Genomic DNA, 72,089 nt, shown 5'->3' on the forward strand with positions numbered 1-72,089 from the left:
TTCTCCCAGAGTAGACACAGCTGATCCTCACAGCCAATTGTCCTGGAGGTCCATTCCTCCCAGTGATACCAACAACAATCAAGGCTTAACTACAACAAGACTGTACACACAGCCCACAAAGGGGTGCACCAAGAGTGTCCACCTCAGGTAACTGGGGACGCTGAGCCACTGGGCCCTATAGGACACCTAGCACACAAAAACACTCTATCAACTCAGGGAAGCAGCCAAAATGCAGAGACAAAGAAACAGGTCACAAATGAAAGAAATGGAGGAAAGCAAACGACTGGATATAGAGTTCAAAACCACGGTTATACAGTTTTTTAATAATTTTTTAGAAAAGGCCGATAAATTTAGTGAGACCCTCAAGGATATGAAAAAGGACCAACCTGAAATTAAGCATACACTGACTGAAATAAAGAATAATATACAGAGATCCAACAGCAGACTAGTGGATCCCAAGAATCAAGTCAAAGATTTGAAATACAAAGAAGCAAAAAACACCCAACCGGAAAAGCAAAAAGAAAAATGAATCCAAAAATATGAAGATAGTGTAAGTAGCCTCTGGGACAACTTCAAGCGTACCAACATCTAAATTATGGGGGTGCCAAAAGAAGAGAGAGAGCAAAATATTGAAAACCTATTTGAAGAAATAATGACCGAAAACTTCCCCCACCTAGTGAAAGAAATAGACTTACAAGTCCAGGAAGCACAGAGAACCCCGAACAAAAGGAATCCAAAGAGGACCACACCAAGACACATCATAATTAAAATGCCAAGAGCAAAAGACAGAGAATATTAAAAGCAGCAAGAGAAAAACAGTTAATTACCTACAAGGGAGCACCCATAGGATTGTCAGCTGATTTCTCCACAGAAACTATGCAGGCCAGATGGGAGTGGCAAGAAATATTCAAAGTGATGAATAGCAAGAACCTACAACCAAGATTACTCTACCCAGCAAAGCTATCATTCAGAATTGAAGGTCAGATAAAGAGCTTCACAGATAAGAAAAAGCTAAAGGAGTTCATCACTGCCAAACCAGTATTATATGAAATGCTGAAAGGTATTCTTTAAGAAGAGGAAGAAGAATAAAAAGGTAAAGATAAAAATTATGAACAACAAATACATATCTATCAACAAGTGAATCTAAAAATCAAGTGAATAGAGAGAAACCAAGATGGCGGCATAGGTAAACACCTAAACTGCTGCCTCACACAACAATTTCAAAACTACAACTAAAAGACAGAACGGACACCACCCAGAACCACAGGAAAGCTGGCTGAGTGAAAATTCTACAACTAGAAGGAAAAAGAAAAGCTCACAGAGAATTGGAGGTACGGCAAAGGGGCTTTGTGCGCGCAGAGAGGAAGGGCGGCTGAGAGCCTGGCTGACTTTCTCTGGCGGAAGGGGGAAGGAAGCCTCCGACCGCACTGAACCCCAGTTCTGACTGCACTGAACCCCAGTTCCGGGCAAACCCCTGGGGACCCACGCTCTTACGGGGGGAGTCTGGACTCTCGGGCGGAGACTCGAGCTGGGAAAGGCAGAAGTCTGAAGGCACACGCGCGCCAGGGCACACAAAGGCTGCGGAAGTTGCCACAGGCTTTCCCTAGTGGAAGGGAGTCAGAGGATTCTGACTGCACTGAGCCCCAGTTCTGACTGCAGTGAACCCCAGTTCCAGGCGAGCCCCTGGGGACCCACGCTCTTGTGGGGGGAGTCTGGACTCTCAGGCGGAGACTCGAGCTGGGGAAGGTGGAGGACTGAAAGCGCACATGCGCGCAAGGGCAAGGCTGACAGGAAGCCAAGACTGAGACTCCACCCCATCCAAGCTGAGCACAGAGGCTATTGCAATTTGGCAAGTCTAATCCTATAAGGCTGTCTCCAGCACCGAACTTCTCCCAGCATAGACACAGCTGATCCTTACAGCCAACTGGCCCGGAGGTCAATTCTTCCCAGTGATACCAACAACAATAAAGACTTAATTACAACAAGGCTGTACACACAGTCCACAAAGGGGTGCACCAAGAGTGTCCACCTCAGGTTAACTGGGGAAGCAGACCCACTGGGCCATATTGGAAACCTAGCACAAATATCTACCTTACCAACTCAGGGAATCAATGAAAATGCAGGGTCAAAGAATCAGATCACAAACGAAAGAAATGGAGGAAAACAAACGACTGGATATAGAATTCAAAACCACGGTTATAAGACTTTTTAAGAATATCCTAGAAAAGGCCGATAAATATAACGAGACCCTCGAAGATATGAAAAAGGACCAACTAGAAATTAAACATACACTGACTGAAATAAAAAATATTATACAGAGACCCAGAAACAGAATAGAGGAACACAAGGATCAAGTCAAAGAATTGAAATACAAAGAAGCAAAAAACACTCAACCGAAAAAGCAAAAAGCAAAAAAAAAAATCCAAAAAGTTGAAGATAATGTAAGAAGACTCTGGGACAACTTCAAGCGTACCAACATCAGAATTATGGGGGTGCCAGAAGAAGAGAGAGAGCAAGATACTGAAAACCTATTTGAAGAAATAATGACCGAAAACTTCCCCCACCTGGTGAAAGAAATAGACTTACAAGTCCAGGAAGCCCACAGAACCCCAAACAAAAGGAATCCAAAGAGGACCACACCAAGACACATCATAATTAAAATGCCAAGAGCAAAAGACAAAGAGAGAATATTAAAAGCAGCAAGAGAAAAACAGTTAATTACCTACAAGGGAGCACCCATACGACTGTCAGCTGACTTCTCAACAGAAACTATGCAGGCCAGACGGGAGTGGCAAGAAATTTTCAATGTGATGAATAGCAAGAACCTACAACCAAGATTACTCTACCCAGCAAAGCTATCATTCAGAATTGAAGGGCAGATAAAGAGCTTCACAGATAAGAAAAAGCTGAAGGAGTTCATCACCACCAAACCAGTATTATATGAAATGCTGAAAGGTATTCTTAAAGAGGAAGAATAAAAAGGTAAAGAGAAAAATTATGAACAACAAATACATATCCATCAACAAGCGAACCTAAAAATCAAGTGAATTAAAAACCTGAGGAACAGAATAATCTGGTGAATATAATAGAATCAGTGGCATAGAAAGGGAGTGGACTGATAATTCTCAGGGGGAAAGGGGTATGGGGGGTTCATGAAGAGAATGGACAAAAATCATACACCTATGGATGAGGACAGTGGGGGGGAGGTAAGGGCAGAAGGTGGGGTGGGAAAGGGGTGGAGGGGAGCTATGGGGGGAAAAAGGAGAAATAATTGTAATAATCTGAATAAAGATTTATTTAAAAAATAAAATAAAATAAAATAAAAATATTAAAAAAATAAATTAAAAAAATAATAAATAAAAATCAAGTGAATAAAAAATCTGATGAACAGAATAAACTGGTGAATATAATAGAATCAGGGGCATAGAAAGGGAGTGGACTGACAATTCTCGGGGGGAAAAGGGTGTGGGGGTGCAGGAAGAGACTGGACAAAAATTGTACACCTATGGATGAGGACAGTGGTGGGGGGTAAGGGCAGAAAGTTGGGTGGGAACTGGGTGGAAGGGAGCTATGGGGGGAAAAAAGAGGAAGAATTGTAATAATCTGAACAATAAAGATTTATTTTTTTAAAAAATTCTCCATTGGCTTCACATTCCTTGCCAAATAGAAACTTTTCACCATGACACGATAGGTCTTCCAGGATCTGGCTCTTGACTGCCTTGCTGACCTTATTTCCTACTATTCCTCCCCCACTCATCATCCCTCGTCACACCAGGCTTCTGCTCTTCATTAGGCATGCCAAGCTCATTTCTACCTCGGAGTCTTTACATGTGTTGGTTGTCCCATCTAGAACAGAGTTGCACACCCAAACACTATTCAGGCCTCAGCATCCTTCCCCGATGACCCTAGTCACATAATTTCTCCATTTCCTTCAGAACCACACCATCTATTTAAATAGAGAAAATTTCATATAAAGAATTGTTAACTAGTAGGAGGTGATTAACTACTAAAAGGGGTAGAATTGGATCCTAAAGGGTTTAGATGTAGCATATTCAACAAGTTAGCTACTACCTCTAGGCTGCAGAAGATGCACAGTAAGGGAGCTAAGGACTAAGAGTGTTCCCTTCTCTGAAGGCTGAGATTCAGACTTTCTCAGAAAGGGCATGGCTACCACAGGAACATGCAGTCTGGCTGTAGCAAAGACACTTGCCAAAGGGCATGTGCTTCCACTGGCCTTTAGAAGCTGTCTGCTCTTGCCAGAAGGTATGGGCTGTTGGAGCTGGTGTCTAAAGTTGGCCTGTCATTGCCAGAGGGTGTGGCCATGCCAGTGCTGTTTGCTGGAGGGTGTGGGCAGACCAGAACTGTTAGTAGCCTTGCTGGTGGGGACAGCATGACCTAAGGCTGCGGCTGGAGTGCATCTGCAAGAACTGCCGGACTTCCTCCCTGAGGGATAAGTGGAGGGCTGGAAACTTGAAAGGAAGAACCTTCCTGCCACCAGTACTTTGCCCTGTGACTTCTGTTGATGATGTTTAACATTTTGCCAGCTGGACAAAGAGAAATAGTCACAGGGTCCAGCTCCAGTATTACAAAGCAGGACAAAGAAGGAAGGATTCAGAGAGACAGTAAATTGGTAACTGTGACAACAGGTTAGATATTTATCTGTTTATTTTCTGTTTTCTCCCCACTAGAATACAAGCACTTTGAGAACAAGGACTTCATCTTGTTCTCTGTGTCCCAGAGTCTTATACTTTCCAGGATATAGCATATATTCAATACATATTCATAAATGAAAATATAAATATACTAGAGGCTCGATGCACAAAATTCATGCCAGGGGCTCGGCCCTCGCAGCCCTGGCTTTGTCCGGAAGGTCATCTGGACGGTTGTTCTGCTGTTCGGTCTAATTAGCATATTAGCTCTTTATTATATAGGATAGCCTGGCTCTTTTTATAAGTCATTTGTTCTTCTTGTTATCTGGCATTCTTTCCCCCTTTTTTTCCAGTCACACCACAATGTCTCCCAATTTCTGACTCTAACATTTCACTTTTCTGACTTGCAGGGCATTTAGATGCATCATGTACTTCAATGCTGAATACAAGTCCTGAGCCAATTAATTAATCACTGTAGTCTCTCTTTTAGCCGATGAGATTCAGCCCCATGTTTTATGGAAGTAGTTTGTGAAAAGGAGCCCTGTATCTTGGGGTTTTCATGGGAGAGGAAATAAGTCTGGGTCTGCTGGCAGAAACCTCAGTCATCATGGGAGGGCTTGTCTGAGGTTAAAGCTGACACAGATAAAAGCCAAGCGGAAAGATGGAGAGATACTAAATCCAGGTGACATCATTTGACTCCCTGGATTCAGCCAGCCACAGACTCTTCAGTCACATTAGCTAATAAATTCCCATTTTTGCCTAGATGTATTAGTCAGGGTTCTCCAGAGGAACAGAACCAAGAATATATACTAGTATATATGAAGAGACTTATTATGAGGAATTGGCTTATGTGTTATAGAGGCTAAGAAATCCCATGATCAGCCATCTATAAATTGGAGACCCATGAAAGCCAGTGGTATAATTCCAGTCTGAATCCAATCTGGGGAGCTGATTGTGTAACTCCCAGTCCAAACGATCAAGCAGGCAGGCAGGAAGCAAAAAAGGGTGATTTTCTCCTTCCTCAGCCTCTTTGTTCTATTCAGACCCTCAGTGGAGTGGATGGTGCCCACTTGCACTGGGAGGACAATCTGTGTGACTGAATCCACTGATTCAAATTCTAATCTCATCCAGAAATAATGCTGAATTTGGGCACCCTTGTCCCAATTTGACACTTAAATTAACCATCACACTAGTGAATTTAGTTTGTTTTTCTGTCCATTGCAATTGAACAAGTGCAGTTATACTTTCAGTTTCCTGAGACAGAGAAGTCTTTGCCTTATATCTTCAAACACCACACTGAGCACCTGACCTCTCCCTGGAACATACTCAATATGCTCATAAATCATCATATGCCGATTTCTGACACATTCCTAGGAATTGACTTTAACACTTAACCCCTGAACTTCATTCCAGACTATTGCTTTCAGAGAATACTCATTTCTGAAAATGACTGGACACAAGAAATAAGAAACTTTTTTGTTTTCTTCATACACAGACAAACAGGAATGAAGAAACATCTTGGAAACTGACAGAAAACATTAACATAATAAAAAATAACTAAATGGTTACATAAATACCTATTGTAATCTTAGAATCCAACCAGAGTGGAAATTTTGCAACCGCATCAGGGCAAATGATAAGAATGGCAATAAAATTCATGGATAACTGCTTTCTCTCTGGCACCCCACTCAGAGCCCCACTTTGGGGGCAACCATAAATCCCCCAGTTGCTGAGAATATCATGTGCTGATGGACCATAACTGAGAGACTTGGTAGACACTGTCTCTCACCAGGGGGACCGGCCTCAAGGTTCTCCTTTCAAGCAACAGTGACTAGCTGATGTGAGGTTACAAAGGCCCAGTCCCCTTGCCTCAATTTGGGGTAATTCTGAAGGATGATTCTAATTCCAGGGCTCCCTGCAGGAATGCCTGAGACCTCAATGCCTAGTGTGCCTCCTAAAGCCCCTCTCTAATAAACCTTCTTCAGGAAATTCACCTCAGACTCTTTTCTGGAAACCTGATCTAAGAAAGGTAAAAAGTAAAAAGATATTGAAAGAAGATTAATAAATACACCTTTTCATATAAAAAGAAATGAAGGGTAGGGCAGCAGTGGAGAGAGATTGTCACAGAGTATTATAGAGTACAGATTCCGAGTTACAATGCAGTGGGTAGGACAACCTCTAAATGATGACCCCTATAGTAGGGGGATAGAAATGCTTAATATTTTAAATCTGGATCCCTATTTTTACTACTTCTAACCCCAAAATGCACTGCAAGTGAATTAAACATTTAAATAACAATAAAACCAAAAACATTATATAGGTGATAGATGAAAGGAAGAAAGAAAGAAGGCAGGAAGAAAGAAAGGAAGGGAAAAAGGGAGGGAGAGAGAGAGGGAAGAAGAGAAGAAGGAAGGAAGCAAGGGAAGGGAGGAGGGAAGGAGAGAAGAAGAGAAAGGGAGAGAAAGGGGAAAAATGAAATTCATATAATCCACTTATCAGAGTGGTTCTGTTTCTTTGACTAAACCATGACTGATACCTTATTGAGTTGATTTGAACTACTTTGAAATCCTAAGCATGAGGGTTTAAGACTTGAAATTTTTGAAAAATTAATGATTTTATGATGAATGAGAAAATATTACAGGTAGAGTTCACATTTGTCTAAATATCTCTGAATGAGAAAGATGAAAATGGTAACTCCCCTAGAAATTTTACAGAAGATATTTTTTTTAAAAAAAGAAAAAGACACAGTCACTTTTATGCCTTAAGATCTCTCTACTGTCACTTTAGTTGACTCTTGGCTTCCAATTATACCTTTGTTTTTATGTTCCAGACACAGAATGAAAAGGGAAACACCTTCGCTTGAATGAGACAGCTAGCTCATACTCGAGGTATCCAGGACACCTGCTTTTTATTTTAAAATCTACTTTTTCATATTAAGGTTATTTATTTAATATACACCTATATGTAACATTCATATTTCCTAGAGGAATTGAGGTTACTGCTAAAAAGAGAAAAGGAATTTGCATTTTTACACATCATATAACATAGTGAAAATATTTCCATCAAGTTACTTCTGATTCAATTTCTTCATAACATCTGTTTCCATTGAACAAAAATAATATGCTGTCATATACATGGGACATACTCACACTTTCTATTTTCATATTAACAGCACAAAAACTGTCATTGTTAACTTGATGTAACTGCCACCAATGCCACCTCCAACACATGGACATGCATTCATATGTTCACAAATTCATATTACTCTACACTTGGAATGTTCTGCAAATATCAGCAATTTTCCTAGCTCATTTCATCCTGTATTCAATCTTATAATCTGGATATAAAGTGATGTTTTTACTCAAACAGACACAATAAAATGTTTATATAATAGAAAGCAACATCTTTATTCTCTTCTGTATTTTCCAAATTTTCTACTATGAGTAGTTATGTTCTTGCCTTGGGCACATTAGCAACCTTATTGGCTATGAGTTAATAAATGAAAAAAAGTGTTTGAACCAGGTTTGGCTGATTGTGATGGATGTGAATTCTTCAGAAACTCCCTGAAAGGTCAGGTGGACCAGTTAGACAGAGTTTGCACATGTTCTGAGTGGTCAAGTCTTGACTGAACCAGAATGACATGGGCAGACTAGTCAAAACCAAATCAATATCAGCAAAAGGAATATTTTCCACTTTGAAATAAAAATGTTATTTCTAGCCCTAGCTGGTTTGGCTCAGGGGATAGAGCATCGGCCTGCAGACCAAAGGGTCCTAGTTTCAATTCCAGTCAAGGGCATGTACCTTGGTTGCAGGCTCTTCCCTGGCCTGGGCCCTGGTTGGGGCCATGCAGGAGGCAACCAATCAATGTGTTTCTCTCACGTTAATGTTTCTCTCTGTCTTTCCCTCTCTTCCACTCTCTCTAAAAACGATCAATCGAAAGATATCCTCAGGTGAGGATTAACAAAACAAAATATTATTTCTACAAGTTAATTAAGGACATTTTCTGATGATATTCTTTGGTATTTGATACTATTTAAAGTTAGGATATGACTAGTTTTATATAATTACATTTTTTTAGTGCTTACCATCATTTGTTGTGAAATACATTATTTGCATTGAATTTTGATTTTTTTGATCCTGGTTCCACTTCTACCTCTCCTTTAGAAGTAATTTCTTAATTAAGAATTGCCAAAAAAATGAAAATATTAATATGTGTATATCATAGCCCTGAAACTTGTTTTACACCACTCAGTTGGCAGATTAACTTGCTTTTTTGTAAACCCAAGTATGCTTCTAAGACACTATAAATAATCATGACAATATCTAATAAAAATAGATGTCATATCACCAAATCACAGTGGAGTTTAAACTTAGTTTAGTAAAATCAACAACTTGCTCACTAGATTGATGAACTGCAGTTACGTGTTTTTAACAAAAGCATTTCTAGCACCCAGATAAGCAAGTGTCTTCTTGACATAGATGGATAACAGCACATGTGCCAGAAGCCAGTGGAAAATAGGAGCTGTCATCTAGAAAATGACAGAGCCATTTCGAGTCCCTCTAGATTAGCACTCCATCTTCGGCGGAACAGATATACTGTTCACTGAAGGTCTATTGCCAGCAAATCCGAAGCAAGAGGGCAGAGCCCTATCTTTCCAAAATGACTGGAATCACCAGAGGCTCAGAGTCAGAGAATGCACCGTGATGACATCCCGGCTTTCTGGAAAGCTTGTGGTATAAGAAACCAGTCGGATAAAAGCATTGCCATGTGGTTCATCTGTTCACCATAGAGATGTACCAGTGTTCAAAAAGGATGTAAGCTAGTATATACACAGATTGTTTTTAATACCCTGCCTTATTCAAAGTTGTCCTATAGAGGTGCCTGATTATAGTAGTGGTGCTACTTTATTTAAACAATAAATAAAGTAGCACACTACTTTGTTTGCAAAAACATCTTCTCAGCCTTGTGTGACTAAATAAGTACTGTCTGACTGCTCAGCAGCCAGGGAGGTAATTCTGAGGTTAAAAGGAAGGTCCAGAGGGCACTGAATTTAGCAAGACCGATTTCCCAGTGCAGCTAGGTCTGCAGTTCAGTAAAGGCTTCCCCACCTTGTCCTGGAGCGCACTGGGGCCATCTCTTTGTGACTGTGCTAATGGCTGGGGATATGTGCTGCCCTGCGCCTGGCCCTGTGGCAGAGAAGGAGCACTGCTGTTCCGTAAATGGCTTGGCACTGAATGGCATGCTCTTCATCACGCTGACCTAGTGCCGTGGGCACAGCGCGCCTCTGCACAGCCGACTGCTGTCTCGTGGTCAGCCGTTAGGGCGTCTTGGATTTCTGAGGATCCGACTCAGCACCGTGGGGAGGCCAGCTCAGAACTGTGCAGTCACGACGATGGCCTTCACATCTGACAGCAAACGTCTCCAAAGGACATCAATGGACTTAACGACAGTTTTGCTGCAAAATAAAACAAAACAAAACAAAACTGCTTTATACACATTTTTCTTTATAGCTGAGGTTAACAAAAGAGATAAAAAATATGTTTAAAAGTGTTTGGAAGTTAAGGATAGTAAAGAAACAAGTAATTCTCCCAGGGGAGAAATGACTGCCTTTCATTCCTGGGTAAGTTAACAAAGGCCTTTTAACTCCAACTTGGAGCTACAGGGGTGATCTTGTGTATAATTTAGGGCTCTCTGCAATCTCCTTACTCTTATCAGGCCAAGCTTTGCTCCATAGAATTTTCTAATTAATATTATGAGTCAAATAAAATCCAATTATATTGATGAGGCTAACTTCGGAAAGAAATATTCTTCCGAGAACATATTTTGTCTATACTGACCAATTATTTGTCTTCCATGAGCCAGGTAAAGAAGAAAAATCCGTGATTTTGTGTCACACTCTCCTCATTTAGACATTCCCCATGATGAGCATTTCTACAGAATAGCTATTGCTTCCTGCATCAGCTTGGTTTTGTCAGTTCTGAATGCAGGGTCTTGCTTTGCCATTTCCAAGGTCTCTTTGAAACCCTGGATCACAGGTGGTGCTTCAATCAGAAGCTCATACCGTGAAGAAGCGGGCTGCGGATCCTCAGCCGGCTCTGGGATATAGCATCTTTCACAGCACACAGTGGAATATCCCTTTCGTTTCACTGCTGAGAAAGACGGTGTCATTCACAAGTCCTTCTTGACAAAAAATCTTAACAACAGCCCAGCCTCCTAAAGGAGGGGAACATTTGGAGGTTTAAATGGAAGTGACCTTGGTGTGTCAGAATTATTTGACTTTTAAAAAAAGGCAACAGTGAATACTGTTTTCTACTGTGGTTTTAATGTCTGGCACAGTAATAAACTTAAGAGCATTTTAATTATTTGTATCATGACAGAATGTGTCCGTAAGAATATATGTGTGTGTGTGGGGGGGGGGGGGCGGTTAAGAAATATGCTCATATAATAGGATTAACATTATTTCCTAATATATGGTATGGTATTTCTTTGTGTTTTTTTAAATAATTTTCAGCCCTGTCTGGTGTTGTAGTGGTTAGAACATCAGTCCCCATACTGAGGGGTCAAGGGTTTGGTTCCCAGTCAAGGGCAGGTACCTGGGTTGTGGGTTTGCTCCTTGACCACAGTTGGGGTGCATGAGGGAGGCAACCAGTTGATGTGTCCCTCTCACATCGATGTTTCTCTCTCTCTCTCTCTCTCTCTCTCTCTCTCTCTCTCTCTCTCTCTCTCTCTCTTTTCCTCCTACCTCCCTTCCACTCTCTCTGAAAAGCAATGGGAAAAAATCCTCAGGTGAGGATTAACAATAATAATAATTTTCAGAGATAGATTATAATAGAGCTTCTTTAGGATAATATTTTTTAATGTTTAAAAAGTATTTTATTTATACCTTTGGAATGAAGATGAAAGAAAACTTTTAGTGACCATTTAGGGGAAAAAAAAAGTACTGGCCATGCTAGGCAGGTGTAATATTAAGATTTATATCTCTAGCTAAAATCAACATAGGAAGTTAGCAAAAGTCAGAAAATGGAAATGGAATATATACATAATAAGAACTAAGTCTTTGAAGAAACATTCTCCTTTCTTTGTGATTCACTTCTTTTTTTTTTTTTTTCAGATTCTGTGATTTTATTGTGGTACTTGTTTAACAATTAATGTTCTACATGGGAACTTATTCAAAGAAAATAAGCCTCCTTCAAATATTAATACAGGCTGATTCTAAATATGCCAAATGAGGCACAGAAGTGGCAGATTAGATGCCAAAAAAATACTTCAACCTCAATTATCCAAATATTTCAGAATCACTCTGCATGGCTAAAGAGTGTGTAGTCTAGTTGTCTCCGGCATAATCACTATCTTCTTGGAACACCATCCTTACCTGTTACCCACTTTCCATTCTCAACCAGATAGGAGCCCGGGGTTACAAACATTTGCCCAGCATCTTCCAGGTGACAATGAGCATTATACATCCATATTTCTTAGGTAATTACTTTTATAATTAATGTTATGTATAGCAGAAAATGAGCATTTCATACACCACATTTGTGAACATAGGTGTTTTTCCAATGAAAAATAGCTATTTTGTAAAGACACTCTACTAACGACCAGATAACATATTAGTATATAGCCACATCTGAAAGTGAACCAAAACCCACAATTAAAAATATAATCAGAAGTGCTGGGTGGGATGAGGGGAAATGGGTGAGTTGTTCAATGGGTACATTTTCAATTTCACAAGATGAAAAGTTCTGGAGACCCATTGCCCAACAATGTGAATATATTTAACATTATTGAACTATACACTTAAAATGGCTTAGGTGGTAACTTTTATGTTTCTTTTATTTAAACCACAATTAAAGTTTAAATTTTTAAAAAACATAATCAGGAGAAACATTCTCCTCTGAATCTAGGAAAATGGGCTAGGTGTGATGGATGCATTATCTACTGACACACACTTTAAGTTATAAAAAGCATTCATAGGAAATATTGGTAGAGCTGCCATAGGGGCCAAGGAAAACAAGAAGCAAAGAGATGATCAATGTCTTTGTCTCCTTGAATAACTTTGATTTGTGCAAATACCAGAAATCAGTGCTCAGAAAAACATCTCACCATGAAAAGTGTATCTAGGAACCCTGTGAAAAACACACTTCCCAAGCAGTGACTTGACAGTGTCATTGCTTAGACATTGACAACAAAGCCAACTTTCTAAATGTCAGCTATGCAACAGGGAAAAAAAACTCCTTGGATGACAGTAAAGGGGAGGGAAATAAGATGTGTTGATCTTGAACCAGGGGCTTTACATGTAATATTTTATTCAATCCTGTGAGGTAGGTGCTATTATCCCAATATTCCCAAAAAGAAAAACTGGGTCTGAAAGGTTAAGGAATTTGCTCTATTTTGCCCACGTAGTATTTATCATTAAAAACAGAATGCCAATCCAGAATCTGATTTTTCAGTCTAATCCTATTGTCTCTGTTATAGCATTTTGGAAAGTCAAAGTGAAATTGAGGGTTAAAGTCATAACTAGTTTCTCTTGTGGTCTTTCACTCTGATGATTCTCAAGCTCTGTGGCTCTCTGTGGTCCCTGGTCCCTGAGAATCTTGAGTGACTATTCATCCCTCACTGATTTGCAGTATCCATCCTATCAGCAGCTGACCATGACTATAGTAACCCTTGGACATAGACATATAAACAAGATCAGGCCCCTGTCCTCAAAAAAGCTAGCTGTCTACTCTGGGAAATGGTGACAGGAAATATGTGTGCTAAGTGCCTACCACATGGGGGTATTCACACAGTTTCAGGGGGGAAATATTAAAAAACCAAAATGGAAGAAGGAATTGGTGGAGAGGAGTGGGTGGGACATAGTATCTACAACCGAAAGCAATAAGAATGACAAGGGTATGCTCCATTCTCCAAGCCCAAGGCTCTGTCTCAAGTTCACCTCTGCATTTTATGAACAACAAGATTCCTTTAGGAGAGTTAAGTGATGCCTAACATATTAATTTTTTCCTCATCATTAAATGCAACTGACCAAGTGACAGATTGAGAATAATTTATAGTCTATTACTTAGGACTAAATATGCTCTTTAATCAGAAACCAGATGTGTGTGTGTGGAGAGTGGGTTGTGATAAGTTAGAGTGGGGTTATGAATAAGACTCTACTGTTTGTGAAATTCAAATTTTCTTTAAGAATTTTGAATGGGCATAAACTGACAAGTTACTGTGCATAGTAAATGCATAATGTGGTAGACAAAGCTTCACTCTTTTATCTTTTTTTATGAATTGGAATTTTATCTTCTAATTTTATTTATAACTTTATATGTAACTAGAGGTCCAATGAATGAAGATTCGTGCAAGAATGGGCCTTCCTTCCCCTGGCTGCTGGCACCGCCTTCGCTCCAACCGGAGCCGTCTTTTCACCTTCCCAAGCTGCCCAGAGGCCTGGAGCGGCTGGAGCGGCCTGGGTATGCAAATTAGCTCACCATCTTTGTTGGGTTAATTTGCATACTCACTCCTGATTGGCTGGTGGTCGTCGTGAAGGTATAGTCAATTTGCATCTTACTCTTTTATTAGTGTAGATAATATATGTCTAATTTTTTACATAGTTTTTCTACCAATTTAATTAGGCCACCCAAAAGGATCACTTTTAACACTCCAAATGTGCTTTGTTGACTACACTTGGGAAAGCAGTTTTTAAACTCCTGGTGTTGTCTCAAACTTTCTTTGGATTTCTTGGATCTCATGTTCCCAATAAGTTGCAATTGATAGGCTAAAGGAGGGCATGTCCTAAAGAACACTCCATAAGGTACCAGTGCATGACACTGTGTAACTCTCAGAAAAAAACCACAGCAATAACAAGGAGGAAGCTGGAGAGATTCATAAACTAAATTAGCTCCATTAAATTTCTTTAACTGTAACATGCCTTTTAAAGAATGGCGACATTTATGGGCAAATGTGTCTCACCTCGCTTTAGTCACTATTATTGGGTGTTAAGAGCAAACTGCATTTACGGGGCCCATGGCTAACAAATTTATTTTCTCACAACAAAGTCTCCCCAGCATTGTTTGTTATTCAGGAAATGTCACAGCTTTAGAGGAACCCAAACTTCAAAGTCCAGGAAGTGGATTTGGGGCCTGGGAGCCTGGGGGCACCAGAGACCATCCATCAGCATCAGAAAATTACTCAATTTTTTTAATAGTCATTTGTTTACTACAGGGTGCAAATCAGGACTCTACATCTACACATAATTTCAAAAGCCCACATATCCATTTGTTAAAGCTATATAGGTACTGACTTATGATTTCATAAAACATTTAGCCTACCAGACAAAACACTGTTCTATCAGTTGCTGATGGAAGGGGCCTTCCTTTGCTAAACATTGTGCCACCGTACTAGCAGCGTGACCCTGGGGTCATGGGATAGCACTGGTGCGCTCATGCTCACGGGGGCTTTTTTTTTTCTAAGTGGCACCTGCTGTGAGGCTCTCTATAAATACAGAGAGCCTGCAGCAAATCCCAGATGTTTTATGCACTAGAAAAACTGACAGGAAGTAATCACTAAAAGAAAGACAGGAACAGTAGTAGGTAGGAGCCAGGGGAGAGAAAAAAAAAAAACAACTTCTTATATCTTTGGAGGGTTGTTTGGGCAAAAATGGATTTAAAAATGCAGATTGTGAGTAGCTTTGCGGTACAGTTCAGTTTGACCCCAATTCCACCTCGGCCCAGCTGAGAAGGCACCGGGCTTCTTAGAAAGGGGCATCCCCTGACATAAGTTAAGTGGGAAAATATGCTTGAAAATCCCTCCACATTGTTTTTGGTGGGTTGGCGTTCTTAACTTTTGTAAGTGTTCTTGTTATTTTGTGGCATCCTGGTTTTTTATAAAACAAGTACCCTATGATTTTTTTTTTTTTAAGTTTGAGAATAGTAAATGCTTTTATTTTGGGGCAAACCTTTCCTATTAGCCAGAGACCATTCCCTTTAAACTTCCCGGGGGGCTGCCCCCACCACCTCAGGGAGGTTCTTTCTTCTGTCCTGAACATTGGATATCGACCTCTGAAAAAGAACTTCATGCTTGAGTTTATCTTGTTTTCACACCACATTATTTTCAGTGTATTTCAAGACCATATGACATTGTTTCATAGACTTCCAAGTAAGCAGTAACAAAGAAAATATTTGTCTACTCTACACTTTTCCCAACAATTTCTGGACCTCATTTCAAAGAGATGCATGTTGCCTGAATGTTAATGTGCTATTCTTTCTTCCAGAGAAATCCAAACATGTTATTTGTTTTCACAGGAGTGTTTATACTTAACACGTTTACATTTTAGGTCACATTTGCTCCGCTCCTTAAACGACTTCTCTAAGAACTCTTTCTTTTTTTCTTTTTTTTTTTTTCAGCTTATAATCACATTAACAAGCTACCGCTAATGAATTCTTCAGAGCCCTGTGTGTTTTTTTTTTAATTTTTATTTTAATAGTTGACAGTTTCTTTGCAGAAAGGAAAGAGCATTTGAAATAACATTGGCTATTTTGCCAAGTCTGTCAAATGAGTAGCACTTCCACTTTCTCAGCTCGGTCTCATTAAAATTGTATTCTAATTCGGTCTTCACTCTGTCGCTGGCTTCATAAGTCATTGCCTACTCATTACTTGTAGTGTGGGAGATGAAATTTATTCAAACCCGATAGCTGAGATAAAGAGTTGAAAGGCAGGCAGCTGGGAGAAATGAAATTAGCCTATTTTAGTGCTTTTCCGGCTGGATTTTTGCACAGCCACCCGTTAAGACACGTGTCCATTTGCATTTCTGACACTGTCTATGTTTGGTTTTTAGATTTTCATTAATATTATATCCTGAAAACAAAAATACAGAGATTCTCCCTTTCCTTTTTTTTTCTTGTCTTAGCACTGAAATGTCACTGAGTATCTGAGTTGATTAAGAGGAAAACATGATTTTCTATAGTTTTCTATAATTATAGTATCATTAAAATCGCCCAACAAAGATAAATTGTTTCATTGTGTTACAATTCGTATTGGTTTCTCTTACAGAAAAGAACATTAGTACAAAGAGTAAATATTATACCCTCAGAATGGTTGGAGGGGAAATGGACTTAGAGCATAATGTGACTTACAAGCAATTTCACACGGAAGCCAGGAGGGAGCTGCGCTTCCTAACCTAACCTCCCCATCTCCAGCTTTAAAGGTAAAAGGAACACACTGAGGAATTCCTAATTTTGAATACAGAGGAGTTTTTGAAGAAAATTGACTAAACGCATTGTACTTTCCATTATAAAATTGAGTTGTTAAGGAATTATATGATCTAATTACAAAACTTGGTCTTTTTGACGACTCTGATTATGAACACATATTGTCATTAGGTAGCTAATTAAATTGACAGCAATCACAAGCAGTAATTTAGAAATATATTCTAAATTAGTTTCTATATGAAAGCAAGGTCTTTGTTGATCTGTGTATGTGATTAATGTACAGTGTCATGAATTAGCTGAGGGATTTCTGCATAGAAATAAATGCATTTATATAAAAAAGAGATGTATTTATTCTCCAATTCTGAAAGTAAAAGATGCATATGTACTTAAATGTAAGTACCAATGCATTTTTTTCCTGGTTACTCAAAGAAAATATAGGAAGAACAACACATTTCCTAGAAATGTGATGGTTAGTTTTAGGTTAGGTCTAAGCTTCTGTGCATAGAGTGCAATGTGCATACCCAACCTGGAAACTTGGCCCATAATATTTACAGATTTAAATTTAAGTAGACAGAGCCTGTCAAAGTAGTATGTGAGATACGTGGACAAATCTGTCAAATCCACTGTCATATAAAACTGCAAAATATTTCATGTGACTAATAAATTTTGCAGATAAGCAGTGGGCCAGAGTCATAAACAAATTTGTCTTTAATGGAGGTGTTTTCTGGTAATGGTAGCTAGACTGGAAAGGTGGACCCTCTTGAGAGCATTTAGCATGGTGGATTTTTATTTGCTTTTTATATCTTTCTCAGTGTGATATTTGGTTCATGGTCTTTGTCATGCTTGTACCTATTAACATTTTATAAAACATCTCGCAGAGGAGGATGTACAGTTGTAATCTAGGACTAACCTAGAAATTAATAGGCCACACAAGGCTAAGCCCTGGCATGATTTAAGAGATTCTGCCCAAAGGATTACATAATAGATATACTATGCAACGTATATACATATTATGTAAGTAAATCCCAAACACCGAAACTGATGTGACTCGGACCTTTACTACTATATGAATTATTCTGCAATCTGTATTTATGGGTTCCAAGATAAAGAGCAATCCTGTGCTATAACTAAGACACCTAGATCCATTTCAACTCTGTGTATCTACCCCTTCTCCTCCTCACCTTCTCCACTCCAGGCCCTTGGAGAAAGCACAGACCCCAGTCCTATAATCTGTATGGCCTACATCAAGCAAATAGAACTGATAATAATGTGGAAACTGATTTGTTATTCAAATACAGCATTTTTAACACCAGGCTTGGGTCTCCATAACCATTGAATTTGTAACCTAAGTCTCAAAAAAGTATAGAACTAAAGAGCTCTATTGGGAAACATACTGAGACAATGTACATATGTTCCTACGAAAGAATTTGATCTATTTTTTCACTAGCGAAGATTTGTCTCTATTTTCAGTCTATAAGAATTTAGTTGCCAATTATATTAAATTATTTTATGTGGCTCCTTAATTTTTTTATTGAAATAACAGCTGTACCAACTGCACTTTTACAAAGCAACAAGGAAAGAATTTGTTCCCACCCCAGAGTTCCATGTTAACCAGTTCTTTCTCACCAGAGAGGAAAAAAAATACCTACAGGGAGAATGAATGAAATAGCAAAGGGCTATTATGGATCTATTAGAGGCCCGATGCATGAAATTCAGCCCCCACCCACCACAGCAGCTGCCTCGGCCCTTGCAGCCCCAGCTTCGTCCAGAAGGTCGTCCGGAAAGACATCTAGTCTAATTAGCATATTATGCTTTTATTATTATAGATTGTCAGTCTAAGGCCCTGCTGTGGCCACCAGTCCTTAGGATTGTCTTTTTCCTTGGAACTGGTAGCTCTGAGTGCTGGCTTTGGCAGGGAGGGACGTCTTCCACATGGTCCACAGGTCCATTCTCCTGGTTAACTCTGTCATGGCTGGTTCACCAATCTGTTGCCGGAGAATTGGGTGGATTGGCTTTCTCCATCACTAATGCAAGTGGGGTACTTGTGATATCTTGAGAAAAAGAATTTTTTAAGACTCGAATGGGAGAATGAGTGATTTTTATTTGTGTAGAGTTATATTCCTCCGTTTGCAAAGCCCCATGATGCTCAAACTAGTCCTGGGAAAGGTGCAGCTGGGGCTCCAGAAAAGGTAAAAGCAAAGCCAGTGTCCAGAGTTTCCATTCCATGTGGGAATTGAGTCTGATGTAGCATCAGGCTAGTTAAAGTCCATTAGTCCATTGTGTGGAGTCCACATGGCTGTGGGCCATGTTGGCAAGTGCAGAGCATGTGAGCCCCACAAGCCAGGAGCACCAGAGAGCGAACAGCTCTAAGAGAGAGAACTCTCTTTGTTTAGGAGTTAGGTATTTTAGATTTTGTACTCTTGCACTGGCCACACCTATTTGGCCAATGATTAGTTCCCAGGTATGAGTAATAGACAAGTCCCTTCCCATGTCACTCAGACCTTACTAAGCATGCATCTATTGTCCAGTTCCTTCCCCCAGTCATCTGAGGGGAACAGATCTGGAGAGTGTTAACAGCTTTCTGCTAATTAATAACCAGGTTATTAAAATAGTATCAAGACTACAGGCTGTATCTGTCTTTTATGGTTGGTGCTGGTTAAATCTATTTAGCACCAGTGACTGCTATGGTTGGTATCAAAGAATTTGGTTGATTATTTGGTTAATATTTCCTCAATAGTTGCATATCTCCTCATAAAATCTACCCACATTAAGGCATTTGTGAGGTCAGACTGAAACAGGGAAATTTTTGAAAAAGTGGGAGGCCTCCTTGGACTATGCCCACCTTATTCATATGAAGAGGCATACCCCATCTCCCTCCATTCGCTTTAGTGCATATCACACAAAACAGTACCTGTCTGTTTTCTATCACTCAAAGAACTTCGAAAATTGTCTGCCCTACAAGATATATTTTCTTTGCCCATTTTTTTTTTACTTTTATATTTGACTTTCTTGAGATGTGATTTTATCTTTCTTTGACTAATTCTAGTAGTTGAACCATCTCTTACAATCAGAAAAAGTGTCTCAAAATAGAAAGATTTTCCTTAAGCATCAATATGAAGCTTCAGACCTACTGGCCTTTGTCTGTGAAAAAATGAAATGAGTCTTTAAAAGGTAACTGGTTCCTAATCAAGAAATGAATGCCCTCTTCCAAGGCAATATCTTCACCCACTTTTCTACAGTTTAACATGCAGTATTCTCCCATGTTTTTAGTCAACTGGACTTTCAATCTATTTCTTCCATGTCTCCTTTACCAACATGCCTTTTACTTCTCAGATATTAGTGCACTTAGTCATCACAGATGAGCAAACAAATTCAGGGACATTAAGTGGTCAGCTCTAAAACAATCACACCAAAGATATGCTTTTGAGAGGAAAAAATATATATATAATGTTCATTTCCAAAATTTTTAAGAACCAGTTTCGAAAAGAGGTAAAGTCATGACTCTCATATAAATATAAAATGAACACATATTATTATGGAACCAAAGTTTGTGTGCCTGATGCTTCAAATGGCCAAAACTCAAAACATCAGTTTGGAATAAGAAAAGTTATTTGGTCAAGAAGGCACCAAATGAGAAGATGGGAGACCTAATGGTGTCTCAAATCCATCCTGCTTCCTGTATTAACGGGGTTTTCGTGTTGTTGTTGTTTTTTGTTTTTTTTTGGAGGGGGGGGGAGCTTGCTGTTTTGTTTTGTGTGTGTTTTTTTCAAGGAAAACAATTTTAAATATCATAATATTACATGCAATAAAAACTAATATTTCAAGAAAAAAAGATTTTAATTATACTAATATTACCAAAACTGTACTAACATAGTATAATATCACAAAAGTTGTAGGAAATATTAGAAATAACAGGATTACTTCTATTTTATTCTAAAATGTTTTTCCCTCTGGTTCTATTTGGTTCATCAGATTATGTTGTTCATTATATATCACAAATGAGTGAGATCATGTGATATTTATCTTTCTCCAACTGGCTTATTTCACTTAGCATAATGCTCTCCAGTTCCATCCATACTGTTGCGAATGGTAAGAGTTCCTTCTTTTTTACAGCAGCATAGCATTCCATTGTATAGATGTACCACGTTATTCTAATCCATTCATCTGCTGATGGGCATTTAGCCTGTTTCCAAATCTTGGCTATTGCAAATTGTGCTGCTATGAACATAGGGGTGCATATATTCTTTCTGACTGGTGTTTCTGTTTTCTTGGGATATATTCCTAGAAGTGGGATTACTGGGTCAAATGGGAGCTCCATTTTTAATTTTTTGAGGAAACGCCATACTGTTTTCCACAGTGGTTGCACCAGTCTGCATTCCCACCAGCAGTGCACGAGGGTTCTTCTTTCTCTGCATCCTTGCCATTTGTTGATTTGTTGATGATAACCATTTTGACAGGTGTGAGATGGTACCGCATTGTCCTTTTGATTTGCATCTCTTGAATGATTAGTGACTTTGAGCATGTTTTCATATGTCTCTTGGCCTTCTGTAGGTCCTCTTTCAAAAATTGTCTATTGCAGTCCTTTGCCCATTTTTTATTGGATTGTTTATCTTCCTTTTGTTGAGTTGTATGAGTTCGCTGTAAATTTTGGAGATTAAACCCTTATCAGAGATAACATTGGCAAATATGTTCTCCCATGCAGTGGGCTTTCTTGTTGTTTTGTTGATGGTTTCTTTTGCTGTGCAAAAGCTTTTTATTTTGATGTAGTCCCATTTGTTTCATTGTCCTAGAAGCTGTATTGTTAAAGACATTGCTACGACATATGTCTGATATTTTGCTGCCTATGTCTTCTAAGATTTTTATGGTTTCCTGTCTTTTGTTTAAGACCTTTATCCATTTTGAATTTATTTTTGTGTATGGTGTAAGTTGGTGGTCTAGTTTCATTTGTTTGCATGTATCTGTCCAACTTTCCCAACACCATTTATTGAAGAGACTGTCTTGTCTCCATTATATGCTCTTGCCTCCTTTGTCAAATATTAATTGAGTTAATGGATTAGGTCGACTTCTGGGTTCTCTGTTCTATTCCATTCGTCTAAATGTCTGTTCTTGTGCCAGTACCAGGCAGTTTTGTGTTTTTTATTTGTGTTATGTCATTCTTTATCACAGACTGTTCTTCTTGCATAGTTACTATATCTTTTTTCATGCTGTTGAGTATCTTTACCATCATTACTGTGAACTCTGTTTCAGATAAATTTTTTTTATCTCTGTTTCATTTATCTCTCCTTCTGGAGAATTCTCTAGTTTCATTTGGGGGTTGTTTCTTTGTCTCCTCATTTTGGCTTTCTGATTGTGTTTGTGACTGTGTATTAGGTAGATACTCTCTCTGCACCTCTGAATCTCTAGTGCAGGACAGTGTTAAAGGCTGTTTCTGACTAATTAGATCAGGCAAAGACTCAAAGCCTCTAGAGACTGCCTCTGCCTACAGACTGATAGGGTTCCAACTTGATTTGCCCCCAAGGCAATTGTCCACATGTGGCCAGAGTTTTTTTCAACAGGTTGGGTCAGTTGCTTCTGCCTGGAGGCTAATTGTTATTTTTAATCTCTTCAGTGGCCTAAGGGCAAGGTGTTTTCCAATAGAGTGTGTCAACTGTTTCCCCCTAGCAAGGCAAATGTCTATGTGGGAAAGATGTCCTCCGCTGCTTGAGGGAATGACTCAGCCCAGGAAACTTGGGGTGTCTGCCTTCTGGGCTCTATCCCCCAAGTCCCCAGTCTTGGCTTCTGCCCTCACAGCTCCAGTCCACCTCACCCTCCCTCTGCCTGAGCACAAGATGGGTGGCTCCACAGGGAATGTTCTGCATTGGCCCTTTAAGAGGGTGCCTGAATTTTTAGCTGTTACTCTCTGGCAGACAGCACCCCACTGCTTTTCACAGCCAGATGTTATGTGGGTACCCTCCTCAGTTTTGGTGCTCTCTGCTGGGGGGCCCAGCTTGGGGATTAGATCCCAGAATTCTCAGTGGCAGCCCCCCACAGCTGAGATATCTCTCCAGGACTTCAGTTGCCGTCTGTGGGAGCCCAACCAGCCCTTTCGCTCCTCTGCCCTCCTACCAGTCTCTATGTGGTCTCCACTTTAGGTCCTCAGGTATCAGGGTTCTCTCATGCAAGTTTTCCGTTGATTATTCAGAAAGTTTTTCTGTATTTTAGTTGTAATACCAGTTTGATCCTGGGAGCATGTCCGTGCAACATCCGCTTACTCTGCCACCATTTTTAATTCAATCTAAGTTAACGATTTTTAAGGGGTTAAGAAGAACAAGTATGTGGAAGTGCTGGTGAGGCAGGTTTTAATTGGAGGACCTTGGAACTTGGCCATTTATGGTAAAGGAGCATCAACAATGGCTCTTCCTGGACAGCAGATCCTTTGCATCTGAAAGGGTTCCAGTGTTCAAGTTCTGGTTATGACCTACTCCTTTGGTTCTATTTGTTGGGGTGGGAAACTTTGGTTTCCAGTGCAGCTAGAGGTCAAAGTTCTCTGCTCTGTGCTTGCATTGGCTGCAGGACTTGCAGTTTTGGTCTGTTGTATCTGAAGAGCAATTCAATGTGTCATTAAACAGGATAGGACCATTTTGAGTTAGTTCTGTGGTTACAATATCAAAGATTATTTTTAAGTCATTAATTAAAGGAGGGAACTGGTAAAATATTACAATTGGTTCAAAGGAGAATCCAAAGAATAGACACATAGATTAGGAATATTGAAATGGATTTACAAATGTATGCAAGACTGCCTTCCTCTACAATGGAGGAGCCAAGTTGAAACTCCTTGGGGCACACTTGATTTGCATGTTTGCAGATAAGAATTTTTTGCATGGCCATCAGTTTTCTACTTTCTACTTTACAGAGTAGTAAAAATGTGCATAACCTGTCAAGGCTGAAGTAATCCCTGGGGCTCTAGCATTCCATGGAGAGGATATCCAGTCATTTATTTTGCTTATTCTGAAGTTTCACATTTTCCTTTACAGATTTGTTGAATCTCCTCCTTGATATAACAAATGAATGAATGAATACTCTTGATTAGACTTGTCTATACTTAGGATTATTCATTCATTCAATAAATATTATTTCTTACCTACCACACCTATATTCCTGACTATATTCTGGGTGTGAAGATTCTGTAATTAACAAAGCAGAAACACCTTTTTCTTATAGTCTAATGGGAAAAAGTAAAAAAAAATGAGTAAGTAAACAAGCAAATTATAAATACAGGCTGGGTAAAAGATAGGTTTACAGTTGTGTGTATTGCAACACCGAGTTTATCCTTGTATTATTGTTAATTATTGTATTATTGTCCATACACACAACTGTAAACCTACTTTTGTCCTGCCCTTTATATGTCAGGTGGTATTTAGTGTTATGGAAGAAAATAAAGCAAAACAAGGTAGTGTGTATGGGGAAGATACTATTTTAAAGAGGATGTTTAGGAAAGTTTTCACTGGTAGGGAGTTATTTTAGCAGAAACCTGAAGGCAATGAGCGTCAGTTACACAAATCTCTAGGAAAAGAGCTATGTAGGCAGATAGAGGGCAAGTGCAAAATCTAAGACAGCACCAGGGTTAGTGTACGTAGGGCCAGTAAGGAGGTCAGTGTGAAGGAAGAAAGAAAGTTAGAAAGCAGGACCAAGGAAAGGAGAAGATAGATATGGCAATGAATATTCATCACCTGTGCAGGGTCAAAGTTTAGATTGGCTTCTGAATTCCGTGACATTGAGGGCAAAAAGAGAAAACTAAACTATAAGCTTTACTAATGGTAAGTGACATGATTTTTTTTTCTCATTTATTTTTCTTCTTGTATGAAGCCATTAATTGTTCAGTCAATAATTAATGGCTGTAAGCTGTAGCACCACATTAAACTTTCATTCCATAATGCTAGGGGCCTACAAATTTTAGAAGAAAATTCAGAAGGGAACTAAGTCTATTTAGAAAACAAAGTGCTCTGTAGCTGGGAGTATGTGATTTCACATTGGTAAGGCATTCTATCAAATTTGAACAGCTTATTATGGCTTTCTTAAAAGGGATTTGTATTTGTATTCATCCTCAGTTTTCAGATCTAATAGCCAAGCCTAAATATTCTGATTTGCAATTTTTCTGATTCACTATTATTCAGGATTCTTTTTACTTTTTCTCACAGGAGACTAAGAATTCTTCCGTCCCTTCGTTTCTCAGGCTTCTTCTTCCCCATTTTTTAGGTATTTTGCCCAAAACAATGGTGAGAAGTTAAAAGAAAAGAAAAACAATTCAATCCTACATTCATAAAAAGTAGAGAGTTACCAGTTTCCCTAGTTTGTGGTGGTTGTGGTTGCTACTGTTGTTATGACTATCCTCTCTTTTGTGTACCTTGAATGGTCCTTGCTTTTAAAAATGTTTATCCAGTGTTTCACATAGTTCCCATGACTCCCCACTGATAAAGCTTCAGTGTAATTAAAGTATTTATATGAACACTGCGGAATTCAACTTCCATTATTTAGACACACAAAGGAACCTTCCTGGCATTTCCAAGTCACAATTGTGTAATCCAATGACATAGTGTTACTTAATTTAAGAATACCTTTATACCCAGTAAAAAATAAAAGTAAAATTGCTTTGTTTTCTTTTTTTGTTAGATGATATTCTTCAGTTAAACTAATTTCACTGGGTTATACTTCAATTTGGACTGAATTTTCTAAACTAAGCAATCTAAAATAGTCCTGCTAGACTATATTTGCTTATTTAATTAACTTAGGGGAAAAGAACCATATCTGGACTGGGAGAAAGCTAACTCATCACCATTCAAATAGGCCTACATGCAGACTTTTTTGTTTTGTTTTGTTTTGTTTTTTGCCTTTAAGTGAAGGCTTGCCCTTTGACACGTCCTCATTAAGGAAATAAATGTAACATTGAATAAGTTAATGTCATTCTTTTGGAATTATGACATGAAGGGGAAGAAATATAACACGCTAGAAATTTTGGTAGGAATTGATTTACAAAAGAAGTGGCCACATTTGTTTTTATTGTGGTTAAAGCTCTAGTTTGGGAAAAGACTAAAGGGCAAGGAATTGGGGAATTTATGGATGAATGTGCATCTAATGAAGAGAGCCCATTGGTTCTACAGGCCAGGGTAAGATTCCCACAGTCTTGAACAAACAGTTCTCAGCCTATAATTTCTAAGCCTTTGTTTTCCCACTTTGGAATTCTGACTACAGGCATGTTACCAAGCCAACTGGGTTCACTACAAAGATCCAGCAATGCTCTTTTTATCATGAAGATCAAGACAACAATTGTGTGCCTACAAGAAAAGAACAACTAAAACCATCTAACAAGCATTAAAAGGACAATTCTAGAGATAGTTGCCTTTGAACTTTAATAATGGGCAACATTCAGTCTCGAGATTTGAAATTCCCAAGTTAAAGGAATTCATTACCAATTGCCTTTCCATGTAATTATAAGAGCTGCTGGCAGCAAGTATTTTCAGCAGCATTAATTTTGTCAAATGGGATATTTTGCAGTCATGTTGAATTTCATACAATGGCCGTATTATATAAATCCACGTTGTAGACTTAGTTTTGTTTATTATAGAGTTCATTTATGAAATAGAAGAAATCTAAGTTTCACTTTGGCTTTACCCCAAACCATAGAAAATAGAGTATTCTTTTACAAAAGCTTGTTCTGAAATATCACTTCCTGAATGTGAAAGTATGCTGTTTGTACAGATACATTCCATTGACATGCGCAATGCCCAGCTGAGAAAATAAAAAAGGGTAGTTAATCTGGGCATTTCCCTCTCTGTAGCTGTGACCTGTGAACAATTTCAGCTCCATGTAGAAAAAAAATGGGAATTTCCATTTTTGTGTAAACACTTCATTTTCTGATGGCATGGAAGCAATTTAAACTGAATCGACGCAGGCATCAATAATTCAGAATAAATCTTCTATTTGAAGAACTTGGACCACTTTTGTTTGTGGGGGCCTATATCCAAACCTGAGAAACAGCTTCTGGGATCCAGTCATTCCTTATCATGAAATCCATGACAAGCCATTTTTGTGTGCATTTCTTGTGAGTGTGCATTTTATTTTGTTTTCTTACATAAGAAAGATTAGAGAACCAGCTACTTTGGTGTTTTATTTTGGGGAGGACTGAGTGAGTTTTGCATTGGCCAACTCAAAGCAAATCTTAAATAATAGTAGATTGATAAGATATGCTCTTAGAGAAAAGTTTCTGTAAGTCAAATCTGATTTTTTATGGGGGTAATATAACATTATATGCCCATCAAGACCTTGATGAAAAACATTTTTTTTTAAAGGAGAGGAGCATAGGTTGGAGAATAATGGCGGCGGAATAGACAGACGTGTTCCGAGCCTTGTCCCGGAGCAGAAAGAAAGAACAGCTGAGGGTCGCGCAAGGAGTGTTTGTTGGCTGGTTGGGAGACAGCTGAATTCCAGAAGGAGGTGGGGGACTGCTGAATGGGGTTCCCCTGACCTGGCAGCAAGAACTGCGGCTGGGTCCCCTCCCGGAGCTGCGGGCTTGGACGCGGAGTCTGCGCCATCTTGATCCGGAAAGTGGAGCTTATCTGAAGCCTGAGAATCCACAACTGCGGCACCCCAGGAACAGCTGCGAGCCCCAGAACAACGCTCCCCAACTGGCGCAAGCACACGGGTTCAGAGAAGCTCTACACTCCACCACGGAAAGGTCAGATTTCGCCTGGGATAAGGTGAGGTCTCTGGTCCCGGCGGGAGAGAGGAACGCGCGTTTTGCGGGAGCTGGAGGACCAGGGAAGTCTGTGCCTAGAAAAATCCGTGGCTGTAGGGGCTGGCGTGATCTGTGACTGTGGAAAGGGGTCCTCAGAGCTGCTAAGAGAAGGGCACTCTAAAAAGCAACCCATTTTGATCTGAAGTGCAGGGACACCCTAAGAATTTCAGGCAGTCCAGACTTACGCGCAGCCCGTGCGCTCCCTGGGTGCCTGGGCTCACTCGCAGTCCCGGAGTTCGCACACTTGGGCTTTTTCCTCTTCAAATCCTTGCTTCTGATTACTAAGCCCAATACATAGGATCACCCAGTTGGGGACACCCTGGGAGACTGCAGGGGAAGGTTGTTTTTCTGGAACCTGGGGATCGGAGCGGGGAGTGACCATCAGAGAGCCAGCTCTGAGGCAGACCACTCCCACAGGCCCGAGTGCCACAGGGAAAGAAGGCTCTAACACTCCCTAGAGAGGCCATAGATAGACCCGGAAGTCAATCCAGAAACACTGCCACCCAGGGGCTGAATCACAAATTGACTCTTGTGTAATCAAAAATAAAGGAATACGAGAAATTAAGACACACCGCCTGCTTAAAATCAGGACTGGCTTACAACACCGAAGAGCAGTGGATCGCAGAGAACTGCAATACTGTCTGGACTGAGAAACAGGCGTGCCAAACAGAAAAACAGAGGAAGTGAATGACCTTCACTACTCCACATTTTATTTTTACCTTTTATTTTTTTTATTTTTTTATTTTTTTTTAATTTTCATTTTTTGCATCTTTTAATCAAGAAACTTTTTTTTCTTTTTTCATCACTTGATTTTGCCTTTTTAATGATTACATTTTTATTTTCTATCCGTATTATTACTACTGCTATTTTATCTTTTTTTTTTTTTTTTTTTTTTTTAAAGTGTCATTTTATTTTCTCTTCATTTTATTTTGGGATTAGGGTTCTACATTCTATTTTTTATCTTTCCTTTAGCATCGTTTTACTCTATCTCAACTCTACCTTTAGGCCATCACTCTCTTCCTAACCTCCCCCTTTTCAGTGTCCTGTTTGTCTTACCCTTTTACTGCTTTAGATTTTCCCTATTCTTTCTGTTTACCCCTTGTTAAAATTTCACCCTACTTACATATCTAATCTCCAATCCCCTGCTCCAAGTCCACATACACCTCTCCCTTCGCTGTCTGAGTTATCCATAAACTTGTCCTTATCTCTGTCCTTTTGTTGTTGTTTGCTTGAATGTAGATTATATCCAATTTTTATGCTTTTTTTGTGAGATTGTTTTGCTTATTCTTCTTTTGTTTATTCTTTTGTTTGTTTTGTGCTTCAGCTTAACCTTGCCTCACTCCATATTAGTTGGTGTTGTAGTTTGTACTAATCCCCAGGCACTTGTTGCTGGCATTTGCTGGGATTAGTGATTGTTCTATTGGAGTTTTATCCCCAATATATATATAGTCTGTTCCCCTTTTTCTCTTAGTCAATTTCTTGTCTCTTACTTTTTTTTTTCTCTTTACTTTCCCTTTTCCCAATTTCATTTTCACACTCCTTTTTTCTTTTTTTCTTTCTTTCTTTCTTTTTTCCTCTTCTTCTTTCTCTCCTATCACCTAATTTGCCTTTCTCTGGTGGTCACCTTTATTGGAGGTTATTAATATCGTGAATACATTCCTGTTCAGTGCCTTGTGAGTTGTACCTGGTAGTGCTGTATTTTGTGCCTTTAAATCAACCCAGGAGAGAGAGAACTACATAACCAGACACCCAGAGAAGAGAGACCATGGGGAGACAAAGAAGCAGCCCGCATATGAAAGAAAAGCAGGCATCACCAGAAAAGGAAGTAAACGAAATGGAGGCAAGCAACCTTCCAGAAAAAGAATTCAGAGAAATGGTCATAAGGTGGCTGAAAAGAATGGAAGACAAATTCGACAATATGAGCAAGAACCAAGAGGAAATGAAGAAGAACCAAGAAGAAATGAAAAATGACATCGCTGCTGTAAAGAACTCAATAGAAAGCATCAAGAGTAGACTAGAAGAAGCAGAGGACCGCATCAGTGAGCTAGAAGACAAGATGGAAAAAAATACCCAAGAAAAGCAACTTCTAGAAAAAAAAATTAAAAGGCAGGAGGAGAGTCTAAGGGAACTTTGGGACAACACGAAACAAAACAACATCCGCATAATAGGGGTTCCAGAAGGAAAGGAAGCTGAGCAAGGAATAGAAAACCTCTTTGAAGAAATAATGACAGAAAATTTCCCAGATATAGGGAAGAAAAAACCCACACAAATCCAAGAAGCTCACAGAGTCCCAAGCAAAATGAACCCCAAAAGACTGACGCCAAGGCACATTATAATTAAATTGGCAAACACCAACGACAAAGTAAGAATCTTAAAAGCAGCAAGAGAGAGACAGAAAGTTACATACAAAGGAACCCCCATCAGACTAGCAACTGATTTCTCAACAGAAACTCATCAGGCCAGAAGGGAATGGAATGAAATATACAAAGTCATGCAAAGGAAGGGGCTGAATCCAAGAATACTGTACCCAGCAAGGCTGTCAATCAAAATTGAAGGTGAAATCAGGAGCTTCACAGACAAAAAAGGACTAAGGGAATTTATTACCACCAAACCAGCAATGCAAGAAATGCTAAAGGGTCTACTGTAAAAAAAAAAAAAAAGAAAAAAAGAAAGAAAGAAAGAAAGAAACAGGAAGCGAAGAAGTAACACAGGAGTAAAGAATAGGAATGGCGACAAATAAGTACCTATCAATAATAACTTTAAATGTAAATGGATTAAATGCCCCAATCAAAAGACATAGGGTAACAGATTGGATAAGAAAACACGACCCATATATCTGCTGTCTACAAGAAACCCACCTCAGAAAAAAAGACGCACACAGACTGAGGGTGAAGGGATGGAAAAAGGTTTTCCAGGCAAATGGAACTGAAAAAAAAGCTGGGGTAGCAATACTTATTTCTGACAAATTAGATCTCAAACTGAAGGACATAACAAGAGATAAAGAAGGCCATTTCATAATACTAAAGGGAGCAATCCAACAAGAAGAAATAACTCTGGTAAACATATATGCACCCAATACAGGAGCACCCAAATACATAAAAAAACTCCTGGAGGATATCAAGGGAGACATTGACAGCAATACAATCATAGTAGGAGACTTTAATACCCCACTATCACCATTGGACAAATCCTCTAAACAAAACATCAGCAAAGAAACATCAATCCTAAATGACTCACTAGACCAGATGGAATTAATTGACATCTTCAGAACATTTCACCCCAAAGCCACAGAATATACATTCTTCTCAAGCGCACATGGGTCATTTTCAAAGATAGACCATATGTTGGGACATAGGCAAAGTCTCTTCAAATTCAAGAAGATAGAAATCATATCAAGCATCTTCTCAGACCACAGTGGCATAAAACTGGAAATCAACTACAATAAAAACAACCCAAAGAAATCAAACACATGGAGACTAAACAGCATGCTATTAAACCATGACTGGGTTACCAGAGAGATCAAAGAAGAAATAAAAAACATCATGACAACAAATGACAATGAAAACACTACAATCCAAAATCTATGGGACACAGCGAAAGCAGTCTTGAGAGGGAAGTTCATAGCTCTACAAGCCTACTGCAAAAAACAAGAAACAGGGGTAATAAATTACCTAACCCAACAACTCAAAGAGTTAGAAAAAGAGCAACAAGAAAAGCCCAGTGTAAGCAGAAGGAAGGAAATAATAAAGATCAGAGCACAGATAAACGACATAGAGACCAAAGAAACAATACAAAAGATCAACAAAACCAAGAGCTGGTTCTTTGAAAGGATAAACAAGATTGATGAACCTCTAGCCAGGCTCACCAAGAAGCAAAGGGAGAGGACCCAAATAAACAAGATCAGAAATGAAAGAGGTGAAATAACAACAGATCCCGCCGAAATACAAAGGATTGTTAAAAAATACTACGAACAACTCTATTCCAACAAACTGGACAACCTGGAGGAAATGGACATATTCCTAGAAAAATATAACCTTCCAAAACTCAATCAGGAAGAATCTAAACAGCTCAACATGCCAGTAACTATGGAAGAAATTGAAGCAGTCATCAAAGAGCTTCCGGCAAACAAAAGCCCGGGGCCAGATGGCTTCACAGGAGAGTTCTACCAAACATTCAAGGAAGAACTAAAACCTATCCTCCTCAGACTATTCCAAAAAATTCAAGAGGAAGGAACACTTCCAAGCTCCTTCTATGAAGCCAGCATCACTCTAATACCAAAACCAGATAAAGACAACACAATGAAAGAGAATTACAGGCCAATATCCCTCATGAATGTAGATGCCAAAATCCTCAACAAAATTCTAGCAAATAGGATCCAGCAGTACATCAGAAAGATCATACACCATGACCAAGTAGGGTTTATCCCAGGAATGCAAGGATGGTTCAATATCCGCAAATCAATAAATGTGATACATCACATAAACAAATTGAGAGATAAAAATCACATAGTCATATCAATTGATGCAGAAAAAGCATTTGACAAAATCCAACACCCTTTCTTGATAAAAACTCTCAACAAGGTGGGAATAGAAGGATCATACCTCAACATCATAAAAGCTATATATGATAAACCCACAGCTAACATCATACTCAATGGGCAAAAACTAAAACCATTTCCCCTAAGAACAGGAACAAGACAGGGATGCCCACTCTCACCACTCCTGTTTGACATAGTACTGGAAGTATTAGCCACTGCAATTAGACAAGAAGAAGAAATAAAAGGCATCCAAATTGGAAAAGAAGAAGTAAAGCTGTCCTTATTTGCAGATGACATGATATTGTACATAAAAAACCCGAAAGACTCCATCAAAAAACTAACAGACTTAATAAATGAATTCGGCAATGTAGCAGGATACAAAATTAACACCAAGAAATCTATGGCATTTCTATACACCAACAATGAACTTACAGAAAGAGAGACTAAAAAAGCAATCCCATTTTCCATCGCACCAAAAAAATTAAGATACTTAGGAATAAACCTAACCAAGGAGGTAAAAGACCTATATGCGGAAAACTACAGGACACTGAAAAAAGAGATAGAGGAAGATGTAAACAGATGGAAGAACATACCATGTTCATGGATTGGTAGAATCAACATCATTAAAATGTCCATACTACCCAAAGCAATCTATAGATTCAATGCACTCCCCATTAAAATACCAACGGCGTATTTCACAGACCTAGAAAGAACTCTCCAAAAATTCATCTGGAATAAAAAAAGACCCCGAATAGCCACAGCAATCCTGAGAAAGAAGAATAAAGTAGGAGGGATCTCAATACCAGATTTCAAGCTGTATTACAAAGCCACTGTCATCAAAACAGCCTGGTACTGGCACAAGAACAGACATATAGATCAATGGAACAGAATAGAGAATCCAGATATCGACCCAAACCAATATGCGCACTTAATATTTGACAAAGGAGGCATGAGCATACAATGGAGTCAAGACAGTCTCTTTAATAAATGGTGTTGGGAAAATTGGACAGATACATGCAAAAAAATGAAACTAGATCACCAACTTACACCATACACAAAAATAAACTCAAAATGGGTACAGGACTTAAATATAAGACGGGAAACCATAAAAATACTAGAGGAATCCACAGGCAGCAAAATCTCAGACATTTGCCAAAAGAACTTTTTCAGTGATACTGCCCCTAGGGCAATGGAAGCCAAACAGAAAATAAACAAATGGGACTACATCAAAATAAAAAGCTTCTGCACAGCAAAAGAAACCATCAACAAAACAACAAGAAACCCCACTGTATGGGAGAACATATTTGCAAATGGTATCACTGATAAAGGTTTAATTTCCAACATCTACAGGCAGCTTATACAACTTAATAAAAGGAAGATAAATGATCCAATAAAAAAATGGGCAACGGACCTAAATAGAAGCTTTTCGAAAGAAGACAGAAGGAAGGCCAAGAGACACATGAAAACATGCTCAAAGTCACTAATTATCCGAGAGATGCAAATCAAAACAACAATGCGATACCATCTCATACCTGTCAGAATGGCTATCATCAACAAATCAACAAACGACAAGTGTTGGCGAGGATGCGGAGAAAAAGGAACCCTCGTGCACTGCTGGTGGGAATGCAGACTGGTGCAGCCACTGTGGAGAACAGTATGGAGTTTCCTCAAAAAACTGAAAATGGAACTCCCATTTGACCCAGTAATCCCACTCCTAGGAATATATCCTAAGAAACCAGAAACACCAATCAGAAAGGATATATGCACCCCTATGTTCATAGCAGCACAATTTACAATAGCTAAGATTTGGAAACAGCCTAGGTGCCCATCAGCAGATGACTGGATCAGAAAACTATGGTACATCTACACAATGGAATACTATGCTGCCGTAAAAAAGAAGGAATTACTACCATTTGTAGGCACTTGGATGGAATTAGAGAACATTATGCTAAGTGAAATAAGCCAGTCAATGAAAGAAAAATACCACATGATCCCACTCATTTGGGGATAATGAAAAACATTATAAACTGATGAACAAAAAGATAGTTACAGAGGTAGTAAAGCATCAAACAAACTGTCAAATTACAGTGGTAAGGTTAGGGAGAGGTGGGGGAAATAAGAGATCAACTGAAGGACTTATATGCATGTATATAAGAGTAACCAACGGATGCAAAACATTGGGGGGTGAGGGCATGTATGGGAGTGGGGTGGGGGTGGGGGGCAATGGTAAGATATGTACACATATAATACCTTAATAAAAATTTGAAAAAAAAAACAAACAAACAAAAAAAACTGAATTGTAAATAGAAAAAAAAAAAAATAAAGGAGAGGAGCATAATGTGCATATTTATTTCATAATAAACAATTTGTCTATATTCTGTATAGTATAATCAGGTTCATAGAACAGCCAATTCGATATATTTTATTAAAGAGATCTTAAAACAGGAATTGTGTCTGCGTCCAACAGTCCAAAGGCCCCAGAAAAACTAAGGCCAGGCAAGTGGAGAGGAGAGACAAGGAAGAAGGAAGGATTTTATACGCCAGGGTGCAAGAGGGGAAGCCAACTAAGAAATGTTTTTTGTGACTTGTCTGTTTAATAACATGAATAATAACATGGGGTACTCTTAGCAAAGGATTTTGGGTATGAATTGCTGTAAGTCAAAATCTATTGCTGTTATGCATATTATGCTTTCAAAATATAGAGAAGATGAATTGAAAGCAATATATGAATGATGCATATCAGGCTTTATTTAAGCATACAAATTTATTTACGTTTTATGTGACATGGGAGTCATCATCTATAATAATAAAAGCATAATATGCTAATTAGACTGGACGAAGCAGGGGCTGCGATGGAAGCCCGGGTCCCAGGTACCTGCCGGGTGCCGGAGGGAAGCCCAGGTCCCTGGTGCCAGAGGGAAGCTGGTGCCAGCAGCCAGGGGAAGGAAGGCCTACTCTTGCACGAATTTCATGCATCGGGCCTCTAGTAAAGAAATGAAGACCCAAAGAAACAGTTAAGCCTAAGTGTTGATGAAGAGTCGAAAGTCATAGAAAAATGTGATTAGAACAAAAGGGTATGGCAGTCAGATCCCGGCAGCAGGTGCAGTGTGCTCGTCTTTCCAGGTTCTTCTTGCTATCTCCTTTAGCTTCCAGAAGCATGGCCTCTGGTGTGGCTGTCTCTGATGGAATCATCAAAGTGTTCCATGACATGAAGGTACGTAAGTCCTCGACACCAGAGGAGGTGAAGAAGCGCAAGAAGGCGGTGCTCTTCTGCCTGAGTGAAGAGAGAAGAACTTCATTCTGGAAGAGGGCAAGGAGACCCTGGTAGGTGATGTGGGCCAGACAGTAGACAACCCCTACGCCACCTTTGTCCAGATGCTGCCGGACAAAGACTGACGCTACTCCCTGTATGATGCAACCTATGAGACCAAGGAGAGCAAGAAGGAGGACCTGGTGTTTATCTTCTGGGCCCCTGAGTCTGCACCCCTTAAGAGCAAAATGATCTATGCCAGCTCCAAGGATGCCATCAAGAAGATGCTTACAGGGATCAATCATGAATAACAGGCTGCTCCCCTCCTGCCAGACCAGAGGGGCTGGGGGGATCCCAGCAGGGGGAGGGCAATCCCTTCACCCAGTTGCCAAACAGCCCACCACCCCCTGGACCTTCCTTCTCCCTCCACCCCTGACGGTTCTGGCCTTCCCAGACCGCTTTTAATCTGATTCCTTTTGGGTTGAAACAGACCAAGTCCTCCCCACCCCAGGCACCCCAGTTTTGGAGAGATCCTGTATTTTTTTAATGACACTCCTACTTGCAACCTGTTCCTCCCCTTTCCCATGCTGCCAACTTCTAACCGCAATAGTGACTCTGCTTGTCTGTTTAGTTCTGTGTATAAATAGAATGCTGTGAAGATAACCCCTGCCCACGATGCCTGGTTCCCCTCCCCTTTTCCACCTGGTCTCAGCCACTCATGGAAGCAGGACCAGTAAGGGACCCTTAATTAAAAAAAAAAAAAAAAAAAGGTAGAAAAACAACAATAAAAAGCCTCACTTAAAAAAAGGGGGGGGGGGGAGGTTATGAGCTAAGGGTAGTCAATTGGGAGAAACTTAGCAAGTTCTTTTGGATTCCTCATGGTGTCCCTTTACATTCAGAGATAAGGATGTTCCTTTCCTCCAGCTATAGGAAGGGTACCTCCCTCTCACATGAGAGTCTTATGACTTGCTTCAAGGAAGAAAGGGGAGGTGAGAAAGTCCTTCCTATCCCTGCTATTTCTCAAATTATTTCACCTTAAAATATTCATTATGCCAAGATGGCATATTTTGGGGTAGTGTGTTCTGAATGCCATCAGTGTGTGTGTGTGTGATAAAAACACATACAGGTACACCCAAAGCTTCTAATCTGTCTGAAGAGTTAAATAAAAAACAACTATGGATGCAATCAAAGTATATGGTGAGCTCTTATCTTTCTGCCACATTATAACTTATATATAGTTGAAATATCCATGAACTTTTGGTTTGACTATGTAATTCTGAGAACTTGTCATTAAGAATGTTATCTTTATGGATCAATGCATAAATTATATGACTTTAAATATAGTGTTACTACTTCTAGGTTGACTTTTGTTTCCTCAAAAGTTATACATGAGTTCTAGCTAACCACACATCCATTACCCATCAACCTTCGTGGTTTTTAAAAACTAAAAGCAAAAGAGAGTTCAGCTTAATTTCTTTTTGTTTCTCTTATAGAGAAACATTTCTAATACCCAAAGTAAAAATTTTGTGAGAAAAATAAATACTTACTTTGTATTTCCATCTCTAATGTAAACAATGGCATGCCCCCACCTGAACCATGAAGTTAACCTAGAGTTCCATTCAATTACAGATGAACTGTTTCTTCCCTTTTCAGTTTTCTCTGGTGGTCAGGGCAGTACATGGTACCCTAAAAGGGGGACATGGTCATTGATTGCACTTTTCTGACAAGAACAGCCACAGAGAGTTTTTCATTTACAACTTACTGTGGCCCAGCCCTCATGATCACAGCTCCCAGAACCATGATCTGGGCCTGAACCAAAGCAGCCATCTTTACATGTCCACTAGTCTAGGTGTCCATCTCATGACTTCAATCTAGTAGATAAGCAAGTAGGAAGAAGCAGAGATGGAAGATCTAAGTTCTGGTCACTGTTTTTCATGCTTTAAATATATTATTTCCACTCCTTACAAAACCCTGAATAGTAAATATCATTAACCCTATTTTACAGGTTGAAAAACTGACAAGTAGAAAAATTTAAGTAACTGGCCCACCATCATGTACGTATGAAGTGTCTGAGCAGGGATTCACACAAACCTCTGTCTGACCCCACAGATGACAAGATAGTTATTTTAGCCATGTGGTTAAAGATTATTTGGTGTGTAGATAGTTATCTGTAAATGGAGGAAGTCCAGCAGCTCTCTGGTAAACTGCTAGGGTGAAAATTCTTGAGCTTCTCAAGAATCAAGGATTGTTTCTTATTTATCTCGACATCTCTCATAGAAAGACTAGCTCAATGTTAGCATTGGAAGTGTTCAATGAATAAAGATTAAATAAATTGTGCATTGGTTGAAATATATTTTTAGTTAGAAATGACATTAAAAGAGTACTTTCATGTAAATATAGGATACAGATTTAAAATTTTTTATTATGTTGAGAGCATTTAATGATATAACACAGAAACCATTAGCTGTTATATTCATTAACTGTTCCCTAATTTATTACATTATTTAAGAGAAAAATAAATTAATGGGTTAATGAACTCTTAAAATGGCTTTGATCTTGATACATCTCTAAAACTCAATTTAAAAGTAAAATTGTAAGATTTAGAAAACATCTGAAAAAAATATTATCATTTATCTGATCACTTAAAACCCAAACATCAGCATAAGAAACCTGTAAAGTCAGTGGATATGCTAATGAATGGCTCACATGTTTGGCAAAATAAAACAAAATCTAGTAATAAGAAAATTGTATGTGATACTATTTACAAAGCATTTTCCTAAGTTTCTCAAAGTTCTTCATAACAGAAATCAAAAGATAAACATGGTTATTGTCAAATTTTGTGAAATATTTTTATATTAGAGCAAATGAATCTAATATAGATAAGAAGGTAAAATGTGCATTGATTTTTTAGACATTAAAGAGGAAACCTTGCCAGGACTGACCAGCAGCCCCTGAATGGCAGATGAACAGAGTACTCCGACAGTTTCACTGTGAAAGAGAAGCTAAGGGACAGCCCGGCTATAGCAGCCAGGCAGCCTCGATTGCCTGCCTCATTAGGCCTTCATTGGAATTTTTATCTTTAGATACAATCAATAGGTGAGTCATCTTGGGAGGACACATGTGTTTACATTGTCCTCTAGGCAAGGGCATCCAGGGATTAAGCATAAGGATTCCAGTAAACACCCGGGGGTCTGCACATGCACAGACTTTTTGGAAAGGTCAAGGAATAATTAGGGGCGCCGCCTTCGACATTCCCCTAAGTCTCTCTGAAGTTGGAATTCCGATAACAGGGCAGGCAGCCTTCCACACAATTCCCTTTTCTCAGAATGTTCTCCTTACAAACTTTCCAACCAAGTCTCATACTTCCCAACAAAACCTCAATAAAGTTTTCTCTAATATGTACTTGTGGGTTTCTCCCAATTCCTCCCCTACCTACCACGAAAGATAATGATTAAAACATTTTAGAAGAATTACTGTATATTATCATCTTTTCTATTCAGGAGAACCCTGTGATGTATTTGTGATCATGCCTAATTTATAGAAAAATATAGAGGCACTGAGAAGTTAACTTGCTAAATTGTGGAGGGAAAGGTATTTTGTTTTTTAATCATTTATTATTTTTCAATTACAGTTGACATACAATAATATATTAGTTTCAGGTGTACACCCCAGTGATTAGACATAATATAACTTAGTAAATGATCATCTCACTAAATCTCATATTCATCTGACACCATAAGTAGATATTAGAATATTAATGACTATACTAGAGGCCTGGTGCATGAAATTCGTGCACTGGTGTGGGGGAGGGTCCCATAGCCTGGCCTGTGCCCTCTTGCAGTCTGGGAACCCTCAGGGGATGTCTGACTGCAATAGGGAGTGGGCCTAAGCCGGCAGTCAGACATCCATCCCTCTTGCAGTCTGGGCCCCTCGCTCCTTACCGCCCTCATGCTCACCGTTCCTTACTGCTCAGCTCACTGCTTTTTAGCGCTCCCACAGAGGTGGGAGAGGCTCCCGCCACTACCGCTGCACTCACCAGCACAGCTTCTGGCTGAGTGGCATTCCCCCTGTGGGAGCGCATTGACCACCAGGGGGCATCTCCTGCATTTAGCGTCTACCCCCTGGTGGTCAGTGTGCATCATAGCAACCAGTCATTCTGTCATTCCACCATAATGGTCACTTAGGCTTTTATTATATAGATTCCCTATGTTGTACTTTACATCCCTGTGACTACTATGTAACTGCCAACTTGTACTTCTTAATCTCCACACCTTTTCACCCATCTCCTCAACCCCTCTCCCATCTGGCAATTATCAAAATGTTCTCTGTATCAATGAGTTTGTTTCTGTAGTGCTTGTTCATTTACTTTGTTTTTAGGATTCAATTGTTGATAAATTTTATTATTCATACTAGAGGCCCAGTGCATGAAATTCGTGCATGGGGGGGCGGGGTCCCCTCAGCCCAGCCTGCACCCTCTCCAATCTGGGACCCCTTGGGGGATGTCCGACTGCCGGTTTAGAGGATCGGGCCTAAGGATCAGGCCTAAACCAGCAGTCAGACATCCGTCTCACAATCCTGGACTGCTGGCTCCTAATCGCTCACCTGCCTGCCTGCCTGTTGGTCACCCCTCACTGCCTCTGTGGCCGGCCTGATCACCCCTAACTCCCCCCCACCCCCCGCCGGCTGGTCACCCCCAATTGACCCCTTGCTGGCCTGGTCGCCCCTAACTGCCCCCCCCCCCCCCGCTCCTGCCAGCCTGGTCAACCCTCATGGCATCCCCGCCGGCCTGGCCACCCCATGAAGCCTGCTGTTCAGTCATTTGGTCATCCCTCACTAACCCCCCTATCAGCCTGGTCGTGGGCAGCCATCTTGTGAGGGTGTGAGGGTTAATTTGCATATTACCTCTTTATTATATAGGATTTTTTATTTCTTCTTCTTCTTCTTCTTCTTCTTCTTCTTCTTCTGCTTCTGCTTCTGCTTCTGCTTCTGCTTCTGCTTCTGCTTCTGCTTTCATAAGACTCTTTAACATGTCATGTATTACTGGTGGTGGTGAACTCCTTTAAATTTTTCTTGTGTGGGAAGATCTTTATATGTCCCTCAATTCTAAATGATAGCTTTGCTGGTTAGAGTAATCTTGGTTGTAGATCCTTGCTTTTCATAATTTTGAATATTTCTTCTTAATCCCTTCTGGCCTGCAAAGTCTCTGTTGAGCAATCAGCTGACAGTCTGATGGGAGCTGCCTATTAGGTAATTACCTGTCTTTCTCTTGCTGCTATTAAGATTCTCTTTTTGTCTTCAAGCTTTACCATTTAATTATGATGTGTCTTGGTATGGGCCTCTTTGGGTTCATTTTGTTTGGGACTCTCTGTACCTCCTTGATATATATGTTTATTTTATTTCACAGGATAGGGAAGTTTTCAGCCATTATATTTTCAAACAGGTTCTCAATTCTTTGCTCTCTCCTTCTTCTGGTATACATATGATGCAGATGCTGTTACACTTCATGTTGTCCCAACGGTCCCTTAAACTATCCACATTTTTAAAAATTCTTTTTTTCTTTTTGCTACTTTGATTGGGTGTTTGTTGCTTCTTTATATTCCAAATTGCTGATTTGATTCTCAGCTTCATCTACTCTACTATTGATTCCCTGTAAATTATTCTTTATTTCAGTTAATGTTTCCTTCATTTCTGACTAGTCCTTTTTTATGGTTTTCATGTCCTTTTTTATGCTGTTGAAGTTCTCACTAACTTTCTTGAGCATCCTATAACATTTTTTTTTGAATTTTGTATCTATTATTTTACTTACCTTCATTTCATTGACTTCTTTTTCTTATTTTATCAATTGGTTTCTATTTGTCTTCTCATTTTGACTGCTAACCTGTGATTGTTGCTATGTACTATGTAGAGCTGCTATATCTCCCAGAATCAGTAGAGTGGTTTAATATAGGAGGTGCCCTGTAGGATCTAGTGGCACAGCCTCCCTATGTACCTAATCTGGGCACTCTAGCTGTGCCCCCCCCCCCCCACCACCACCACCACACACACACACACAACCCTATGTACACCCTCCAGTTGTAGTTGAGCTTTGATTGCTGTTGGCATGTCAATGGGAAGGATTTACCTCCAGGTCAATCGACTGCAAAGACTGACTGGGACCACCGTGGAGGATCAGCTGTGTAGGGGCCCACACCACAGAGCAGGACTTACTTCAGCAGGTCTCTGGTGCCCACTGAATCAGCTTTTAAAGATGCACAGATAGGGCATAAGCTATTTAAAATGTCTATATTTGAGGCATACCTTGGTAAGTAAAATAAAGGAGAATGATACTGAGAACAAAGAAAGAACAACAATTCAAGGGCCTTGGAGCACAGAAAAGCTGGGAGAGCTGCCATAAAAGCTGTGTGGAGACAGACAGGACCCCAACTGAGAAGAAGACTTAGTACCTACACCTTGACCTTTAGATCAATTTTCTGGCTATTAATATATCTCAAATCAGGGCTATACTTCACCAAGTCCAGTGAGGCAACACTGCTGCTCCCCATATGTCCTTTGGAAACTTTTCAAGATAAACAGAAGAGATATGAATAGCATTACCCCTGAGAGAAATCACATATATCATATATCTGTCTCTCCTTTCTCCCTCTTTTCTTCTCTCTCTCTCTCTCTCTCTCTCCTCTTTTACCTCTATCTCTATCTGTCTCTATTTCTATGTCTCTTCTCTCCTGATCCTTACCTGCTTTAGGAGATAAAACTGCCTGCTGTGGAGGAAAACTGAGCTCTTTGATGGATTTAAATCCTCTCCCACAGCAAGTGGATATGCAACCTAGTAATTCAGAGTTAGTATGCTCTCAATAACACATGTTAAAATATAGTGAAGTCAACAGAACAAATTTAAAACAAGAAGAAGAACATTTCTTCAAGCAATTGCAGAATCTCTCTCCAACACTAAATTCAGAAAGAAGATTTATACTAAGGGTTATGGAGGATGGGAGGAAGGGAGGAAGGAGAATGAAAGTAATATTGCCGAAAGGCTAGTAGTTAAAAGCTCTCTGACTTTGCTCCCCCCCCCCCTTTTTTTAATCTTAACAACATTCCCTTCAAAAGAACTGTGAATGATTACTCATTATTGCCTCAAAGATATCCTAACATTTTTAGTAGTTGGTTTTAGAGCAATGCAAGAGGAAACTGTTTCTCTTAGTACTGAGTGATAGCTCAATGATATTTAACTGGGCTTAAGGGAACAAAGCCTTCTGATTCTCAGGTGTCAATCTTTCCTCTCAAGTCTGGCTTCCTGTGTTGCTGTAACTACTTCCCTTGCACTATAAGAAGCAGAAAAACAATTTGAATATTAATTTGAAGTGGAATACAACTTAGTTTATACTGGGCAGTTAGACAATTTTCCTATTTCCAGAATCATTGCACATTTGAAGAGAGCATCAAAGTCACCTTAGCTTTGCCTTGTGAGTGGATATAAAGTTGTATTTCTTGGCTGAAAATGACCCCAAAAAGCAAATGAACTGCTGTGAGGAAGAAGATATGAAAGGGGTTAAGATAAAAATATGTTACCCTAATAAATTTAAGGTAATATACTTAATGCCACTGAATTGTACACCAAAAGATGGTTACAGTAGTATATTTTATGTTATGTACATATTACCACAATAAAAAAAAAGAAACAAAATATCTTCAGGTTTATAAAGGTCCATAGAATAAATTCCTTCTGCATGTCAAAGATTTATGTCATTGTTTTATATATATATATATATATATATATATATATATATAGTTTTTATTATTATTATTATTATTATTATTATTATTGATTTTTTTTTAACAGAGAGGAAGGGAGCAGGATAGAGAGTTAGAAACATTGATCAGCTGCCTCCTGCACACTTCCTACTGGGGATGTGCCTGCAACCAAGGTATATGCCCTTGACAGAAATCGAACCTGGGACCCTTCAGTCTACAGGTCAACGCCCTATCCACTGAGCCAAACTGGTTAGGGCTGTTATTGTTCTTAAATGGAAAGCAAAAACAAAAACATAACACAAAATGGATGATTCAACAGGCATAAACAAAATCCTTCAAGAAAGTTATATTTAATCTCACTTTTAACAATCATTACATAATAAAGAATATAACTAAAAGAGTATAAAACCTGCAAAAGCATTAAATAAATATGATGGAACAAAATTCTAAAAAAGGGGATATCTATGACACTTTCAACAATAAAGATATATATTTTTAAAGTTCTTCTAAACCCACAGTAAGTAGTAGGGGTTGTCATTAGCAGATTGTATATGAGTGTTGAGATATATTGAAGTTTTGAAAACTTATTTCTCAGGTAAATTTCACAGGCGGTGGCAGAATAGAGGGAAGAGTCACAAGAAAAAGGGAGAGAGAGACAAAAAAAAGCCCATCTGATGGCCAGCTATGCAGGGGAATAAGAAGAGATAAGTGAGAGTAGAGGTTGAAAGGTTTGAAAAGCTAAAAATAGAGAATGTAATCTGGGATGAAAGAAAATGTGTGTGAAACCTGACGGTGATTGTCGATGTCTCATTCTCTGATCTAACTTCACTCTCAGTATCAGTGAAGGGTATTATTGATGGTGATGGGGAGGAAAATGTGGGACTGAGTCCCAAAGAAAGGTATTTTGGCTGAGGATCTTTAATGTGCTCAGCAGAGGAGAGATGAGAACAGGTAGAGTAAGAACAGGGGCTGGCAAGAGCTGCGGCAGGAAGCAGCCCACACGAGGCAAAGGTTTGGACAGGTTTCGAAGGGGAGAAAGGGACCATTGCTGGCATGGATGCCGAGCAAAACACAGCAGGATTTGGCAAGAACAACCAGGTAGGAAAAGATCATTGAAAGATACGAATGAGTCTAATCTGGTAGCCAGAAGAAAAAGGTGATGAGGCAGATGAACAGAAAAGATGGGGAAAATAGAAGATGGCTATAACAAAAGCAGAAGTATTAAATTGGTGTTTAATTATTAATTTAGCAATGTATTAAATGTAATTGTTGCAGATAAGCTGCCAGGCAGTGCAGGAGAATTAATCAGCCGGGCACTCAGAGAAAATTCAAAAAAGTTGCCTTTATTGCAGATTGCACTAGTGCCATGACTCAGGGAAGTCAGTCTCCAAATCCTGAGTGATGAACATGGACAAAGCTTTCCCTTTATACCCTTTAATTCCTTTGTCCCCCAAATATGGATCAGGCTTCCCCTCTGAGTTGGGATGGGGGAAGTGAGACCACACCCAGAGGCCTGCCAGCACTGGCACCAGCCCCTCCGGGGAATGTAGATGGTTCATAGTTTACGGTCTCTGTAAAATGGGAGTATTCCGGGAAACAGGTTCTGCAAGGCAGGACAGGCATCACAGATAAGAATGGAGTTTGATAAGAATGGAGTTTATCAGCAAGCAAGGGTGTACGTCAGAAAGCAGGTTACTGGCACAGATTCAGATTGCTAGCCCCCCAATGTCTTATTTTCCCCTTCATAATGGCTTAAATTTCTGTAAGTTCTAAAAGTGTAAACAGCAAAGATGAGATGAGTTAAAAAGAAACTTTCAAAATCTTCTCACATGGGAAAAATCTCTCATTCCTCTAACCACACACAACAAATTTCTTCTATTTAAGAGGGTTTTGTTTTGCCACGAAACTTTGCAGCATTTGATTGAAATAGTCATTCATAACACTTGAACCTCATTTAAAGCTCCTTGGTATATACCCTAGTGTAAAAAAGCACCATGTATAAATAACCAGGCACGTACAGGTCTATGCTTTTGTGTTACTCACCATAATAAATATAGTGTGTTTGGTGTGCTTCATTCCACCAAATAAATAATGTGTTCTGCTCCTACATTACACCAAATAAATCAATGAAAACAAATGTCTTTCTGCAGAATAATTTGGTCTTAAACTCTTACCCATGTACCAGGAAATAGATCCCCGGTGTTATTGAGCAAGGATTGTAAACAGCACCGTGTCGGTGGTCTCTGTTTATTGTTTTGTGTAACTTTAGAGGGGGGAGAGTATTGTTTACCAGAGTAAAATCCTTTTCGTTAAAAAAAAAATAAAAGATTTTTATCTTTCATTTAGGTTAATAACATACCACCTATATTTGTCAATCAAATTAGAATTACTGTCAGCCAGTAATGCATTTTAGTTTAGCCAATATCAGTCAGTCCTGATTTATTTGCTTAATACAAATCTAATTGAGTTTCAGCCTGTTCTTCTCCTTTCAACTGTTAACCAACCAAGTACATCTTTAATTTCCAAGACCGATGGTGTGGTAGCAGTTGAGAGGAAGAGTGATTTGCATAAGGCCCCAGAAGGGTGCCAAAACTCTTCACGCTTTAAACAACAGCCTTTATTATTCTGTAAGTGGATGTGTTGAATTTTCATGCTTTTGTTTCCAGTTCAGCCCTGACAGAAAAAGAATAAAGTAGATTTTGCCAGCACCCCTGCTGTGCCCTGGGGGAGAAATTCAATGTGCCTCATTTGTCTTAATTGGAGAACCGCCCTCAGCACCAGCTTTTTCTATGCATACATTAGCATAACAGACAGAAAATTCAAGCCCACTTTTGTAGAAGTAGTCTCCCCCCACACACACACCTCCCATTTTAGACTAATAAAAACCACAAGAGGCAAAGAGCACACGTTTCACCTCCTGGATTTCTCAGAGTCGCTGCTGTAAAATGCTCTGTACAGGAGAGATGCATCAAGCCTATTTTATCTCTGCACTGTTATTAGAGCCGGTCGTGAAAAATGTGATAAATATCACCCGTGACAGAGAACTGAAAGCTTCTCTTTATTCTTCATAATGTGCTAATCCTATATACTTGTTCTTTGACGGGTTATGCTGCCTTTTCAGAGGGGAGAGTTGGTTCTACACAGAGGCAAATGTATAGCTGCTGAGAATGGGAGGGAGAGCAGAATGTAACACCCCCAAACATGTCACTTGGGCAGGAGGATTATTTTGAGGCAATGGCAATCAAACCCCAACAGATTGAGGAAAAGCTCTTTGCCTCCATCCTCACACGCCTACATTTACATTGGAAAGGAAGCCTATACCGTGAAGAGAGCTTTTACCACAGATACCTTTGAACCTAAGAAGTTTATCTGCATAACAGGACAACCTTTCTTTTCCAAATATCTCCTCTGCCTTCCTCCCCTGGGGTCCTCAAACCCCTACGTCTTTCATTAGCTCAAGAAGTTATATGAGCCTCAATTGCCTGGCTGTGGTTTGTATCTTCATATCTTTATGAAGCTCCCATATGTAGGTAATTAAACGTGGTTTTCGCCTGTTAGTCCATCTTATCTTAGTTTCATTACTAGACCAGCCAAGAAACCTAGAAGGGAATTTTTTCCACCCCTACTCATGAATCTTAAAAAAGAAAAAGAAAAATTCTTACCAAGCCGAATTTATTAGCACTAAAACAAACACAGTTATCTCAGTCAAAGCAAGGTTTTAAACCCCATGCCAATTCATTGGAGAAATATTAAATTCATCTTCTCATTTTTCATCTCACAAAAGGGTTCTAAATCTGTATGAACAGCCTGCACCGTTTAAATCATTCCCCCAATCCAGGCCCTTCCAGTATCTGATAGAACTAATGAAATTTCAAGGAAGGTGTTTCTAAAGAAATATTTTGTTTACACGTTCCCAAGACTGGTATTAATTCTTTCAACACATCTGTTTAACCTGCTTGCCATTGCCAGAGCGTGAAAGAGATGGAAAGCATGGGGAAAGATATAATTTCTTAATAAAACGTGGCATGCACATTTTCTTGGAAATATGGCTGCCTTTCAAAAAAACAATGAATCCATATTTTGTCTTGATTTTTCTCCAACAGGCCTAATTTACCACGTCAGTCACATGCTGCTCTCACTAGAAGCTTTCCAGGGATTTCAAGTAAGTTGTGAGGCTTTTTTTGTTAAGAACTTGTTCTGTATTGAATTATTTGTATGCCGATTTAAAAAATAATTATCTTTTGGGTCAGGTCCTTGTGGGTAAATGATAGGCAAAATCATTTTGGAATAATAATTTTGAGGTGCAGAAGGAAGAAAGAACCAACCAATTCTTACTTCTGTGTACTAGTAATGTTCATTGTATGCCGATTTCAAATGCTTGGTACACTTCATGGGAAGTCTGAAGGCAAAACTTAGGGATCGATACACTCTTTCCTGCCCCAACCCTCCTCCCTTCACTTTCCATTCACTCAACCCCAATAAACATTCCAAGAGGCTATGATGTTTTGGTAAGTGTTGGAGACTAGGAATGAAAATGTTTGCTTTCTTCTGTAAATTAATCTAAATATAATCATTTGGCTTTATCTGTCCTGTGAGAGGATTTCAGCTTTTCACTTTAATACTGTTTTCATTTACATTATAAAAATAACAAGCAGTTTACCCAGCTTATCAGATAATCCCTGCTTTTTAAACAAACATTCCAGCCACTCTGAGAGTTCTCCTTCTATCTTGATCCTCACCCTATCTCTCCTCGATGCTGTGCCTTGGATCTGCACTCTCACCTGACTCACTTGGCCCAGCCTGTCCTGCACAACATCTCCAACCCATACTACTTGGTTTTAGATTTTCAATTACAGTTGACATTCAATAGTATTTTATATTAGTTTCAGGTATACTGCAACGTGGTGAAACATTTATATAATTTATGAAATGATCCCCCAAAAAGTCTAGTACTCACCTGGCACCATACATAGTTATGATAATAATATTGACTATATTGCCTATGCTGCACTTTATGTCCCCATATTTTGTACTTCTTAATCCCTTCATCTTTTCACCCAGCTCCCAGACCTTGTCCCTTCTGGCAACCCTCAGTTCGTTCTCTGTCTCTATGGGTCTGTTTCTGTTTTGTTTGTTCATTTATTTTGTTCTTTAAATTTCACATACCGGTGAAATCATTTGGTACTTGTGTTTCTTTGTCTGACTTATTTCACTTAGCTTAACACCCTCTTGGTTTATTCATGTTGTCCCAAATGGCAACATTTCATTCTTTTTTATTGTCAAGTAATATTCCATTGTATATATGTACCACTTCATTACCCATCTATTGATGGGCATTTGGGTTGCTTCTATATCTTGGCTATTGTCAATGGTGCTGCAATAAACACAGGGATGGATATAACTTTTAGAATTGGTGTTTTGGATTTCTGCAAATAAATACCCAGAAGTTAAATTGCTGGGTCATAAGGTACTTCTATTTTTCATTTTTTGAGGAACCTTCATACTGTGTTCCATAGTGGCTGCACCAATCTGCATCCCCACTAACAATGCATGAAGGTTTCCTATTCTCCACATCCTAGGCAACACTTGTTATTTGTTGGTTTATTGATGACAGCCCTTCTGACAGGTTTGAGGTGATAGCTCATTGTAGATTTAATTTGCATTTCTCGGATGATTAGTGACTTTGAGCATCATTTCATATGTCTATTGGCCATCTGTATGTCCTCTTTGAAGAAGTGTCTATTCAGGTCCTCTGCCCATTTTAATCGGATTTTTTGGTGTTAAGTTGTATGAGTTCTTTATAAATTTTAAATATTAACCCCTTGTTGGATATATCACTGGCATATATCTTCTCCTGATCCATAGGTTGTCTTTTCTTTTGGATGATGATTTTGTTTGCTCTTTATTTATTTTTTTTAAATAAAATGTGAATTTTCTGGGAGTCATATTTACTACTATTCCTAACAACTTTCAAAAATCATAAGAAAAGAGAATTGGAAGTAGAGGGAGCATTGAGGACTGAATTACAGCCTTTCCAAGAAGTTGTTGCTGTTGTTCATAAATATATTTTATTATTAAAGATTTTTCTTAATGGTCGCTATTATGAGAGGAATATGTGTTCACTTTATCAAAATGAGAAAACCCACTCATATTTTTTGTGTGTGTTTTTTTATTGCACCAATTTCTAAGAAAGAAATATCCTTTGCAGACATACTAGACAAAATTGTATTTTGAAATATGCTGATATGTACAGTACTTAACATGTTACCTCCCTCCAGTGTTGATTTGGTCCACCTTCTAATCTGAGAGGTGTAAGTGGGGTTACCTCTTTGGCAAGACTAATCAGTTGTCAACTTGACCAGAATTAAGGAGGATTGCTTTCTGGTAATTCATTATTTTTTGTGCCATCCCTAGCTATGAAAATCAATTTCCTCACAAAAGTTAATCATTTGTAGTAATGATGCTTAAAAATCAAGCATAGATATACTTGGGGGGAGGACATGTTAAAATTGGGGAACAGATAGATAGGGAATTAACTCTCCCCATGTCCACAAAATATAAATTTATCTTTAAGAACTGGAGTGAAAAAATAATCCTGATGGTTTTAAACAACATGTTATTGTGGATACTATGTAGGGTCATGGGCATGTGGGTAACTTCATGAGGAGACAGATTTTAACGGGGCATATCTCTCACAAGAAATTCCTGGGATTCTCTTATGAATTAATACTTTGCAGAGTGAAATTTCAAAAATAATATAAATATCAATATGGAAAAATCTAGAATTGACTTTGGAAAGTACTCTTTTGATTATACAAATGTATTTAATTTATACAAGTTCCCCTACATGGTCAAAGCATAATAGCCAAGCAATATCAAATTAGGAGAAAACCCATGGGCAAGAGTAGGACATCTAGTAGGACCAGAGTTTAAGGCAACATATTCCTGAATTTAAACATACAGTTCAAATAACGATGACCTAAAATTCCATGTGATTATCATTTCTGTTGCAGTTACAAAGAACAATACATATAAGGGCTAATTTAACATCAAGAAATTAACAATGAGATGTGCTACTGCCTGTAGTGACAGGCATAATGAGGTGTTGAGTGGAAGATACTTACATTTGTTTTGTACATGGAAATTTCTCACTTTGGGGACTTTGTAACAAATGAACGAAATGGGAGTCCCCTGTTTATTTAGGAAACACTATGACTATTCTTTTTTCTTGTTTAAACTTCTCTACAAGTTATTGATTGACTATTCACTTTCTTGGTTGATAACCTCTGTATCTGATTCTAAATACTTAGCCAACATAAACTGGGGGAGTCACATTAAGTAACTCCTGGTTTATCTGTCAACTCTTTTTAGTGATTATATCTGTTCTCTGAGAAGATAAGAAATGTCAGATAATGAATGATGGTTGTTAAGTAACCATATCGTTTATGTTTAACCTAAAAAAGCAAGACACCTGTGTAAAGCAGGCAATTGCGCACACATTTTCCTTCTGGACAACCAGCAGGTTCCTTAGAGTAGAAGCAGTGCCCTAAAAAAGCACTGGACAGCAGGCACTAAAAAAGCAAGAGGGAGAAGCAGTGCCCTTCTGGCCTGGATCTGGTGTCTGGGCAAACTGAAGAGGGATGGAGATTCTGCTCTGCAGTGTGAATTGGTCAGGTGATGAGAAACAAGGGAGACAGGGACATGGGCTGTCACTGTTGCAAGCAGCTTTCAAGGATGTTCTGAAAATTAAAGAGAGGGGATAGGGGATGAGAGTAAGAGATCATTTATAGATATCCATTTGATATTATCAAAAGGTACAACAATAGCAGGAAGTTCAGGTGGTACTGGGGTGCTAAAGAAGTTTAGGTAATATCAAGAAAAGGCATTGCAGGCTGGACAGCAGGCACTAAAAAAGCAAGAGGAAAAAGGAGACCTTGTCTAGGATTCTTAAGGCTGTGACACTGCTGTCTTTCTAACTCATCTGAATATATTACTCATCTCTATATCAGATTCTATCCTAAGAGCTAAGCTAAAATGAAATGAAACATTAAAAGTTCAACTGGTTAAACTCCCGCAGGAATTCTACAAACTGCTTGGCTGGATAAGGCTTAGACATGATAGCTTGTAAAGTTAGGCAACCCTTCACCACCTGCCTAGCTATAATGTGCTTGGGTTTCAGCAGACTCAAGGAAAAGATTTTGAACTCTGTTTGTGATCTGATGTATGTTGATGGGGTGTAAGTAAGTTGATGGGGTTCAGATGCATGTTGATGGGGTGTAAGTAAAAGCAATAGAGGCCAGATTTTGGAAGAAACAATCCCTTTGAAAAAATCATAATGAGAAAGAAGTTCTGCAGAGTGGACCAGATGAAATAAAACAGGTCCAAAGAAAGGGTCACAGTGTGGCCAAGTACAGTGTGAAAGTGGACTTAAATCCATCCTGATCCAACCCTAAGAGATATCCTATTTGTGCTGAGAAAAATGAAGTGTTATGTGGTTGTGGGATAAGAAAATGACTAGTGGAAGATGTGTAAACTAAATAAAGACCCATAGATCCAAAAGTATGCAAGAATGTGAGGGAATTCAGGGTCAAGTACAGAGACTACAGTTTCTAAAGTTTTGGAGGTTAAAAGCAGGTAAGGACCACCATTCAGGTGGCCTAAACACAGCAGTGGTAATAGATTGGGACCAGTGCTAGAAGCACCACAGGTGTCAATCAGGGCAGCAACTGAGCATAGAAACAGGGTGCAGCTAGTGGTATAAAGAAAGGGAAGGTGTTTAGATTTAGTCAACTTGGAGTGATTGATATAAACATTAAATTAGCATTATCTAAGAATCAAAGTAGTCTTTTACTACTATATAGACATATGGTATATTATTGGAAAACAGGGTGTATTAGTCTGCTAAGGTTTCCAAAACAAAATACCACAGACTGGGAGGCTTAAACAACAGAAATTTTTTGTCTCACAGTTCTGGAGGCCAGAAGTTCACGATCAAGGTGCCATCAGTGATGTCTGATGAGGAGTCTCTTCCTGGCTTGAGATGGCTGCCTTCTTAATGTTCTTACATGGCCTTTCTTCTGTGTTCAAGAGCTCTAGTGTCTCTTCATCTTCTTACAAGGATACCAGTCTTATTGGATTAAGGCCCTCTCTAGTGATTTCACTTTAACTTAATTATCCCTTTAAATATCTACCTCCAAATATAGTCAAGTACTGAGTTCAGACTTCAACATATGAATTAGGGGCTGGAGACACAACCCACAACACTAGGATAAAGACTAATTTTCCTGGGGCGTCCCACCCTTATGACCTCATTTAACCTTAATTACCTTCTTAAAAACACTATCTCCAAATATAGTCCCACAGGGGGTTAGGACTTCAACATATGAATTATTGGGAAAAAGAATTTAGTCCATAACAAGGAGCCACGATTGGTCTTATGAATGAACCTAAGAAATGGAAAAGCTAAAGTGTTCTATCTTGTTCCTACCTCAGAGCTAAAGACAATCATCCATCTTCAAGGATTTGTGTGTGACCTGAAAATAACAAAGGCTTGTTGCCTCAATTAAAAAGCCTGTTACCCCTCTGAGTTTCCAAGAAATGGTCTTGATTCACCTATAGTCTAGTGGGTATTTAAGCAAAAGAAATATTCATCACTTATACCTATATTGTTTTAAAAAAGTGAGACAGTATATGAATTCTAATCAATGAACCAATGAATTTTCTTTGACTTTGAGAAGTTCTGCTTTATCTCAGATTCATGCTTTTCTCCCTATTGCATCTAATTATTCAAAAGACACAGAAATAAAAATATGAATGTGGTATTGGTGTTTTGCATGATGGGCTTAAAATTTGTACCATAATTTTTTTACAAAAATACATCAAAATTTAAATACTCAATTAATTTTTCTCCAATAATAAGTTGGGGAGCATGATTTTAGTGTGTGCCAATAAACTGAGTTGATGTGGCTCAAAGTGCTTACCTTCCACATACTAAATGAATATTCAATATCCTTGATTTGTTCTCTTTTAGTAAGTAACTAGCTCTCATATGTGGACAATAATATATCATTTATGTTGGGTTATAGGGGATATAAACCAATTCTGACTTAAACAAAAAGGGAATGTTAGATGAAAAGAAAACTGCCACAGAATTGAGGACAAGTTTCTGGCCTTTGAAAGGACAGGATGCAGAGTAGCAAAGTTTTAGAGTTCTAGGGAGCATTACCCAATAGCCACTCTTTAAAATGCTACTATTGGGATAAATCACAACCCGAGCATCCAAATTTCCACCAAAATGAATCAGGTCAGCAAAACTTGGGCCAGGTGCCATTTGATTAACAATTCCAAGACCTCACATGATGAGAAAATGATAGTTTTTCAAGGAAGGTACGGAGTACTGTAATAAAAATGGAAATGAATGCTGGACAGGAAAAAGCAACAGATGTCCATTAGGAGCAAATGCCTGAAATATACCTATGTTGAATAATGACTATGGAAAGGTAGGAGTATGAGTATTAGCACTGACAATACAAGAATTTCACTCCACCTTTTCCCCCCATAAATGACCTCCAAAGAGATCCTCATCTACAAATACATAGCAGGAGAAGGAGGAGGAGGAGGAGGAGAGGGAGAAGGCAGAGAAGGGGAAGAAGAGAAAAGAAAAGGAAATAGATAAGAAAAGAGAAAAATAAAAAGAAATAATAGCAAGAAATGTCTGCCTAGCTGGCTGCATTTAAATATTGGGTCAGTATGTGCTTCCTTTGGAGGATGTATATGCCCTTTCCTGGTTTTGTACTGCTGTCAATGCCACTTTATCACCTTTCTGGTTTTTAGTATGATCTTCATTAATTCTTCATCTCCCCACGGATCTATTCCCCATCCCCAGTGTCTCAACAATGCCAGAAATACAGCAATGATGACTGAGTTTTAGTGTCTAGTGAAGCAGCAATCTTCATTAATGTGGAAATGACATCCCAATCTAACCATTTTCAGAAATCTTGGTGCCCAGGTGCTCTAACTTTAGCTATCATCACTATACTCCATGTTGGTCTGATTATATAGCTCTCAGCAAAAATGAATTCGTGTGATGCCATCCATTAAGAAAAATCTAAGCACAGACTAAACAGCCTTTCAACTCTGTTTGTTTGGGCACTTTGAAGGCCAGTCTGCTTTTGAAATGGCTCCCTTAAAGGCCAAATGGGGGAAAGCCAAGAGCTTTGGGCAATACTTCAAAAGTCAACAGCTGCTCTGCACTCCCAGTCAATCTCAATTTGCCACTTGGCTGCTTACTGATGAGCTGCTTGTACGAGTGTTTGATAGCCCCATAGTGTATTTCCTAGTTCACCCATTGGCTTGTCAAGCTTTGGGCAGATAATTTGGTACCCAAGAAGTTTGGCATCTCAGCAAAACAGCTTGTTATAAGGGAAAGAGTATTTGATTGGAAGTGAAGAGTCCAATTTCAGGTTTGAAATGTCCCTAATTACATAGGTGGTGTTGGGCAACTAATTTAAAGTATCTGGGCTTTGTTTTGTTGTTTTGTTGTTATTAACATTTTATTATGGGAATTTCAAACATATACAAAATCAGAAAGAACAATATAATGAATCCCATGTACCTATTATATACTTACAATTATTATCAATTTTGATTTAGCTATACCCTACCTCAACTACTGGATTATTGTAAAACAAATCTCAGACTCATATCATTATGTCAATAAGTATATCAGCGTGTATCTCTAAAAGATAAGAAATATTTTTTTTTGTAAAAGTAATAATAATATTAGATACTAAAAATAATGTTAATTTAGTATTATTTTAAGAGATCCAGACAGTCCCAGCCAGCGTGGTTCAGTGGTTGAGCATTGATCTTTGAACTAGGAGGTTATGGTTTGATTACCAGTCAGGACACATGCCCAGGTTGTATGCTCCATCCCAAGTAGGGGGCATGCATGAGGCAGCTGATCAGTGATTCTCTTTCATCGTTGATGTTTCTATTTCTCTCTCCCTCTCCTTCCTCTCTGAAATCAATCCTATATAATAAAGAGGTAATATGCAAATTGACCATCACACCCTTGTGTCACAAGTTGGCCACCCCCACGTTGTCACAAGATGGCTGTCCCCATGTCATCACAAGATGGCCGTCCCATGTCATCACAAGATGGCCGCCCCCATGTTGTCACAAGATGGCCAGCAGGGGAGGACAGTTGGGGGTGACCAGGCCTGCAGAGGAGGGCAGTTGGGGGGTACCAGGCCTGTGGGGGAGGGCAGTTGGGGGACAACCAGGCCTGCAGGGGAGGGCAGTTGGGGTGATCGGGCCGGCAGGAGCAGTTAGGTGTCAATCAGGCTGGCAGGGGAGCGGTTAGGGGGCTATCAGGCTGGCAGGCAGAAGCGGTTAGGGGCAATTAGGCAGGTAGGCGAGTGGTTAGGAGCCAGGGGTCCCAGATTAGAGATGGTGCAGGCTGGGCTAAGGGATACCCCCCAGTGCATGAATTTCATGCACTGGGCCCCCTCTCTATATATTTAATATTTATATATATGATCCAGACAGGATTTATATGAGGTCCATAAAAATTTAATTGTTTAGTTATTTAAATGTTTATTAAATCTATCTTAAACTGTAGTCCCCCCCCCCCCCCCACCCTTGTTCTCTCTTCTCTCTCTCTCCTACTCAGCTCAGTGATTTCAGGTACAAATTTTTGGTAAGAAGCGTTCTTAGGTGGTATTGCCTACTTCCATTATGAAGCTTATAATGTCTAATTGTTTATCCTTTTGAGTTGTAAGCAGCTATTGATAATTATTATCTAGATCCATTATTTCATAAGGGGTTGTAAAATAGTGATATGATAATTTTAGTATAGCTTCTACATTTACTAGCTGGAGTACTTCTACAGACAGTAACTTTCCCTTGCAAAGTATTTGGTTACCCTGCAGTATAGATACACAGAAAAGGCAGGACAAATGTTTGAAGCTTTCCCTGTATTTACAAGTTTTAAAAAATTATTATTTTTCTGATATCTGCCAAAGGAGAACATTGAGATTTTGTTTTTCTGTTTAAGATCAGTATAGACTTCTGGCCAAAACATTTGATGTGTTTTAATGCATTTCAGTTACTACTCTTATTTATGCCCAAGTTGGCTAGTAGGAACCTCTTCAATTAGTCTAATAAGGGAAGAACGCATAAAATTATCTATGTTCAGATCATTCAAAACCCCCTGATGTCTAACATAATGGAAGTCTTACAACTAAAAATATAAAAAAGAAGCCCACTGAGACAGGTAGAAGGGGTAAGTGTGAAATTGACTGCTTCTCTACCACATGTGGTAGATAAAAGTCAGGAGGAATGTCTTGGCTGCAGAGATCCCCTTGAAGAGTGAGGGGTCCCAGTTCTATATCAGGACCCCCAGCCCAGGATTCTAGTGCTGGGAAGAAAGTCCCCATAACCTGTGGCTATTAAAACCAGTTGGGATTGTAGCTGAGTGAGAGAGAAGGCTTCAGGAATCCCAGGCAGTTCCTCTTAAAAGTCCCATGCCCAGACTTACTCAGACTCACTCCCTCTGAGTTCTAGCACCAGGGGAAGCAGTTCAAAAAGTACCAGGGGACATCCAGGAAGGAACTAAAGTATCTGGCATTGGCAGCAAGAGCTAGAGGGGCAGCCTGTCCCAGACAGAAGTGGCAGCAAAGGTCACTTTTCCTTTGCTGAGCGTTTCTCCCATAGTGCCAGCATGTGAGCGCCATAGCCAAGTCTCTATCAATTTTTCTAAAGCTGTTAACCCAACTCTCATGATTCCCTGATTCTCTGCCCCACCAACTTTCAGGCCCACCCAAGCTGTTTTCCAGTGGCTTTTCCATACAAATGGTGATATGATAATTCTAGCCTTATCTCATGCTTCAGACTTTCCTAATATCTCTCAAATAAGCATAATATGGCCTCTGTGAACCCTGTATCTCTTTCTAAGTGGTCGCACACCCAACACTAATGGGAACTAGCATTGGTTTGCAGCTTGGCTTCTCCTGGGTACCTCAAAGCCCAGCACAAGTAGCAGCCATCGGAATATCACTTTGTAGTTCATGCTGGATGACCCTGGGCAGAACACAGGCAGTTTCTGACCTTGGAATGTACCTCCAGGGGGGGTCCAGGGCCAGCCCACCTGGTAGACAGCTTCAGACCCTGTCAAAGCACCACATGACCACCTTCACAAGCAACAGAGCCACAATGAAGTAAGACCTGCTTCATGGGTGGGATCCTGCATAGCTGATCCTCCACAGTGGTCCAAGCAAGTCCTTGAACCAATCAGTCAAGGGGTAAATCCCTTCCATTGATGTGCCAACAGCAATCAAGGCTCAACTACAACTGGAAGGTGTACACAGCCAATACACGGGAAACCATACCTGGGAGTGTCCATCCAGCTCAGGTGAATGGGAAGTGTGTGCCACTGGACCTTTCAGGACACCTACTTCATTAGGCCACTCTACCAAGCCGAGGAGATGTAGCAGCTCTACTTAATACATAGAAACAAACACAGGGAGGTGGCCAAAATGAGGAGACAAAGGAACATATCCAAAATAAAAGAACAGAACAAAATTCCAAAAAAAATAATTAAACTTAAAATGGAGACAAGAAATCTATTAGACACAGAGTTCAAAACACTGATTATAATGATGCTCAATAAACATAGGGGAAGAGTAGAGGACTTCAACATCATGAAAAAGGACATGAAAACCATAAAAAAGAACCAGTCAGAAATGAAGGATGTACTAAATAAAATGAAGAATAATTTACATGGAATCAACAGTAGAGTAGAGGAAGCTGATAATCAAATCAGCCATTTGAAATACAAGGAAGTAAAAAACACCTTATCAGAACAGCAAAAAGAAAAAGAATCCCCCCAAAAAATGAGGGCAGTGTAAGGGGCCTCAGATATATATTGGTATACAAATAGTCACATCATGGGGATGTTGGAATAAGAGAGAGAGCAAGGAATTGAAAACCTATTTGAAAAAAAAAATAATGAAAGAAAACTTCTCTAACCTCATGAAGAAAATAGATATATAAGTCCAGTCCCAAGCAAGAGGAACCCAAAGAGGACCAAACCAAGACACATCAGAATTAAAATATAAAAGGTAAAAGAGAAAGTGCAGCAAGAGAAAAACAGTTAGTTACCTACAAGGGACCTCCTGTCAGGTGATTTCTCAACAGAAACTTTGCCAGAAGGGATTGGCAAGAAATATTCAAAGTGGTGAAAAGCAAGGACCAGCTTCCAAGATTACTCTACTCAGTAAAACTATCATTTAGAATCAAAAGACATATAAAGAACTTCCAGACAAGAAAAATCTAGAGTTCACCACCACTAAACCAGTATTACATTAAGTATTAAAGGGTGTTCTTTAATAAGAAAAAGAAAAGAAAAAACTAAGATATGAACAATAAAATGGCAATAAGTTTATCAACAATTGAATCTAAAAAAAAACAAAGTAGATGAATAAGCAGAATAGAAACATTCATAGATACAAAGAACATTTTGATGGCTGCTCAATCAGAGTGGGATTGGTTGAGTGAGAAGAGTGAAGGGATTAAGAATTACAAATTGGTAGTAACAGAATAGTCATGGAGACATAAAGTAAAGCATATGAAATGTAGTCATAATATTCTAAAAACTATGTATGGTGTCAGATGGGCACAAGATTTAACCTGATGATCACTTAATAATTGATATAATGTCTAATCACTGGGTTGTATGTTTGAAACTAATATAATATTGAATGTCAACTATAATTGAAAAATAATAAATGATTTTTTTTAAATAACCAGCTGTATAGGATAGAATTTTAAAATAAAATAATACTTTTTCATGAAGTAAAAAAATATAGAATAAAATTCTCAATGTTCACGGAAGACATACTAAGCTTTATAGAAAATCCAGAAGGATTCACAAAACACTACTGCAACAAATAAGCAACTATAGCTAAGTTGTAGGCACAAGGTTAATATATAAAAATCAGTCACTTTCCTTTATACTAGTAATAAAAAAGTAAAATTTTACATAAAAAATGCAATACCACTCACCTTGCAAAATGAAATATTTAGGTATAAATCTAATCCCCAATATAAGATGATTAGGTAATAATCTAACTAAATATGTATATGGTCTCTATGGGGAAAACTACAAAATTCTGATAAACAAAATGAAGGAACTAAATAAATGAAGAGATTTTTCATGTTCATGGGTGGGAAAACTCAATATTGTTAAGATATCCGTTATTTCTAATTTGACCTGTAGATTCAGTGCAAGCCCCAACAAAATCCTAGCAAACTATTTCATGGATATCAACAAAGTGACTCTAAAGTTTTATGGGGAGCTCGGGCAGGGTAGCTCAGTTGGTTGGAATGTTGCCTCTCTCTTTCAGGTTCAATCCTCAGTCAGGGCACATAGAAGAATCAACCAATGAATGCATAGTAAGTAGAACAACAAAAATCCATGCTTCTTTCTCTCTCTTCCTTCCTCTCTTTCTCTCTCTCTCTCTCAAATCAATAAATAAAAATTTAAAAAGTAAGATTTTATGGAGAGATAAAAGACCCATAATATCCAACAAAAATTGAAGGAGAACAAAGTTGGATGACTGACATTACATGACATCAAGACTGATAACAGTTTAAAATTTCTGCTCCACAAAAGATGTCTATAGAATGAGAAGACAAGCCACTGATTGGGAGAAAATATTTGCAAAAAAAGTATCCAAAATATAAGAAGAACTTTTGAAACTCAACAAGAAAATAAACAACCTGATTAACAAATGGGCTGAAGAAGAGGACAAGGTGGAGGAGAGAAAGGTGAAGAAAGAAGAAAAAGAAAACATTATAACTGGCACGAAGGCAAAGCAAAACAACAACGCTTCTGTTTCTGCAGTGCTGAATGTGGGACCAGACACAAATCCATAAGACTTTCTTTAGTGCTCTTTTTATTTTTTATTTCACAAACTAATAATACAAAAACTTTAACTCACAAGATGTCAAATTGTGATGATGACCCTGTTAAAATCAAGTCTGAAGGATAAAAGTAAGTATAGGTTTTATCATTTTGAAAGCACTCTTAAAGCATTCAGGAAAATGTACTTATGCATAACATCTTCATTCTTAGTGACCCTGACTAAATGATGTGTGACTCTAACTTCCTCCTTGCTTAAATTATAAGCTATTATGTATTCCGACATGATGGAATATGTGTCATTTCAAATGAGCCCAAGATAAATCACCTATTTTCAAGTTAAGCTTCCTCTATTTGAAAGAAGACAACAACCTTGGACTAGGACTCAATCCCAGGGCGGAAAGACTGATGTATCACATATTCTAAATATCCTTGAGTCGAAGGCAATGGAATTTGCTATATATTATAGTATTTGAGAATGTATGTGAGTGTGTTAAATGTACTCCATGGTTCAGTACTATTAAGTCCTGATCTAGCCAGTTGATGCATCCCGTCATCAACCTGGCAGGAAGCCTTTGGAGAGCCATTTGTCCCTGGATCCAAATCAAATATGCACCCTGACAGTTAAAAAATATTTTGTTAGATGAAATGACTGAGCTGTCTTTGACAGGACTGCCGAATGAATTATGACATCGGTTGACCACATTGGGCCCTGGGGCAGTATTACCAAAAAGAAAAAGACAAAAATCTGGTCTTTCTAGTGACTGATCTTAGGCAGAACAAATGCATCATTCTTTCTGTTACGAATCTTAGCTGAGGTCCGAGGTTCTTGCACTCTTTTATATTGGAACTTAGCAGGGTAGAGTTGTCGTTTGTCCTGTGTATTATTTGAAGGGGCCTTTACTTAAACCTGGTACATAACATTGTGAATCACAGCAAAGTTGAGGTTTAATGGAAAGAGGAGGAAAAAAATAGGAGCCTTACTCACTTGCGTTCAAATTTCAGAATAACCACTTATTAGGCTCCTATTCTTTTATTTTATTTTTAAATTTGTTTGTATATTTTAAAATATATTTTTATTGATTTCAGAGAGGAAGAAAGAAACATAAACATCAATGATGAGAGAGAATCATTGACCAGCTGCCCCCTGCATGCCCCCCTCTGGGGACTGAGCCTGAAACCTGGACATGTGCTCTGACCAGGAATTGAACCCTGGTTCATAGGTCGATACTCAACCACTGAGCCATGCCAGCTGGGCTAGGCTTCTGGTCTTTTAAAATGGGAAAATAATAGCTACCTTTTGTGACTGTTGTAAAGGATCAGTAATGGTAAATACTAACTGCCTAACATATTGTAGGCATTTATCAAAAAGATGGCTTTTATTACTATTATCTAACAACAACAGGCTTCTAAAATTGCTCATTTAAAGGCTTATGAGAACAAACAGATGGAAAAAAAATTATATGTAAGACAATGGGGCCAATCAACTGGGAAATACATAACCTGCTTAAAGGCATTCAAAAACAGCAACAGGCCCTAACCGGTTTGGCTCAGTGGACAGAGCGTCGGCCTGTGGACTGAAGGGTCCCAGGTTCGATTCCGGTCAAGGGCATGTGCCTTGGTTTCGGGCACATCCCCAGTAAGGGTTTTGCAGGAGGCAGCTGATCGATGTCTCTCTCTCATCGATGTTTCTAACTCTCTATCCCTCTCCCTTCCTCTCTGTAAAAAATCAATAAAATATATTTTTAAAAAAACAAACAAAACAAAAACAGCAACACGATCACAAATAACAATTTCAGTGATACTAAATACACTGTCAACCTTGTCTGTCCAGTGATCTCTAAACATTAAAATTATTTCTACTAATGTATTTAGGAAGAGTGATCAGAAATTATTTTGCCTTTGGGCAACTTTATATTCCAGACATGCAAAAGAGCCTTTCACTCGTTTGCCTATTTAAAACAAACAGTTTCTAAATTTGTTTTAAGCTTCCCCTCACTCCTTTGACCAACACAGTAATTCTATACATCCCAACTGTGTTCCACTGCTCCCCCGCCCTGCTGATTCAGAAAATATGAATACGTGTATTTATGAGGAGCAGGTTTGATTTCTCTGACTACCTGAGCTCCTGGGTAAGTCAACAGAAACTAAACCGAAGTGAAACAGACTGCTTCATTTCCCTCAGGTTTTGCTGCATTGCTGTGATTTTCTTCAGGTCCAAGGCCCGTGGAACTGGAGAAATGGCCATGACTTTTCAAAGAAAAATACTTACATTTTAGTTTTATTGAATTTCTTTGTATTTTATTATTCATCTGCATTTTGTTTTAGGAAAGTTCTGGAGAATACGAAGATTTTTACCCAGGGGAAAAACTGCTTAAAACCATTACTTGGTTTTGAGTGTTTTTTTCCTCCCCCCAAAAATGGTTTTCCTCCTGAAACTATTTGGGAAGTTTACTTTCTTGCAAAAGATGGGCTTTCTGAAAAATTTCCATTGGCAGGAGTCCAATGCCATAATGACTTTAAATTAAACCCTCAAGTGTTTCCCTTTCTCTTTCTTGGGGCCATAAGCAATTCTTTCCTTTGAGTGTTAGATTCAGTTTAACTCAGCAAGTTTCCAGAAGCAGCCCACAAGGCTACCAAAGACAGACATTCAAACTTTCAGCCGTGAGAGATGCTGTTGGGACTTGGCGTTTTGTATGTTGAACACTGCCCACCCTGAATCCCCCGTGTTCATCTGAGTGGGGACACAGCCCTTGTGGAGAGAGGAATTGGGGGTGCCTCCCGGAGATCCTGGGGACAAAGAGATCCCGTTTTCCAAAGTTTTGCATGGGACTGGTAAGGAATTTTAGGCACGTGTGTAAAATTACTACCCAAAATTTCTAAGGATAAACCTTGATCAGATCAAATATTCTAATGAAATAACTCATAATTCAAGACTACCATGCTGGTTCAATACGTTCAAAACATTTGCATTTTTCCAGTTTATTTCACCCTCTAAATATATAACAGAACAATTTTATAATCTGGCATAAGTATACAAGTCTACCAGCTGTAATTATTCTAATTTTACTCAATTTTGTCAAGCAATGTTTCTACAGAGCACCAGAGATTACTTGGGGTAATCCCACAAAAGGAACCTCCACAATCAGAGGGAAACAGCAGCTTTTCTCACCTTCTCTCCAGTCCAGTCCTCCTCCACCCCCAGCCCACCCCGACTCAAACACGTGGGCTCTGATTAAGATAAAAAATAAAGCTCAGCCAGTGTGGCTCAGTGGTTGAGTGTCAACCCATGAGCCAAGAGGTCACTAGTGCAATTCCAGGTCAGGGCACATGCTCGGGTTGTGGCCTCAAACCCCAATAGGGGAATGCAGGAGGCAGCCAGTCAATGATGTTTCTCTTCCATTGATGTGTCTTTCTCTCTAACCCCTCTCTCTAAAAATCAATAAAAACATTGTTTAAAAATCTATGTATCTGAAGAAAAAAGCTTCAATCTAACCGAAGTACTAAACCTGGTGGGACAGGGACATTTTAAAAGGCAGAATATTGTGGGTGCCACAAGTGAAAAGTCAAGCTTGCTCCTTGGAATTGCTTGGCTGAAAATTGCTTTCTCTTCTCCAGGAGAAAGGAGATCAGATATGACTCCCAGACCTGCTGTCAAGCAATTTGTTCAAGAGTCTCTCAGTCCTTCACTGTGTGTTCCTTTAGACTTGGGCTTTTTTTTTTTTTTTTGTAGCTCAATTGCCTTTTGGTTGAGTTGTGTTGCTGATCATTTGAAGACATCTCTAGTTCCCTGTGCTTTGGCAATTAAGACTTACAGATGGGTCTCGTTATTCCTGCCATATAGAGTTGATAACATTTTTGTATTCTATTTAGAGGCTACACAATTTAATATAACCCTACTTTCACTTCCCCTCACCTTATATATAAGCTCCATTAGGCTATTTTGTAGAGGCTAAATATGAAAGGACAGTGGTACTACCGTTTTCTTAACTTATTATCAAGATCACAATATTTTAACAGGAATGAAGACCCAAATGCAAATTTCCATTCTCTCTGTGTAACATTTATGCAATAAAGAATGAATTGAGTACATGATTTTTCATTTCTGGAGTACAAGGGCTGGTAATACATGAGCTGCAAGAAGCAGGCATTAATCTATCTTGCTGCTAAGAAATGAAATGTCACTGAGAGGAACTTGTTCTTGCCAGCACACTCTTTCATGGAATTCTCCATTTAAAAAAAAGCAGAGAAGAAAGTAATTCCTTTCCCAATTCCACTATGTCACAGCACATCCACCCTCTTTCGAGTGTTCTGATTTAGTTCCTACATGTAGAGTACAGAAGCTTCAGTTTTTCAAGGATACCTCACTAGCTCTCATTTTTCTCACGAAATTGTGTGCGTGCGTGCACGTGCACATACACCTGATCAATTCTATTCCCTCTGGTTTTGTATTAATTATTTCTCTAGTGAGTTGGAATCACAAGTAATATTAATAATAATAAAGTACTTTAATATAATAGGTGATGGAAAGCCTGAGGACTGTTTGTTTAGTTTTTAGAGGCATTGTCATTTTTTCAATATATTCCTCTTCAAAATAATAGACAATACCATTTTTGTTCTGGTAGGAATGTAAAAATACCTTTATTTCACACCACCTGTAGTTTGTGACAACGTCATTCAGACTGTTAGCATACCTTTGATTGGATATTGCTTTGGGATGGAGAGTAAGGAATAAGTAGGACCATCTAAAGTTGATGGCATTATACTTTAAATACAAGTGGTATTCAAACCTGTTTTGACAGCAGAATCCCTTCCCCAGTTCCTTGTTAATGAAACTGAAGCAGTGCTCTATTCCACTCACTCTTTCCTTATACATTGGGTCCTTTGAGAGGAGGTTCCTCAGAGCCTAGGGCCTTGTTACCTTTCTGTCCCCAAACAGAATGCTTGCTAATTTTTACTAATAATAATCACTTTTATTAATCACTTTTTGATCCTCCATAATAAATGTGAAACATCAGGATAATAATAAAGAAAAACATTTTAGCAGCTCTAACAGGAGGTGACCTTGAATACCCTTATGAAGGAGAGCCAACCTTTTCCCACCTTTTAGAACATTATTTTTTGTTTTTCAATCTTGACAGACACGTGCATTTCTCAATGGTGAAATTCTCTACATGCCTTTCACCACCTTCCCATCCATAGAGAAGCCAATCTATTCAAGTCAGTTCTTGTCATCCTTAAGGTAAGATTGGCTGGGATCCTATTATGGAGTTGGTTTGGATGAACTACTATATCCTACTATTTTAGCACTGATTGTTTTAAAGTAGTCTTTTCTTTATATACAATGAGGAGTAATAAGAATATTGAAGTCAGAGTCAGAAAACTTGGAAATTGCTATGACAATCAATGAAATAATATTTGTGAAATGTCTTTGAAAATGTGATGTATTATTCTTTGATTTATAAAAAAAAAAAAAAAAAAAAAAATTCATTGAGGGCCTACTTTATGCCTGGCACTGTTATAGGCATTGGGAACACAGCAGTGAACAACAACAACAACAAAAAAAATACAGGCATACCTTCGAGATATTGTAGGTTTGGTTCCAGACCGCAATAAAGAGTCCCATAATCTCTGCTGGTGGAGAGTCTTGCCTTCAACTTGTAAAAAAACGCAACATCAATGAAGCACAGTAAAGCAAAGTGCAATAAAACAAGGTATGCCTGTATCTCTCTTCATAGATCTTACATTTTAATAGAGACAAATAAATCAATAGATTTTCTATTGTTATTGTTTTTATTACATCATTATCACCACTGTTAAATAGAGCAATTTTGCTCATTTGTGCCATGATTTCCATTTGAATTGTGAACACACAGAGTTTAAAGTTTGAAGGTGAAGACTTGGGTTTGTGCCCTGGCTCCTACCGTATGGTACCTGGACACATCCACAAGCAAATCCTTTCATCTTATCAAGGACATTTCCTTGTTTGTGAATGCAGGAACAATGATAATACTTAACTCACACAAGTGTTTTAAATATTTTTAAAATATGGAGAACATACTTAGTACATTTTAAAAGTATTTCATAATACTACACATACTTAGTCCTATCATTGTTAATATAGTGTTTTTTTACAGAGAAGCACAATACACTACTGTCCTTGCTTCAGCTAATTTAGGATATCTCTTTATTTCTAAACATACGTTTTAAAATTTTTAACTAAGTTAGGAACAGAAGTGTCCACTGTTTCAGATAACATGAATTGTGTTTATGTGACAGCATTTAAGCTACCTGCACAGCCAGAGTAAATGACAACTATTCACATATCAGTTCTCCATTGTTCTGATTACAAGCTTATACTAGTACAGGAGGATGATTCATGGTTTACTTGCTTTTCAAGTCACAATTGCAAGCAGCATCATTTGTCTTCTATCAGCAATTCATATGTAGCCCAAGAACCCATGCACTGATGTATGTCACATAATTTCTAATCTTGGGATAGGCCCATTCAGACAGTGACATCTCCACAGTAAATGATGTAGGTAGCCTTTTAAAATAAAAGCAAAAAAAAAAAAATCTTTTATTTACATCTATTTCATCCTCATAATTATGTCATCCAGTGAGATAGTCTTGCTCAATGCTAGGTGCCGAGTAGTTTCTTCTATCAACTCTGTCCACTGAATATTGTAGCACAGAAAACTGTGTGTTTATATTTTACACATCAAAAACCTACCCAATTCTAAGAGAACCAATGGAAATGTATTTTATTGTTCACCAGTTAAATAGAAGTAGAGAAATTAGAGGACATTTTAGGGGATAATATCCTCAGAATTTGGTGATATTCTGGGGAGACCCTGGGGGGACTGGGATGAGGGAATCATAATTTCAATGTTCTACAGGTTGAATTTGAGATGCTTTGTATGTAGTGGTTACATAAAAGATCTGAAGTTCACTTGTGAGTTCATATATAGGAGATAGTTGAAATTATGAGTATGGATAAGATCTCTTAGTGAGAGAATGCATAGTAAGATAAGGAAAAATACATAGAAACAAACTATTCCACTGTATGGATATACCACAATTTGTTCACTTATCTATCAGTTGATGGACATTTGGGTCTTTTCCTCTGCTGGATTTTATGAACAATGATGCTATAAACACTCATGTTTTATTTGAAGTTATGTTTTTATTTCTCTTGGTTATGTACCAGGAGAGTATTTGCTAGGCCGTGTGATAACTCTGTGATTAACTTACGGCTGAGATTCCTCCAATGGGTTCTCATTTCTCTCTAAGTAAAACCAAAATACTTGCAATGATTATAAGCTCCCACACAGCAAGGCCCCATATAATCTACTTTGGTTTTATTTCCTACTATGATTCTCCCTTTGCTCACCCCCTACTCATCTGTTGGGTGTTCCTTGAAGACACCAGTCAACTCTCTCTACATAGCTATTTCTACTTCCTAGAACAGACTTCCCAAGGTTTGCTCCTGATTCCCTCATATCTTTATTCAGATGTCTCCTTTTCAGTGAGGTAGTCAACTCTCTCTGACTGCTTTTCCTGCTTTTTCGGTGTGTATTTGTTTTTTTGTCCCTCAAACTTATCACTATTAAATGTACGGTGCAGTTTGTTATTTGTTTTTTATCTGTTTTCCCCGCCAGAAAGCTAGCTCCAGGGAGGCAGGAATTTTTGGATTTTGCTCAATGCTATTTCCCCAGGGCTAGACCATGTAGTAGGATTAAGAGAAGCATTCAGTGAAGGAGTGGTTGAATGAGAGTGTGGAGCCTGGCATATACTGGCATAGGTAGAGTAGTGAATGGGAATGAGGACCAATCACTGTGAGTAGATGACACTTCCAGTAAGTCTGAGAACAAGAGAGGGGTTGAATATACACATATCCCTTTGTCTTCCCTCCTGTTACTATGGATGAAGGGTCCATGCTCCTAAGGACAGCTCTCCACATGTACCCAGGGTCCTGTTGAGAGAAAAAGGTTTTCCTCTGCCAACTTAGGTCCAAATAGTGAGGGGCTTGAAAAATAAGTGATAATAGAGCAACTGGAGAAAGGACAAGGTTTATTTCACACGTGTACATGGGAGTTGCTTAGTGATGAGTACCTCACTGAAGAGCTAAAGGTTTGGGTCAACATAATAACAGAAGCCAGGTTAGGGTTTCAATGGGAAGGTATGGAAAGGTCTGTTGGACTTTTTGTTGCTAATGGAAATGGGCAGTCTTTCTCCTTTCCGGCTGAGTATTTCCCCATTCTGGAGGAGGAGAGGCATGGCCGCTGCATTCTTCCTGGTGCTAATAAGGGTCAGTCTTCTTTCAAACAGAAAATTCCCTCAGAGTGGGGGGTCAATGACAGCTGTATTTTCGGGAGGTTCTGCTTGTTTAGATAATGTTTCTTTCATGGCTGTTGTCTATTCAGATGTTTTCAGTTTAAAATAATCTTCAGACCTCTTTGGTGGGCTGCTAATGTCTTCAGTCCCTTCCCCTTAATACGATGCACTCTCATAGGGCACCGTTCACACAGCCAACGTGAGGTGGTCCCCTTGGAGGTGAGTGTGGCACGGGGTCCTGCCGAGGACCTCATTCCTGTAAAAGTCTCCACTCAATACTGCAGCACCAGTTACATACAAACATGCGAATTCTACCCAGTTTTAAATAAAACAAAGTAAAGCCTTATTTTTAATGAGAAATTTTAAATGCATACTGGGTATTTGATGATATGGAGGAATTACTGTGAATATACTCACAGGAGACCCTGCGCCTCAGGCAAGAACAGGAGACCACGCAAATGCAATAAACACAGAAGGCTCTCTGTTCATCCTAATTACAAAAAGTCCTGCAAGCCAGGGATCAAGTCTGCACAGTGAGGAAGAGAAAAAGTAGGATTTAGACCAGTGTAGGACCTGGAAAAAATGAGGCCAAGGCCCGGGGAAACTGCCCTGAGACTGCCAGGGGGGCATCTCTGTGTGCCCAGAAGTAAAACCCAGAGACTCTTTGGATCAAACATTTAAAATGGGGGTGTATATACATAAATACATAAAAAATATTTTGTCTCCAGAAATAGTTGGCTTAATTTTGAAATCTCTAGGCAATAGTTCTAATTTTAATCTAGTATATCATGGAAAATAAATTATCAAAGACTTGGAGAACTAGGTGAAATATTCAATCCTCAGCATTGGCTATATCATCCACTAGAGAAAAATAGCTTTTGGAATAAAAAAGTAGCCCTGGCTGGTTTGGCTCAGTGGATAGAGCATCAGCCTGTGGAATAAAGGGTCCCAGGTTGATTCTGGCCAAGGGCACATGCTGGGGTTGTGGGCTCGATCCCCCCAGTAGGGGGCGTTCAGGAGGCAGCCAATCAGTGATTCTCTCTCATCATTGATGTTTCTATCTCTCTATCCCTCTCCCTTCCTCTCTGAAATCAATAAAAATATATATTACCAAAAAAAGTAAGCATACATATAATCAGCTAATTTGTCAGATTCACCAAATACCATATCAATGTTTTAAAATCCAATCCCTAGGCCATCCTCAGATTGAGAACAAAAATAAAAACACCAGCACTTACTTCTATAACCTACTTAATATTGACAGTCGTGGACACTCGTAAACACAGCCATGACATTGCCTATCTGATACCTCTATTTGTCTTTCCTTATACAAAGCTAACTTTCTATTAATTTCCTACTTAATTCAAATGTGTTTCTATAGATAGATATGATCAAAGCAAAAAAAAAAGATTAAAAAAGATGATTAAAAAAAAACAACAACTGTGTTATGATTGTTGCTATCATGTTACTGTTCTTCTCCTTGATGGATTAAATTATAAAAGCCACAAAATGTCAGTACATTACTAATTCCTGGAAGAGTGACTGCGGTAGAAAGGCAAAGCAACAAAAAAATTGCCAAGTTGGAATTCACAGACAATGAGGGGCTGCTCTAACTCACTAATTCACCTTGGGCAAATTTCCTAAACTGCTGGATTTACTGAAATACACATATCTACTGGGACAGTCCCAGGCATAGGCATGGCAGGCACCTCCCTCCTTATAAGAGGCTATTGGCAATGGTGAAACAGATACTATTGTATAATAAAGAATGTGGCTGGCTTTTGTCCCTGATTCTTGGAAGGAAGCCTCCAAACCCTTGGGATTTCCCTTGAGAAAGGAGTGTCTTTGTTATTCATGGTAGGTGCATAGGCCCATGCCCGAATTTATACAAATGAGGTACCTCCTGGTGAGCCCCTAGATAATTTCAGGATGAGGGCTGTCATGCTGGAAAGTCCAACAATGTGATGAGAGGACTGAGGCTTTGAACCATGAGTTATAAGCCCAGTTTTCTAACCTCTGAGAAGGGGAGGCAGGGGTAGAGACTGGGTTTAATCACATGGCCAATGATTCAATCAATCCACCCTATGTAATGAATCCCAAATAAAAACTCTGGACAGCCCTGGCCTGTGTGGGTCAGTTGGTTGGAGTATTGTCCTGTGCACCAAAAGGTTGTTGGTTCAATTCCCTGTCAGGGCACATACCTAGGTTGCATGTTTGATCCCTGGTGGGGACATGTATGGGCGGCAACCAATTGATGTTTCTCTCTCTCTCTCTCTCTCTCTCTCTCTCTCTCTCTCTCTCTCTCTCTCAAATGAGTAAAACATATCCTTGGATGAGGATTCACATTACAAAACAACAACTGGACATGGGAAGCTCAAGTGAGCTTTCCGGTTTGTGATGCCAAGAAGATGATACAACCTGAAGATAGTGAACATTTTTAGTGAACATTTTTGTTGGGACCCTCTCAGACCTCACCCTGTGTGTGTCTTCATTTTTCTAGTCCCAATCTGTATCTGTAATAATAAAATTAACCTAAATATATGCTTTGTGTATTCAGTGAATCATGTGAGCATATGAGGTGGTGAGAACCCCCAATTTGTGGCAGTTGGTCAGAAGTACCAGTGGCCTGGGAACCCTGGAGCTTACCGCTGGGCCTGAAATGAGGGAAGTGTTGTGGAGCTCTGTGCCCACAACCTGTGCTGTCTGACCCAACTCTGGGTAGTGAGTGCCAGGATCGCCTGGCGATACGGAAAAACTTGAGCACCATGCAACCAATGCTAAGAGCGAGGCATGCTCTGAGGAAGTGCAGGGGCACACAGAAGCATGGAGCTCAACCCCTTCACTAAGCACAAAGAAAGCTTTTAGCAATCATCATTTGAGATGACTCTAACAATGTTTATTTTGTAAAATTTGAAAGTAAAAAGAAGAAAAGAAAATAACCTAACCCAAGATAACCAAATCAAAGTTTATATTTGGGACACATTTTCTTCTACACAGTTTGTATGGATTTTTATATATTTGAGGTAATATAACATATGCAATTGTTTGCATTTTCATTTAATATAAGCATTATCTCTTGACATTAAAGGCTTATCACCCATTTTTATTTTAATGGCTGTATACCACTCTATCATATGATATAATGCAGTTTATACACAGTAGTCCCCTATTATCCACAGGGGCTGGGGCAGGCGGATACATTCCAAGACCCCAGTGAATACCTGAAATTGTGGATATGTTGTTTTTCCTATATATACATTCCTATGGTAAAGTTTAATTTATAAATTTGGCACAGTAATAGATTAAGACCAATAACTAGTAAAATAGAACATTATAACAATATACTGGAATAAAAGTTATGTGAATGTGGTCTCTCTCACTTTTATACTATATTCACCTCTTCACTTAAAGGAAGCATTTTATGGCTTCTCTTGGGCATGCCACTTGAGCTTTGGGACCCTTATTAAGTGAAATAAGATTTCTTGAACACAAGCCCTGCGCCCCTGAGACAGTGTCGGGTGGGTGGGTATTGTATGCAGTACGGAGATACCGGGCAAAGGGATGACGCAGTCCTGGGTGGGATGGAGCAGACGATGCAAGAGTACATCATGCTACTCAGAACAGTGTGCAATTTAAAATTAATGCCTTCTTATATCTGTCATCTCCCATTTAATATT

Source organism: Plecotus auritus (genome assembly GCF_963455305.1).
Source record: "Plecotus auritus genome assembly, chromosome: 7".
Taxonomy (NCBI): Eukaryota; Metazoa; Chordata; class Mammalia; order Chiroptera; family Vespertilionidae; genus Plecotus; species Plecotus auritus.